The sequence below is a fragment of the Ammospiza nelsoni genome, chromosome 2, assembly GCF_027579445.1.
Source record: "Ammospiza nelsoni isolate bAmmNel1 chromosome 2, bAmmNel1.pri, whole genome shotgun sequence".
Taxonomy (NCBI): Eukaryota; Metazoa; Chordata; class Aves; order Passeriformes; family Passerellidae; genus Ammospiza; species Ammospiza nelsoni.
In genome coordinates, this window is record NC_080634.1 from 95544348 (window position 1) to 95616436 (window position 72089).

Here is a 72089-nt window from a genome sequence, read left to right on the forward strand (position 1 = left end):
TATGAGAAAGATAAAAAGGAACAGGTAGTCATTACCAAAGAAATGGCCTCTGTGCCAAAAATAATAAAATATAGCTCTTTCCTTAATTGCACAATATCCTTGCCAAAATAGGGAACTGTGTTGGCCTGAAGATTTCTTTTTTAGTACCTGTGGGTCAGTATAAAGTCATCTGTTAAATAGCTATGATTCTGCTGTCACTAAAGATACAAAATAATGAGAATCTCTGTAGTTATTATAATATTTGTGTAGTCAGAGTTGGGTGATTTGTAACAACTCTAAAGCTGAAGGTATAATAAAAAAAGTCAGAATATTTATTTTATCCTCTTTTTTTTTCTGTTGTTATCCTTTTGTTTCTGCTCTTACAATTAACTTCTACAACAACCTTCTACTTGTTAGGCCACACAATGTTGCCCTGTTAGACATGATGTCTCTGATGGAAATGATAGAATAGGAGAGAAGAGTAACCATGATTAAAAGCTGTTCAGCAGACTTAATCTAAAAGCTGTTTTACATAAGTGAGACTGAGGTCTTGCACCTTGAGGCACTTCAGTGTTCAACTCCAAAGCTGGTATAGAAAATTAATGGTTTAAAATAATTTTTGTATCTTCAAAATTTTGAGGCTCACTTGCTTCTTTTCCTCATGATTATATAACAAGTTTTTTTCTTTTTTTTTTTTTTTTTTTTTTAATCTCCGCGAGAAAAGAGAAATGCTGCATGGATGTCCAGATGTAGAAGTCTACTCTGCAAAAGAACTGGATCAGGACTAACCACCATGGGCTCCTTTTATTGTCTGTGGGGAGGAAGAATGGAGAAAGAAGAAACACTATAAGGCATGATTCATAGCATCCTAATGTAGGCATCTAAAATAGGTCAGGTTCATTGAGCTCTAAAATGTCTGTTTTTCTCTATGGACAGAGGCATGGTCACCCTGGGGAATCACTGGCTTAGATGTGGATATCTATGTTATCAAGTAAGGTGAGATGATTTCCACCCCATGTAACTTTTGTGACCAAGAATAAATATCTATAAAGAAAGAAACATTGCCTCTATAAAAAAGGGCTTCTAATAGAATGACATGTGCTAAAGCTCTTGTTCCACATTGCCTACAATGACCTAGATCCTATAAAACTTAAAGATTGAAATCTCATCCCAAAGAAAAGCACGTTATAATACAGCATTATCCTTCATTCTGACTTGTGAAACTGATTTCTCACTCAAAACACATGCCAAGAAGTACACAGCAATGATCTAATTAAAGATGTGCACACAGAATTCAGACCTGATTATTATGTGTATTATAATTATTGCATACAGTAATTATAATATTAGCGTATACACACATATATATGTGTATATACATGCTAATAGAACACTTAAAAGACAATTATAGATAATGGTTGTAATTTCATACATTAATAAATGCACTATATTGGTATGCACACTAAATAGATCTATGAAAACATAAGGATAAAGACAACAAGAATATGTCCTTATTTTATTCTGAATTTCTGAAAGACTATTTAGCACAATAGAAATCTTGGTGCTGACATAGTTCCATCACTAATTGGGGAAAAGAAAAGCATTCATTGAATATTTCTGTTTTGCATTTAGAAAGAAAAGCAGTTTCTGCATTGCCAAGCTATCATCTATTCTGACATTTTCTAAAGCAGATGGTAAAGAACGTCTATTAATTTTTTGAAATTGGCATGTCCACATAACTTGATTGAAAGATTTTAAAAACAATTTGTACTGCTCTGCATTGGCAAAAAGCTTTGGCATACTGGAGAAGTCCAAGAGGCCTGGAAAAATTGAATGCCATGTTGATATTTCAGCAACGTAAACAGGATGACCAGGGTAACTCTAGATGAGTTAACGTGACCTTGGTTCCGTGTGAAAGAATGGAACAGCTGATATGGGACTCTGTCCATAAGGAAATATAACATGGTAACATAATTACTGCCAGTCAACTGGACTTTATGCAAAACACGTTAAGTTAAACAAACTGCATAGCACTTTTATGAGATAAGAATTTTGATTATTTGATTTGTTTAATAAAGGTAACTATGTTGACAAAACAATGCCTTTCAGACTTCTGTTAAGCATTGATACCACATGACACTGTGATTAAATGTTACACCAGAACACAACCAAGACAACATATAATAAATGAGACTAAACCCTAGAACTCAGAATTTCAATGTGTAATTGTTAACTAAAATTTACCAAGTATCACCAGTGTGATGCTACAAAGATTCTTCCATGCCTTAGACAATTATTCAATCAATTTACCTATGGGATGACAAAAAAAAAAAAAGAGGGCAGAAACTTAATGTTGTCTCTAAATTCTTAAAATGGCAAGAGGAGAGAAATTATGAGGAGAGATTACAAACAGGAAGTGATTTATACAATGGTAGCTAAGTAAAAATTATATGGGTATAAATATTGCCAATTAAAAACTGTTTTGGGAGGAGAACAGAAATTACACTTGCAGGACTGAGTGTAGTGGATTTAAAAAATGGGTATGTGATGGTTAATTGCTTAAGTTGATGGTTAATTTTTTAGTGCAAAAGAGCACTAAGTTGGTTAATGTGATCCATGGTTTTACACTGGAAAGGGTGAGAACTGGTCTTTTTATGGTTGTTGTATTCAGACCAAATTAAGCTCTCCATAGAGAAAGACAGAAGCAATGAAAGCTACCATCCTACAGACACATATTGCTCTGTTTTGAACTATAAAACCAAGCAGCTTCCTTGGGATATATTGCAAACACAGCAGATGAAGAAATAGTTAGCAGGGGTTATGTACATCTGCATAAATAAGGCACAAGAAGAACAGCAGGGAGTTTTTCCTTGTTGTGTTTGGGGAAACCAGACTTTGGCTACATTATTTGTAAATAAAGTTGCACAACTTTGCTAGCCTTTGTGGTGTTTGTGTTTTTGTTTTGGGTTTTTTTTTTTTTCAGTAAGTACAAAACAAGTCTCAGAGTGAATCAAGAAGCTTGAGGCTGTGATGAAATTTTCAAGATTTTTACTGGGAAACTTATCCTGACCATGTCCTGCCTATTTTCCTGTATTCTGGTCCCCAGGGATTTGCTGTGTAAGAGTTGGAATTCTTTCCTGGTTCCTCCTTGGGGCAGCCATCACTGGCATGGAAGGACAGAGCTGTCTGTGGCACACACACACACACACACCATCCACAGTTACCCTGCTTCCTACAGTCTCTCTTTTCCAGGAACACCAGAGAAAGACACTGATTTTCCACTCTCTGTTTTCCTTCCTAGCATGTTTTTAAAGGGAAAGGTGATAAAGACACACTCTCTGCAGGTCTAACCTCACTCTTGCAGTTCAGAAAGGAGAGAGCATGTCTAAAAGAAGTTTGATGGGGATTTGAGGAGGTATATGAGATTGCATGCAGCCAGCCAAGGGACCCTGATCTCTCAGTCCTCTCCAGTCTCCAGGCCCAGGGTTTTGGGTGGAAACCATGGAGCAGGAAAAGGGGACATTCAATATTTAAGTTCCATTTCTGTATGGAGTCAAATCTGAAGTTTGAAGAAACTGCTTGGAATTTGGTAATCTGGTAGAGCTCAGTAGGCTGCTGAAGGGAAGCAGAGGTGAAACTGCAGAGAAAAAAAAGCGGGGAGAGGTGAAGCTGAAAAGAAAAAAAACTGGGGAGATGCATATCTCTTGGTATTAGTCAGTGTCTGTGGATAAGACAGAAATAATGGCAGATAATGTGATGGGGAATCAGAGTGGTGCATCAGGCCATGTTGGGGAGCAGCCCTGCAGCACAGGCATACCCCACACACCTCAGGGTGCAAAGTACCACCACTAAAGGTGACTCAATACCTTACAGTCCTGCCGCCTTTTCTCTCTGATCTGACACATAACCCTCCGATACATCAGTTCATGGAATAGAAGAGCCTGAAGCAAAAATAAGTACAAAGTGGGCCAAATGGGGAGAAGTCAGGCAGGAGCAAGGGTACAAATCTCATTGTTAATACATGAGATTCAACAGATTGGGAACCGAGAGGCAAATGGGGGCAGGATTGAGAGTGGTGCTGGGAGAGTGTAGGAGTCAAAAAATCACCTAATCTAATCATTGCTGATATTCATATGGAATGTGAAGACCAATAATGATGAAAAGGGATAAAATGGATAGGTTATAAATAAAGCACTGCTGAACAACATCCCAGCATCTTCACCATCAAGGATATTGTGGGCTTTTGTCTTTAATCCCTCTTCTAAATAGCCTGTAATTCTACCCTTTCTAAAACAATGACCCAACAGCTGGTGTCTTCCTTCTTTCTCTACCATCATCAACAAACCATCTGTGAGAAGAGAGAGGGAAAAAATGAAATGTCTATATTTTGCTCTCACTGGCTGGCTAAGCATCTGTCCCACAGCTGTCACACAGCACTTAGAGAGCAATGGGTAACCTTAAAGTCCAAATGTCTTCCCGTTTCCTGGTTTTCAGGAAAATCATCTGTGTTGTGCTCTGTAATGCCTAAAATGTTTTCTGAAAATTTCCAATTTCCAAAGTGATCATATTGTATCCAGGCAGGCAAACAATTAAACATATTTGTCTTGGCTTTGGAAAAGAGAAAGGGCAAGTGTTAGCTAGTTCTCTAGAGTTCCTTTACAGCAAATGAAGGAAAGTTATTCTGTAATGGAAATATGTCACACCTTTTTTAATGCATTGCTTTGTGATTGCTGACACCAGAACTGTACACAACTAAACATAAGGGTCTTTCAAATTAAGCTGAATGCTTTTGTTAAGTGAGCAGAGCACACAATGTTGAGTCCATCAGGGTTTTATGCTACAAAAGCTCTAAAAATGCCCTAGCTGGCAATAAAATGAAGTGTGGCATGGTGAGGGGGGATGATATCTGTCTGGACATAAACTTCCTGGTACAAAGTTAATGCCTTAATTCTTTGTAAAAATTTGAATCAGTAGTTGCAATTGTAGGAATCAACACCTACATAATGTGGCTACATATTATCTCCTCCATTATTAAAATACACATTAACCAGATTCACTCAGCTTAATGTTAAACTTCAGAACTACTTGAAGAAAGGATTAATAACCCTCCCTTCATTACTTTGGAGGAACTCTAGAGGCTAAAATGCATTAGTCATTGAACTTTTAGATAGCTGTGGTAAGCTGAGATGAAACCACCTCACCAAACATGCAGGCACAGCCAATCCAGCCAAGTTTACAGCATGTCTTCACTCACCCCATCACTTATGGATATAACCTAATGGCCCCTCAAGGCCTGTACAGGAAGACTTAAATATCATAATTGAGTTTGATCACAAGTTGTTTGTGCTGCAGAGGACATCAGATCTGAAACCTCCATAGCAGGCTTTAAAATTCATGCTGCTATAATAAATACAACATAAATTGTGAATATCTATTCTTAAGTAACTTGTTAAGCCTGCAAAAAAGTATAAAATTTATCCAAGAAAACACAACAAAATAGAATGAAGTTGTTGAAAGAAAATATGTCTTGTGGATTGTGATGGTTTTCTTCAGATATAACATCTCTTCTGGAAATGCAGAGTACAGCTGCTGCATTTCTGTAATACACCCTGGTCTACTGTGGTGGCTTAAAACCAGGTGAGAATTAAACTCCAAATAATCTGTTCCTTTTCCCCCTGCCTCTGCTCCAGTGAGAGAGGAACAAAGGAAGAGACTATGTGTTGATATAATAATTTATCAAAACCAAACAGCCATGGAATAAGAAATGATGATAATAGCAACAGCATTAACAACAGAAGTGTACAAAGGAGAAAGTGCTTTACACACAGAGGTGTTCACCACCTTGACCCTGTTCTGCATGGCTGCTGAGACAAAGACAAGATGGCAAGCGCTCTCCACAACTGGCATTCCCTGTCCCAGAGTCCAAGACAACGAAAAACAGTGATGGACAAACACCCAAAGAGCTGGATGGTCTGCACTGTGCCACCACTTCCCAGGCTGCTGGCTCGGTTGCTGTTGGCAGTCTTCAGCTCGGTTCCTCTCCACTCGGCTTGGGATCGGCTGGGCTTGGGCTCAGCTCAGGCTCAGCTCGGGCTCAGCTGAGGCTCAGTTCAGGCTCAGGCTCAGCTCAGGCTCAGCTCAGGCTCAGGCTCAGGCTCAGCTCAGGCTCAGCTCAGGCTCAGCTCAGGCTCAGGCTCAGGCTCAGGCTCAGCTCAGGCTCAGCCCAGGCTCAGCCTAGGCTCAGGCTCAGCTCAGGCTCAGCCCAGGCTCAGCCTAGGCTCAGGCTCAGCTCAGGCTCAGCCCAGGCTCAGCTCAGGTTCAGGGTCAGCTCAGGCTCAGGGTCAGCTCAGGCTCAGCCCAGGCTCAGCTCAGCCCAGGCTCAGCTCAGGCTCAGCCCAGGCTCAGCTCAGGCTCAGGCTCAGCTCAGGCTCAGCCCAGGCTCAGTTCAGGCTCAGCTCAGGCTCAGGCTCAGCTCAGGCTCAGGCTCAGGCTCAGCTCAGGCTCAGCCCAGGCTCAGGCTCAGGCTCAGGCTCGGCTCAGGCTCAGCCCAGGCTCAGCTCAGGCTCAGGCTCAGCTCAGGCTCAGCCCTGGCTCAGCTCAGGCATGGCTCACCTCTGCTGCTCTGTTCCTGTGGCTGCTTCCCACAGCAGCCCTGCAGCCTGTGCGCTCTGCTGGGCTCAGCTGTGTTGCCACCTGGAGTTGCATTCTTCCTGAGGGATGGGAAGGGATGGGCAACAGTGAGAGAGGGACAAAGTCTGCAGGGCTGGTCCTGGTGACTTCCTCAGGGAGAAACGGAACAAAATGGCCCCACTTCCAGAGTGTGTTCCCCTCTTCTTCCCCTCCAAGCCACTGTCTCCAGAGAGGATGCACAAGGTATAGAATAGCAGCCTAGCTCCAGCCCTTTATCAGCACCTGCAAGAAAAACTAGGATATCTATTCAGCACTTAAAAGTTTAAAATGAGGGATAGGAATTAATTTACTGAAACTAATGAATTTGAGATAAAATATTGTCAGTTCTGTGAGGTCATTTTCAAATAGAAGGGAGCCTTGTCAAGTGATGTGTGCTCCTCAGTCTTGCTGAAACAATTGAGGGAACAGAAACACAGGAATCCTGAAGCACAGGAAGTTCCACATGAAGATAGGCAAGAACTTCTTTACTGTGCAGGTGACAAAGTACTGGAACAGGCTGCCCAGTGAGATTGTGGAGCCTCCTTTCCAGCAGATATTCATGAGACATCTGGACAATCTTGAGCAGCATTCTCTAGGGTACCCAATTTGAACAGAGAGATTGGTGTAGATGACCCCAAGTGATCCCTTCCAGTCTTAGTGATTCTGTGAGTCAGTGACTGGTTTGTAAGATTTTCAGGTTTTTCTGAATATTAAAATCCAAGTGGAGGCAATGTTTACAGTAGTGTATCAATTTGATTTGTATGTGGAGTGTGGTTACAAAGTTGAACCTGTACTTGAAAAAAAAATATTAATTACAGAGAGCCTTCAAAAGTGAGAAATATGAAAACTTGCTATTTTTTTCAATCTGAAAGTAAAAAAAAAAAAAACAAAAAACAAAAAAACCCCACACACTAAATCAACAAGTCATTAAATGGTGTAGTAAGATTACTTCAGCATTACCTGCCTAAAGGATTGGTAATGTAAGGATGTCTCAAAGTGGGAATGTTTTGGGGACTGTGGTTTTTACCTTGTAAATATTTCTTTAAATATAGGCAACAACTGTTGTTTTTAAACTTGACTATCCTGCGTGAATAACAAGATCAGTTCTCCATAGGCATTTTCCAGCAAATGTTCAATTAACAACTTTACAGCCAGCTACTGACTTCAAAACTATCTGATCTTTCCACAAGCTATAAATTTTATCTGTTTAAGTTATACCAGTGTGATAGTTACATTTTTAGAACATTGGTTGTGTTTATCCATTCCTGAACAAAGCAAAAATGTCATTTTATTACAAAGAAGGACACCTTCTCAGGAAATAGTTGCAGAGGAGACTTCTGTAAATAAACACTGGCAAGGGTAACCCAAAGGCCAAACTGCAGTGCAGCCCTGGGATCTCTCACTAGGTTCAATTTAGTTGGGACAGAGGTTTTTGTTAGCAAACGAACTCAGAACACTTTGTACCAGAAATGCAAGGTCCTTTCAGCTCAGTGGAAGGTACAAGAAAAAGATACCCCTAGGAATCTTCATTTCTAAGGCATCTTTCAGGTCCTTACACAACGCCAGCTGAAGAAAGGGTTTGCTTTGGCTTGGTCACTGCCAGGTAGTGAACTGAATCTCAGCTCACTGATTCACTTCCACACCAGCTGCATTCAGAAGGTGACAGCAGCTCTTGCAATGTCTGCATTTGGAATTATTCATCTTTAAAAAATCTGCTTCTGTAACCTTGAAAGTTTTTACAAGTCAGCAAAGAGTCTCTCAAAAAAGAAGTGCGTAGGAATGAAGTGAGGCATCCAGAAGCATTCCCTTATTGTATGATTAAATGCAACAAATGAAATTAAAAGCATATTCATGTGCCATGATTACTTCATTCTCTTCTGTTACATATGCTGTTCCTTTGCTTAATCAGCAGTTTAACTGAAAACATATACTTCACTTGTATTTCATCTGTGGTCTCACACTTTAGTAATGAACATGTCACGTTCACATGAATATTTAAAAAACATTTAGTGACCATTTCATTTTGCATCCATGAGCACTCAGCAGAACAGGCAAGAACTTTTTATTTTTCCTTTCTGTGGAATTTACTTGACAGCAACTTTTTAATCAAGTTATTATTATTAGACATGCAGATTGCCTCCAACCACGGTAGTGCTTGATACAACAAGTATCTTGGACATGCTGCTCCTCCTTCTTATGCCCCACAATCCATGAGAGAGTCTCTGGCATGGGTGGAGTGTTTGAGCCCTTATGCCCAAGAACTGGGAGCAGGTTTCATTCAACCTTTTTCATTAGCACATGAAACTGCATGTGTTTCTGGTGCCAAGAGTTTTGTACTCATCTTGTTGTGATGCTTATCCTTCCTGAAATTAATAGTTGCACTTAATCTGCATACCTGAAAAAACGTGCTTCCGAAAATGTATTTCAAAAAGATACTCCACCTCTTCCCTCAGGCCATGTGTTGCCTTTGTGCTTCCCCCATGCATATAAGCCCATCAAAATATGGAAGACTGACACTTGTTAGTTCCCTTTACATGCTGAGCGTGCCTGCAGTGTCCATTTGTTAGGAAATGGGTGAGCTGAGGCTGCTGCTTGTCAGTCAGCCACAGCATTCACGGGACTGCAGAACTGCATTTGCCTCCCCACACTGGCAATACTCCTCAAGTCACTGCATATGTACAATATATACACTACACAAAACAGAAGGAGGCCCACCATTAATTACCCATCTACACAGTGTCTAACACAATGGAAGCCTGAGGCTCCAGTGAGTTTCCCAGACATTGCCTAAATAATGCAGATAGATGGTAATTTTCCTTGAAAGTAGTCAGCCTGCTCTGAGGGCAAGCCTTCCTCACCTTATGCACATAAAACTTCCACTGAAGGGATACACTGAGAAAAGCAGGCAAGATTTTCCTCTGCAGTGTCTCTATCTCCCCAGATGTCTCTCCACATTCCCGGTGGTCTTGTGCATGCACAAATGAGATCAGCATATGTCCTGCACAAGTAAGAATTGCACCAAAAGTGTATCCCAAACACTAAGAGATGATTCATAATCAGTTTTACACTCTTTATTTTGCACTGTTAAATTAGCAGATAGAAAAAGAAAAGAAAAAAATAAGAGAGAGAGAGAGAAAGTGAAGATTGTTCTTTTCTCTTTCAACAGTAATAATCCTGGAGCTATTTATAGGTATATATACATCACAGAAATCCAACAAAATAGGACTGGAAGTAAACATGAGATCATCTAGACTATCACACTGCCCTGAGTCAGGACAGTTGTACTTGTGTCATTCCTGAGCAATATTTGCACAGCTTAAAATGCTCTAGTGATAGGGACTCCATAAAAAATCCCTTGACAGTCTACTCCAGAATTGCATTACCCCTGCTGTTAGAAAAAATATCCTGATGTCAAGATAAATGAAAAAGCTACTACCTAAAGCAGATGCAAAGGCCAGATGCAAATAGCCAAATGAATTGTAAGGCAGAGAGGAAAGCTGAATGATTGGAATGATTTTGCTGGGGAACAGCCTTCAAGAGCATTCAGAAAAGAACAGAAAAGGTGGCTAGAGTAACCTGCCTTGGGAAAAAAAAAAAAAGTAAACAAATAGATTTTCAAACAGAATACTACTACAGTAAGAATCAGAATTGAAAAAGCAGAAAACAGACAAGCCCTCTTCTGTTCAAGTCCTATGGTGTTTGGGCAAATGAGGCTTTGCAAATTTTCTGCAAACATTGCATCAAAGAAATATTGAATTATATCATCTATTCTCATCTTGGAGAGAAAAATACCCTAAAGGACCGTAGATCTTGACTAGCCATACAGGTCAGAAAAGTACATTACAAAACCTCTTAAAAAAAAAAAAAAAAAAAAAAAGCAAAAAAGGGCTGTATGTTCTCAGAGGCAAGAGGAGTATTGACTTCAATTATTGCTTAAAAATATTTCTCTCTGTTGCTCCTCGAACACTTTGTTTTTTCCCCTAGGACAGAACTGGTTATAGTCAATCAGGCACTTTTCTTTAAATAACAATATTTTTTTAAATCAGTGATCAATCCAGTAGGAATGAAAGACAGCATTTCCCCCGGAGGGAGGTGAAAAAAACAAAACAAAACAAAACAAAAAACCAACGAACAGAAACCAACAAACCATCAACAACAGAAGGTGTTTGGGAGCCCGCGCGTTGCTGCCCCGGCAGCGCGCCCGCGGTGCCCCCGCAGAGCCGCCCGGGGGGGCGGCCCCATCGCGGTGCCCTCACCGGGGGCGGCCTCATCGCGGTGCCCTCACCGCGGGCGGCCCCAGCGCGGTGCCCTCACCGGGGGCGGCCCCAGCGCTGTTCTCCCACCGGGGGCGGCCCCATCGCGGTGCCCTCACCGGGGGCGGCCCCATCGCGGTGCCCTCAGCGGGGGCGGCCCCAGCGCGGTTCTCCCACCGGGGGCGGCCCCGGCTCGGTGCCCTCACCGGGGGCGGCCTCGGCTCGGTGTCCTCAACGTGGGCGGCCCCGGCGCGGTTCCCCCACCGGGGGCGGCCCCATCGTGGTGCCCTCACCGAGCGCGGCGGGGGCGCGTACCGAGGCTGCCCCGCGACCCTGCGGCTCCGCCATCGCGGCCCACCGCGCACATACATAAAGGAAAAAAAGAAAAAAAGAACCCCACAAAAAACGCAAACCGAACCCGAACCAAAATAAAACCCGCAACCAACAAAAATAGATGTTCCAGGAAGAAAATCCTGGTGATTACGAAGCGCTGACGCATATCAGCCCCCAGTGCGTAATTTTCGCACCGGCAGCGGAGGGGCGGGAGCGGGGCCGGACCTGATCCCCACCCCCCGCACGCCCCCAGCCCTTCCCCAGGCTCGCCCCGGCAGCTTTACCAAAAGCGGCGATTTCCGCGGGAGGCGCCGGACGCGCGCAGCCCCCGCACCGGGCGGCGCTACCGAACCGGCGGAGCCCCGCGGCGGGAGGGCCCAGGGAGCCCCGCCGGGCCCGGGGACACGCTGCTGCAGCGAGACCGGGACCGAATGGGCCCTTTGCGGGTTCACCTGCCGCAGGAAGATGGACTCACTCCTTGTTCGGAGCCCGGGAACTTGCGCAGGGCTTTCCCCAAACACCACCAGCGTATCCGCCTGCCTGGGGACTCCGAGGTTCCGAATCTGCCCCTTGAGATATAAATTTGAGGAAGAAATTATCCAAATGGAGAAAAATATCCAAGTCGTAGTAAAAAAAAAAAAAAATTTAAAAATCTGTAAATAAGGCATGCTCCAGATTTTCCTCGGCTTAATCCCCCCTCCCATATAAGAACGTGCAAGGTAGTGACATCAACATTATTTCTGTACATATTTCAAATAATTAATAAAAATATTATTGCTTCAAGAATTACTGAATATGCACAAAGTTGCATAACTGTAATCCCTATTTATTTAACCTGGAATTCTCTGGAAAACTGTGGGTGCTATATTCACTGAAGCAAGTAACCTTTACTTAAGAAAGAAGTATTTTTAGAGTCTGTGATTTCTGAGTATCTTTCCCTCTTGTATAAAACCACTCATAGTTGTTTACACTGGAGCAGGGGGAAAAAAAATTGACAGCCCCTATTTAAGGATAAGGGCAACTGTATCATTTAGCATTAGTTCTTGCTATAAAGGAATAAACCCTGCTGTTAGGAGTTAGTAAATTAGTGGTATCAACAGAGTCTTTTGTAAAACTATCTGGAAAGATGACCTGTCCTTCCTCCCAAATAACACAGACTTCTCAACTGGATTGTAGCACAGTCATGGTACATTAGCACTCAAAGGAGTTGAGAAAGGTTAGAGAGAAACAAGTTCACCGGAGTTCATGTCCTCTTACACTCAGGTTATGAAATGTATAACCAGAATGACACTGTATCAGGAATATGCAAATAAATGTACCAGGGAATAAAATGACTTCACCTGTTTATGTAGAAGTTCAAGGACATCAAAATATAAATCACTCTGTTTTGTTGGAACAGATAACTGTACTCTTGATAGTATAAGAAAATGTTGCTGACGCACATAATCTTTCTCTGCACCTTTTTCCCATGGCTTCACTACCATCAGCTCCGTGAACCTGGCAACAGGTAGAAGGCAACAGCCAAGCCAAACATCAAACAGATCCCTTTCAACTGTTACTCTTTATCCTGATATTGAAAGATATTTCAAAATGATATTTAGAATAAGAACAAAGGAAAAACTTATTTTTAAAGGATGTCATAAATTTTGAAATTCAACCTACTCATGCATCCAGTTTTTCAGAAAGTGTCTTCTGAGTAACTGTGAATTTGGGTAGTATGTAAATATAGCTACATATTCATAGGGCCTCATGCTTTAGTCCTGCTAAGGGAGGTGGAGGGCAGAGGGACAGGGAGCAAACAAAAAACCCCAACTGAATGCTGTATGTGCTGGGCTTGTAGAATCAAACTTCCAGATGTAACTAAAACCAGTTGCATGCCCCTAGAACTAATAAATTCAATCATTTAACTATTATTCAGACAAACAGCCTTCCCAAGCAAAATTCATCGATGGCGTGAGAAGTTCATTGCTTGCAAAACCGTGCTGTTGGCCAGTGTTTAGCATCTATCCATATAGCTCAGTAATGAAAACATGAAGTTTAAATACACTTATACATAAATGACATTATCACAATTTTTTTTTTTTTTTATACAGCTAAGGAACCCCAAGTACTTGAAGCATGGAAATGTGCAATCAGTAGGGCTCTGTGCCAACAAAACTGTATTTGCTAGATCTAAACTTCGTTGCCAAAAGCAAGGTCTATAATTTTCTAGGCATGCCTCTGACATTTTAGGGTGGACAGAGGTAAAATTTTATGACTGACATAACTGATGGCAAATGCCCCTCACACAGATAGTATATTTTGATAAATCTGACCATTACCCAACACAGTTTATTTTTCTTGGAGGAAGCCTGGTATGCTGGCAAAAGCAAAGTTTAGCAGGCAGGAAAGATGCTAATATTAGAATTATTTGGTCGGTGTACTTAAATACTAGCAAAGCATTCCCAGTCAAGATCTCAAACTGGAAGGTGATGTGGTGAAATGGAGTTGGGGTAGGGTATATAACAGAAGAAAAGGAATAGGAGGGTAAAACAGGATCATTTTTTCTTTCAGGATGATGAAATTGTTCTACAGAGATGATTTAAGCAAACATCCTCTGGAAAATCTCTTGCATTACTGAAGTTACTGTCACCCCTATGTTGTTCCTGAAGTTGCTGGGTAGAAAAAGGATGCATGTGTTGTGCTTAACCATCCCAATTCATGGCTCTCTGTATCTCTGAAACCCCACTTATTTCAGAAATTAAAGCAAATATTGCTACACAATGCACAGGAATAGCTAAATCATAAAATATGCCAGCCTGCAGGACCAGTGAATTTTAGATGAAAGGTGGGATGGAGGAGTGGTATTAGCACATTTATTGTAGGTAAATGTCCTGTAATTACATTGAAATGACTGTGAAAATTTTTCAGAAGGGATATAGCATTGAAAAACAATTCAGAAGAGTTCAGATAAAACTCTGAATAAGACAGATCATCTATGTAAACTAAGAACATTCATTCCGAAGTGTTGGTCATGAAATAATTTACTTTTTAACCTGTATTTTACACATGCCTGGGTCCCATTTCTTGTGTTCAGTACCCCAGTTATGCATTAAAAAGCCCCAAACATAACTATGGAAAAATAATGCTTGTTATGAATCAAACTCTGCTAAAAAATGAGCTGCTGAATATATATCTATGCCAATATAGAAGTAAAAATTATAAACTGCAAACTTGGATTCTAGTATATCCTAATGTCTTTGTCACAGAAATTGTTTGTAAACAAAGCTGTGCTGCTATAGCCAGTATTTTTAATCTGCCAATGGTCAAGAATAACATATATGACAGTGTTGAGTAGATGAAATAATATTTATCTTTTTGACATTTCAGACCTAAGAATGCTTGCTTAAGGTCACCAATATATTTCATAAATGCCCGGGGGAAATATTTTCAAATTCCCAAGGGGTTTGCAGAAAAAAGTTGGAGTTTATAGGCCCAGATCACCCAGTGGCAAGAAACTTTTAGTTACATAACTAACTCCCTTATATCTTTGGTAGCGTGGATATAGGAGATAGTTCGGCCCACTACAGTCATGGCTAGAAAATCAGCTACTCCTGAGTTTTCATAAGAAGCTGTCCTCACTGAGACTTCTTATAAAATCATTACATATAATGTAAGTTTACAATTACCAATTCTATGCATTTTTCCAGATACAGAAATCCAAGCACGTTCCCAGGACAGTAGAGATTGTCAGCATCATTTTCTGTGAAGAATCACACAGGTACAGAGAGGGCACAGGTACCTTGCCTAAGACTACGCTCTTTTCTTGCTTCTGCAGAGAGGTTGGTGCCTCTGATCTCAAATTAATCTCTAACTCCGTTGACTCCCCCTAAATTTAATAAACCCCGGTAAGCACTAGTTAATGTTAATGTTATTATTTTCCCATAAAACGATGGGACAATTCTTCCTTCATACGATGCTTTACTGCAGCATACTGGTGTTTACAGTGAAGTCTTTTCCAATCACACTCCTCTCACCCCGTTACAGCTGTTAATTTCTAAATGAATTTTTATGACCCAAACCGCGGAGAATTTCGTGCAGGACGGAGCTGAGCTGCAAGCGCGGTCTGTGCGGGCTGCGGGCGGCCCCGCCGCCTTCCCCGTCGGGAACACGGGAGAGCTCGGCCACGGCCCCGCACGGCGGCAGCTGGAAGCGCCGCATCACTTTCGTCTTTTTTTTTCCCTTGCTTGTTTGTTTGTGGTGTTGTTTTTGTGGGGGTGTTTTCCTCTCGTCTTTACTCGCAAACTTGGCTGTTTCAGCTTCGGCGCAAGCCGACAAATGAAAGAGTGTCCGAAGGCAGTCCAGGGAGAGACGGGAAAACACGCATGGGTGTTTGCGTGACCCCAGCCTCACTTTTCTTCCCGGGCATGTGCAAAGGGAGGCTTCCCCAGCCGCTCCGGGGGCGGCGGAGATGCGGCTGCGGTTAGGAACCGGCTGGACGGTGTCAGTACAGCTTCTTCCCTTCATCCCTCGACTTTTACTATCGCTGTCCTCTCCGCACCTCTCTGCGCGCTCGGTGACGCGCCGCGACCGCCCTCATCGGGGGGCGAGAGCCCGGCCCGGCATCCCCGCCCCGCAGCCCCCGCCTGGGCCCCTGCGCTCCCCCTTCCTTCCCCCGCTCCGCCTCGCACAGGAACATGCGGGCTGGACAGACCCCCGCCCCTCCTGCCGCCCGCCCCGGCCGGGGCCCCTCCGCCCCGCCGCGCCGTTCACCTCCCCCCGGTGGAGGGGAGAGAAAGGCGCTCATTGATCCCGGGCGCGGCCCGCCCGGTGACGAGCGCGCGGGTCCCGGTAAACAAGCGCGGCACCTCGCACACCCCCCCGTCCTTCCCCGCCCCGCGGAGCCCCTGCGAGCCCCGTGAGGGAGCGGGAGCGGCGGCGGGGGGGGCGAGCAGGAGGCAGGGAGCCCCGGGCAGGCGGGGGGCCCTGGGGCCGCTTCGCCCCCGCCACCGCTTGTTCCGTCATCACCGCGCCGCGATCCCCCAGCGGGGCCGGGATCGTTTCCAGAGGAAACGCGGACGCTGCCCTTATTCTCCACTAAAGCGAAGCGCCCGATAAATGAGTGCTGTTTAATGAACACGGCCGAACAGCGGCAGCCCCTGCCCCCGGCCCTCCCTGGGTGGCATTTCCCGCTCCGCGGGGAGCGGGCGCTGCGGGCGGGGCGCGGGGGCGGCCGCGCGCGCGTGGGCGCTGTGACACAGCGCGCGGAGGAGCGCGCGGAGCCGCCGCGCGTGTGCGGGCAGGGCTGACGCACTCGCGCGTGTGTGCGGGGGCGTGCGGAGGGCGCCCGGCGCTCACGCACGGCCGGAAGCTCCGCCCGGCGGGTCCGCAGCACCTGATTTGGCCTCGGCGAGCTCCGCCGGCGCCCCGCCGTGTCCCGAGGGACGGCGAGGGCCAGCACCGGGGCTCGCCGGATGTACCGTACCTCCCCGCCGTGCCCGCGCCCCCGGCACGTTCCGCGCTGTGTGCGCTGAGAGCAGCGGCGACAGCAACGGGGTGCGCTGTGCCCGAGGGGGGCCGGAGGCTGGGGGCGGGAACGCCGAGGGGCGGGAAGGGGGCGGGGGGGCGAGGCTCCCGCCGTCCAACGGCGTCGCGCCGCCTCGCTCCGAGAGCCCGCCCCGCCGCCCCATTGAAGGCCGCGGCCGTCCTTCGCGCTGCCCGGCGGCCAATGCGGGGCGGTGCCGGCGGCGGCGGCGCCCCGCCCCGTCTCGGTGTGTGAGCGCCTCGGTGAGGCGGCGGTCACGTGTTGTTTTGCTCTTTAGTTGGGGCACTCGGTGCGCGATGTGTTACTTACGGCGAAACTCCCGCCGGCAGCACCAGCGGCAGCACCAGCGGTCGGGGAGCCTTCGCGGCGTCGCCGGTACTCGAGCCGGGGAGGACGCCGGGCGGCCGCCAGCAGCACCCGCTGCCTAGAGGTGACAGCGGAGGATCCCGCTGCGTCTCCGAGCACTGCGCTCTTCTACGAAGGAATAACTTTATTTTACCTGCTTTCCTCCGTCCTTCCTTTTTTCTTTCTTGCTTTTTTTTTTTTTTTTTTTCGTCGCGGCGCTCGGGCTCCGGATCCGCTCAGCGTCGGCGACAGCAGCGAGAGGAGCCGGGCGGCGCTCCCGCCGCGGGGCTGGGGATGGCGAGCCCTGCCGTGCTGGGGCTGCTGCCCCCCCTGAGCTCCCCGCCCGGCCCCAACCTGAACAACAACAACAACAACAACCAGGGCGTCAGGAAGTGCGGGTACCTGCGCAAGCAGAAGCACGGCCACAAGCGCTTCTTCGTGCTGCGCGGCCCCGGTGGCGGCGGGGAGGAGGCGGGGGGCGCCCGGCTGGAGTACTACGAGAGCGAGAAGAAATGGAGGAACAAGTCTGGGGCGCCGAAGCGGGTGATCGCCCTGGACTCCTGCCTCAACATCAACAAGCGGGCGGACGCTAAGCACAAGTACCTCATCGCCCTCTACACCAAGGACGAGTACTTCGCTGTCGCGGCCGAGAACGAGCAGGAGCAGGAGGGCTGGTACAGGGCTCTCACCGACCTGCTCAACGAGGGCAAGGCGGCCTGCCAGGGGTCCCCCTACCGCCACCTCGCCTCCCCCTTCTCCGCCTCCTGTGGCGCGGCCGCCGCCTCCCTGGCCGCGGCCGGCGAAGACCTTAACTACGGGCTGATCGCGCCGGCCACCGCTGCCTACCGAGAGGTCTGGCAGGTGACGCTGAAGCCCAAAGGCTTGGGTCAGAGTAAAAACCTCACCGGCGTCCACCGGCTCTGCCTCTCAGCCCGCACCATTGGGTTCGTGCGCCTCAATTGCGAGCTGCCCTCGGTCACGCTGCAGCTGATGAACATCCGCCGCTGCGGCCACTCCGACAGCTTCTTCTTCATCGAGGTGGGGCGCTCGGCCGCCACCGGCCCCGGTGAGCTCTGGATGCAAGCGGACGACTCGGTGGTGGCCCAGAACATCCACGAGACCATCCTGGAGGCCATGAAGGCGCTGAAGGAGCTGTCCGAGTTCCGGCCCCGCAGCAAGAGCCAGTCCTCCTCCTCATCTTCCTCCGGGGGGGCCGGCGGGCCCGGCGGCAGCGGCGTCTCCGCCACCCATCCCATCACCGTGCCCGGTCGCCGGCACCACCACCTGGTCAACCTGCCTCCCAGCCAGACCGGCCTCCTCCGCCGTTCCCGCACCGACAGCCTCGCCGCCGGCGCCAGCACCAAGTGCACGCCGTGCCGGGTGAGAACGGCCAGCGAGGGTGACGGCTGCCGTATGGGCTCCGCGGCCGGCAGCCCCATGAGCCCGGGCCCTGTGCGGACCCCCCTGAGCCGCTCGCACACGCTCAGCGGCGGCGGAGGGCGGCAGGCGGGGAAGCTGCTCCCGGTGCTGGCCGGCGGCGGCGGGCTGCAGAGCAGCCGTTCCATGTCCATGCCCGCCTCCCACTCGCCCCCCTCCGCCACCAGCCCCGTCAGCCTCTCCTCCAGTAGCGGCCTCGGCTCCGAGCCTGCCCACCCGCATCACCCTCAGCGCCCGTCCAGCGGCAGCGCCTCCGTGTCCGGCTCCCCCAGCGACGCCGGCTTCATGTCCTTCGACGAGTACGGCTCCAGCCCAGGCGGCGACCTCCGGCCCTTCTCCTCCTCCTCCACTGCCAGCAACCGCAGCAACACCCCTGAGTCGGTGGCCGAGACCCCCCCAGTGCGGGACCCGGGGGGCGGCACTGACCTCTACGGCTACATGGCGATGGAGCGGCCCCCGAGTGGCCGTCTCTGCTACCGGCCCTGCCCCGACGCTGCCAGCGACAGGTGCCATCGGAAGCGGACCTACTCGCTGACCACGCCGTGCCGGCAGCGACCCGCCGCGCCGCAGGTTTCCTCCGCCTCCCTCGACGAGTACACGCTGATGCGCGCCACCTTCGCCGGCAGCGCCGGCCGCCTCTTCTCCTCCTGCCAAGCCGGGGCTTCCCCCAAAGTGACCTACACCCCCTACCCGGAGGACTACGGGGACATCGAGATCGGTTCTCACCGCAGCTCCGGCAGCAGCAGCACCAATCTGGGCCCGCCGGCAGTGGGGGGAGGAGGGGGAGATGATGACGGCTACATGCCCATGACCCCCGGTGTGGCCGCAGCCTTAGGACAGGGAAGCCGGGGCAGCGATGATTACATGCCCATGAGCCCCACCAGCGTGTCTGCCCCCAAGCAGATCCTGCAGCCCCGGGCAGGGGTGGGTAGCGGGTCCCCGGGGAACGGGAGCAGCTACAAGACCAGCTCGCCTGGGGAGAGCTCCCCTGACGATAGCGGGTACATGCGGATGTGGTGCGGCTCCAAGTTGTCCATGGAGAGCTCAGACGGAAGGCTGAGTAACGGCGACTATATCAATATGTCCCCTCGGGACCCCCAGAATGGGCCCCAAGCTCCCTCCCTCACCCCCCCGGACTTTTTTTTTGCCCCTTCAGGGCATGGGTCCAGTGAGCCGCCAAAGCCCAGCTGCTATTCATACAGCTCCTTACCCCGCTCCTACAAGAGCCAGGGCTTGGCAAAGGACAGCGACCAGTACGTGTTCATGAACTCCCCGGGGAGGATGATCCCGGAGGAGGCGGTGTGTGGAGCAGGCACCTTCGCCCCCTCCAGCCACACGGTGCCTTCGCCCCTGCGGCACAGCCGGACCGAGAGCTTCCTTAGCCAGCGGTGCCAGCGGGCGGCCCGGCCCAGCCGCCTCTCCTTGGAGACCTTGCGGACGGTGCTGCCCAGCATGAACGAGCACCCTCTGCCGCCGGAGCCCAAGAGCCCCGGTGAATACATCAACATTGACTTCGGGGATGCTGCCGTCTATTCTCCCCCCTCGCTGCCTGCTGACAGCCCAGCCTCCTCCCTGGGGTCAGGCACGGGGCAGAGGCGCTCCCCTCTCTCTGACTACATGAACATTGACTTCGGGTCACAGTCACCCTCCCAGTCGGGCACGGTCTCAGTGGGCTCCTTGGAAGCTCTCTCTCCGGGTTCTTCCTCCAGCACCAGCCAGCCCAATGGGCGCTACCTGAAGGCGGCTGTGGGGATGGCTTGTTCGTCCAGCCCATCGGATGGTGGTGACTACACTGAGATGACCTTTGGCATGGCCACTACCCCACCTCAACCCATTGTTCAGAAACCAGAAAGTGCCCGGGTCACCAGCCCCACGTCTGGCGTGAAGAGGCTCACCCTCTCTGGGGTGGAGGCTTTCATTCTCTCCAGCCCTCCCCCAGACCCGAATCGGGGAGCCAAAGTAATCCGGGCAGACCCCCAGGGGCGGAGGAGGCACAGCTCAGAAACTTTCTCCTCCACCACCACTGTGACCCCAGTGTCCCCCTCCTTCGCACACAACCCCAAACGACACAACTCGGCCTCGGTGGAGAACGTGTCCCTCAGGAAAAGCGAAGGCCTGGAGGAGGAGCAGGGTAGCAGTCCCATGTGCCGGGAGACCTCAGCTGGCTTCCAGAATGGCCTCAACTACATCGCCATTGATGTGGTGGATGGGTCCTTGGCAAACTGTGACAAATCCAGGTTGAAAGCTAGGCACCTCCTGAATGGGGGCATCAATGGAGTAGAGATGAGCACCTATGCCAGCATAGACTTTCTGTCTCACAACCTGAAAGAAGCCAGTGCTGTGAAAGGTGAGTAGCTACATCTGACAGTGCCTGCTGTGCGTGTTTGTGCTTTGTGTTTACCATCACAAGGTTGAGTGTTGTTGTGTAGAGCACTATCCCTCTTCACTTCCTTAGAAATCACTTTTATCCCTTTTTACATGTCCTGCAATAAGCAATCTTGGAGGAACTTTGTGGCTCTTTCTATGAGGAAAAAGGATTAACTTTGGAATATTTATTCATGTTTCAGTACTACTGTGCCGTTATTATGTGTTTATACTTCTGGGTACCCCATGAGAAGCTGCTGTTTACACAGTTTCTATGTTTGGGCTGCATTCAGAGTTTTCTTAAGATTTTGGAAAGTGTTTGGAAAATGTGACCTAAACAGTTTATGTTAATGCAGCTTCTAAATAGTATTTAAAAATGTGAAATGATTGAGTTAAAACCAGCATTGTTTGATAGAGGACATCAGATTACAGAAACAATCCTTGGCTCTCTAGCTGAGAAGGTCTGGAATATCAAATTGAGAAGGATAAATTTAATATCATGGTTTTGAAATACCTTATCTCTTGCAAAAGTTTATCAGTAAATCATAGTGAGCATGGAATGTGAATTTTAAAAATGGTAATTCTTTCCAGAAGTCACTATATGCTTGAGCTGTTGTATGCTGTATTGCATATTTCATTTAAGGGCCCAGCCTGTGTTTGTGTGTAACAATGTTCCAGTTGAGGGCTCATGGATTGCAAATGTTGGGTGTCAAACTGAAGAAATATGAAACTTAGAGTGAGAGGGAATTTTCATTTTCAGTATGTAGCTATTCCTTTAATTAGGTGCTGGTTATGCTGAGAAAAAAAAAGGAAAGAAACAAATACCCTTCCTTCTTCCCTGAAATAGAACTCCACCCTCTCTCAGTGAGTGAGGGTTTGTAGGAACTGGGGGCTGGTTGAGGAGGGCACAGAGCAGCCAGTCTGTCGAGGAGGAAAAGTTAATAATGAGATACTTGTAAGGATTCTCTTGGCTCTTGGATTTATGCAAGACATGGTACTCAAGCCCTCAAGCTGTAATATTGTTTATGGGTATAGCTGGGGGAAATGACAGGCCATGTAGTAGCTGCTTGGAGGAGAGTAGGTATTGCTTCTCTGTTCACAGTGCTGATAGAGGCATCCATAACAAGTGAGCAGCAAAAGCTTGTAAGAGCCACATGCAGGGCTTTTTTCCTTGTGTTTCCTTAGTAGCTAGTAGATTTTGAAGAAGAAAATATTTTCTTTTGATAGGAAGTACAGGAAGATGGAAAAGATGAGAGATCGCACCGTTTGCAGAGCAAGCTTTGAACCTAATTAAGACGAGAGGATTGTTGAATGCAGTGTCAGAGTTCGAAAAGATGAAGGCTTATTCTGAATGACTGGAAGGGTTGAGGGCCGAGCCTTATTTGTCTGTTGCGTTTAGTTTTGCTGGGGTCGCTCTCAGGATCCTTGCGGCTCGCCCGAGCCCAATGCCGATGCTGCGGTTCCCGCTCTCTCTCCTTGCCCGGCCTGGGGATGGCGGCCCCGGGCGCCCCAGACCGTCACGGCCCTTTGCTTTGCAAACGGATTTTTCGCAGAAACGAGGAGCTTGTCTCGAGCCACCTACAGCCCCGATTGCCGATGGAGCCCGGTGTTGGGAAAGAGCTGTTTCCACAGCATTCCCGAGCCGCTGGCCCTGAGGGGGAGGGGGCGGCACCGGTGGCCGGGAAAACCTGGCACGGGAGCGCGGGAATGGGAGCGACGGCGGTCAGATAAGGAGAAGGAAACGAGCTCTGTCCTTGCCAGCCTGTAAACAAAAGGATAATGCAGAGAACGCAGCCGTGTTCATGTGGTTTTACGGCGGAGAGGGCTCAGTGCTGCTGCTGCGTGTGTTTGTCCAAGGACGGTTATAGGCTTGTCTTTATTTTAATATTTAATCTGCATGTGTGTTTGTTTTTCCTCTTTCCCGTAAGCTTCTAAACGCAGATCACATGGAGGAGTGGTGCGGGGAGGCTCGTTGGGATTGACCCTATCTGTAGGAGGTGGGCTGTCTTCTCCAGCACCTCGCTTCCCTGAGAAGGGTGCCAGCCTGTAGGGTGCACTCAGAGGTACGGGATGCAGGGATGGATGGATGGAACCAGTCAGGTGCAGGTAGTAAGGAAGAACCTCACACCACCAGGGTAATTGCACTTGTGGCAGCCGATCTGGGAAAGTCATAGCGTGGGGAAGGAGAAATAAATCATAAAGGACTTCATTGGTGTAAGTTTAATCAAATAATAAACTTCTGCAAATTCCTAGTTTCCCTTTTCGTTTTCATTGGGATTTCACGCTAAAGTTTGTTTATGCTAGGTCTTCTGCCAGTGCTTAAAAAGGTCACCCAGAATTTTGCTAATGTATTTGAGTTTCAAACATTGTGATTTGGGAGACTACTGAGAATTTTATGTTTTACTGAGAAACATATTCTGTTTAAAGAAAACTGTATTTTGTGCATAGAAAAGATTACTTCAACAAAAGTATTTTGGGTAGAGTTGAGAAAATATAATTCTGTAAAAATGTTGATTTGCACAAGAGAGCTTATATAATCAGCATTGTTTAGTTTGCACTTTTTTCAAACTTTGTTTTTAACTGTAGTTATATTTTCATGTGGAAAAAATGCTTTTCAGGAAAATGATTTGTATAATTTAAAGGTGGCTGGCTTCCATGTGTAGTGTATTTTTCTGCTATCAGTAACTTGCCTCTGCTGCAGGGAGTGCTTTGCTTTTGGAAGTCTCTGTCCTTATTATTCTGTCATGGCAAGAGCAAGGAGTGCATCCTCAGCCACTGTCAAAACAGAACAGTTAAAATGTTGCTTGAAATTATCACTTCATTTAGTTCTACTGTGTTCTAAAAATGTGCAAATATTTAGGAGTTGGAGAAACAATTGCCTTCCGCTGATATGTAAATAAAATAATACTGTTATTGCTGGGTTAAAACTTGTTACTTGCTAATAACTAGCTTTTGTTCTTAAACTATGACTTTTTTTTGCTTAGAAACATAGACTGTGAATGGATTTCATTATTTATGGAGATGTTTACACTAATTTTTCTCATAAAGTGTGAATTATTTATTCCAGTGTATTTATGACAGATTAATCAACAATGATGTGACTTTTTATGGTGGATCTTAGTTCTGAAGTCAAAGTCGAAGTCAGATAGGAGTTTTGTTTCTGTTTCAGTGAGGTTAAGATTTTACCCTTTCTGTGTAATCCTGGAATTCTTAATTAAGATTACCGTTAAATTTAGTGGGTGTATAATAGGGATTTTTCTTTAGTCTAAATCACCAGAGTGGGTTATCTTTAATTTTGTTTTCTTTTCCATTCACAGAGTGCTCTGTAGTTTCAACTTGTAGATGTTTCTAGTAGTTGGCCTAGTTCTCTAAAATTGAACAGATACTGTATGTAATAATGCAAAAACCCTTGAGGGTTCTTTCCCTCCTCTGTCAGTTTTGTGAGGGTTTTATGGTTGTACCTAAATAAAAAGCCTATCTTAAGAAATCTCTTTCTCTGTCTTTCTGATGGTGTTTTAGATTGTGGAAGACATAAACTTTGTTGTCTTTTTCTTTGGGATTACTTTACACAATGAATTGTATTATTAAGTTGTTTTTTTGACCTCCTCTTCATATGCCAACTGCCAAAAAGTTTTGGTTCTCAGAGCAACATGAGAATGCTTGTCTCTTTAACAAAATTAATGCTCATTTTAAAATAACTTCTTGAAAGTATTAAAAGAACTATATGCTTTGTTAGAAACTTATACATCTTTTGAAGTCTTTTTTGAATAAATCCATTGTAGTAGTTTTTCTTACTGCTAAGTTCTGTAAGAACATCAAACCAGCAGCAGAAAGAACTGAGCTACTTTTAATAACTTACATAGCTTGAATCTTTAACTCACACTTAAAATTAAAAATTTGAGGTTTTCTTTTAAATGTCTCAAAATTCACTTACTGTCTTTCAGATGACACTTTGCAGGTGACCAAACCAAAATGGTTGGATCTGAACCTAGCAGTGCCACTCATGAAACACAAAATGTAGACTGAAATTATCTAGGATTAAATGAAGCTTTAAATACTTTAAATTATGTTGATTATATGGGTGTCAGCTTGTTACAAACAAATAGAATATTAAGACATCTATTAGACTTTATTTTGCTTTATACTTAAAATTATGTTTAGCTATACTGCTCATAGGAAGAATGTCATGGTTACTTTCAGTCATTTAAGATAAATTGTTATAGACCAGATTGAATGGTGGGTTTGTTCTAAAATGAACCAGTACAGTCATGGCTCAAGGCAGAGGAAATGCTTAGGTTGATGATTGCTTCTGATTACTTGATTTCTTTCAAGATAGCTACAGAGACTAATGTTCATTTGTAAGTAAGAAGAATAAAGGAGTGTTTGAGCAGAAATAGCATTAGGGCTTGTTTTATATGGTGGGGTTGGTTTGTTTTTGTTGGGGTTTTTTTTGTTTCTAAAGAGAGTCTAACGTGGGTTTCTTTACACTTGGTTTACTCTTATTTTTAAGTAGTGTTAATTACACTGGAATGCTGAAGTGGTTTATAAGCTGAAACACAGCAAGCATCCACTGAAAAATTTAGCCAGTTACTGTATGGAGTCTGACTTCCCTCCCTATTCAGCAGTTAAATGGCAGCATAATTACATTCAGGTATTTTCTGTCTATAAGTTTTTCTCTAAAAGCACTATTAATATGTTTCTTTTTAAAGTAATAAACATCTAAGAAATGGTTGTATCTGTGGCTTTTTTCTTCTGAATTTGTTGAAATATAGTATACTTTTTTATACTGGTTGTCCATATGTTTTTGTTCTTTGTGTCTGTGTTCATTGTGTTAAGTCCTGATACAGAAAATTTTGTGGAAGATTTAACATTAAGTTGATACACAATGTGTAATAGCAATTTCAAGTGTATATGGTGACTGATTTGTTGAATTAGGATGTGTAATTTTGAAAGTTGCACAACTCTGGGTTTTTCTGTAGTTTCTTACAATGTTTGCTTTGAAGTGATCTGTGTATTCATGGAAATCAGTATTATCCCTTGAGTTTTCAGAAGATGGTGTAGTGACCTCCAAAGTTCAGATATGTTTTCTTTGTGTTTGTTGTCTGGCATGTAGTTATTTTTAAAGTTTTGTGTGTATGTGTGTGGGGGGTCAAGAGTGGCAGCTTTGAAAAGCCAAGTTCAGCTCAATAGTCCCGTTGTTGCTGGTTGTTGAAAACACTGGCTCTCCTGTAGCAGTTTTCAAAGGAAAACTTGTTTGTTTTTGTTGTTGTTTTGGTGGGGTTTTTTTGCACTCGTGGTTGTGTCAACTGCCTTTAGCTATCTTGCATGTGTGTTTCTTGGATTAGTCAGTCTGCCAGGGCTCTGGAGAGCCAGCAGCAGTAAACAGAACCAGCAAAGGTGGCTCCCATTGTCTTTTAAATACGCGCTATAAAGTAGCATGCATTTTCCACTTCATCTCTGTCAGCTTTGGAGGAAGCCAGGATTACTGGTTCAGATTGTGTTTTCAGTTTCTACACTAATACATGTAGAATGAATCCCTTAGTTGTGAGGTTGTGTCAGTAGTTAACACAAGCTTTTAAAACTTGGATATTACAAGCCTGATGCAAACCATAGTAAAACCAATGCAAAGATTGCTTACATCTTTACAGAGGGCCACTTGAAAATATTTCTTAGTGTGTTAAAGTGCTAACACATCCAGTAATGTTTGAAGCTGGCTCGGAGACAGCAGTAGGTTGTAATCTCTGTGTGGCCAGTTAAACAGTAATGAGTAACTTTCCTGAAGAATAGGTGAGTGCCTGCTTATTTCCATGGAGTTATGCTACTGCTTGGTAGCTCAGGTGACAAACTGGATACTAAACTGGGACTGTTTAGGAAAGATTTTCAATCTCATTATGAGAAATCCCTTTAGAAATTAATTTAAAAGACCAAGGAAAATACTTGGAGTTCTGTTACTATTTTTGCTGAAAAAAATACTTTGGAACATTCTTAATTGTTTTTATCAGTGATGATTACCCCAATTTCTGTATAGCTGTATCAAAAATAGTAATTAAAAAAAAAAAAGTTCTCGCTCACAGTGCAGGCAAATACCCTCTGGAAAGAGGCTTGCTACAAGTGAACAGTGGGGAGATACTTTCCAGAATAAACATACTTGATGCTACGGTGGTTTTTTTGTTTATTTTCAAATCCAGAGTTGCCCATCTCATTTAAACAAAAGTTATTTCAGAGTGTGTTTTTTATCTCAGTAAATCAATCACAAAAATAATTAGAAATAAACAGTTCAAGCTGCAAACCTAAGCCCCCACCTCTGATGGTGACATCTACACTGCAGAAGAGTAATGTAATAGCTTTATTGCATAGATTAGGGATGATTCAGTGTTTTGTTTACATTATTTGTCAATCTCTTCAGCATCCTAGAGGAGAACACTTCCTTCCTGGCAGATGGCAGCCCCAGGGCCATGCACCTGCCATTACAAGCACTACACAGTAGTAATCTACCCCAGCATTGCTGTTGACAAGAGACTAATGATTGGAGACTGTCTGCCTGACAGCCTAAACAAAATAGGAACATATTTGTCCTATTTTGAGGCTCTGAGAGATCTTAGGTGGGACAGGCAGGACAGTATGCTGAAGAATTATCATGAGACTTAATTTGGATCTCTTTGGTAGCATGTGTAGCATGAGCCACTTGTAAGATAATGATGTTTCAAAAAGCAGGCGGTGTCTCAAGGAAGGGATTTTCTGTCTCTCTGGCAGTGTCGTGTCCCGTGTGTCAGTGGCTCAGGGTCGGTGACTGTGGAGCTGTGTCTGTCCTGCGGCGCTGGCTGCCCTCGCTGTGAGCACGGAGAGCTTGGCTGCTACATGGGGCCGTGAGCACTCCTGGAAAGTCAGAATGTCTCTCTGCTTGAGTGGTGTGCTTGGTGTTTGCACAATGCGTTCCTATTTCAATAATTTGATTTGTAATTTTATGCGTTTTCATTATGACACTAGACCATAGTCTCTTCTTTTATTTTTTGTTCATTTCTCTTACTCCTAAGTGTGCATTTGCTTTTCTTCTTTGGAACAAGTGTGGGCGATGTTTCTAGGGGACACTACCCAAGGCAAGGGTATCTTTGAACTAGGCCAGGATGTTCTTTGCTAAATTTAAAAACTACCCAAATATTACCCAGAGTTTGTAGGGTATTAAGCAGGATTACATGACGCACGGATTAGACATTGTTGAGCAGCTTGTTTTTGTTTGAAGGGGTCAGAAATGGAGGCACTGGGGCTCTAGTGTGATGCCAAAATAGCAAATTTGCTGATAATCACAAACAGCAGAAGTTTCTTAGAAATAGTAGAGCACTTTGTAGAATTTTCCAAGCTTTCTCCAAGTGGTGATTGAGTAAAACTTGTTTGATGTGTGCTGTGATACAAAACTCTGTTCTGTTGAGTTTCAGTTTCCAAATCTGTTTCAGAGGTACTTTAAAGTAGACTAAGAACACCACTGTAAGTGCAACTTGAGGCAGAGGACGTTGATTCTCTTCAGTCAAAGACAAATCAATAAATCATTCCAGTAACAGTGGGAAAATCATGTCAATGAAATAAGATCTAAGCTGGCTTTGATTAGTCTCTTACATTGTGTCCACTGAGGCAGTATGTTATTTTTAAGTGTTTATGACAGTTATGTCTATCTCATTAAATTGAGTGGTATTGTCAAGTTAAGGTAGGAAATCAGAATTATGAAGACTTTCTTTCCATTTTGGGTTGGTTTGGTGTTTGTTTTTGTTTGTTTGTTTGTTTGCTTGTTTGTGATTTTTTCTTTGTTTGGTTTTGCTTTGAATCTAGACTTTTTCTCACCAGAAATCATGATACTCATTGTACAAGGCATAGACAATCTTTTGGAGCTGGGTTAGTCTTAACTCTTACGTAGAAGTCAGTGGTGTTGAATAGTTGCTCAAGAACAAGAAAACAATAACTTTTGTTTAGTCTGTCTGCACTGACAGAGATAATTTGGGCTATAGAAACTTACTGGCAATAACTGGTAATGTTGCATTTTAGCATTATTTAAAAGAATAAGAGTAGAATTGACAAATGGATGCAAACCTCACCAGTTTTCTAGTTAATGCAAAACTTTTACATCATCAAATTGACAGCTTGAAATACTGCGGTCTCTCCTGTGCTTGAATTACTGAGAAGTTATGGAGTGAATTTCTTGTGTAGTCTTTTTGCTAGTTCCTCTGGTAGTGATTTTTTTCAAAAACTCCAGTGAGTTGTTTTTAGTTTACTTGAAAAGGCAAACCAAAATCAGATGTTGTGTCTAACCAAAATTTTCACTTATACTTGAAAAAGACTTCTTGTGATGGAATAATGAGATTTGGAACTGGAAGGTGGAGGTAGAGTTCTCCTGGAAGTCAGTTGCACTCAGTTGTGTTGTAACAGCATTCATTTTTACATCATAAACATTTGGTAAAGTTTATAGGAGGCTGGACTTGCATCTTCTACAACAGCTTTCATTCCTGACCAATTAGTTCTGCCAAAATTAATGAAATAGAACTATAATAATACCATCTCTTTAACATAGCTAAAGGAAAAATTACACTTTCATTGTAACAATCCTGTATGTAAACAAGAAAGATTTGTCTTGGTGATTGCCATGGAAGTTATTTGTGAACTATGAAAAGTCATTTAATTAAAAATTGTTTACAACTAATTAGTTTTAATCTAGCATAAAACTTCAAACAGTTATGTTTGGATTTTGAGTCACTCTTGTATAACCATGCAAGTTACATTACTTTCTGAAGGTTGAAGTTACAGAATTAGTGCTCATGACTTTACCAATGGTTATAGAAAATTAACTATGTGGATGAGCATTAGGAATAAAAATATATATGTGTATGTATACGAATGACTCTGATGCACGGAATACTTGAAAGAATTGGCCATAAACTTAAAACTGTTAGTAGTTACTGTTTTACAGTCCTAATAGTCTAGTATTTACTCTCACAAATACCAGAGAAACTCTTAACATGCTCTAATGAGTGCTAGGATAATAATGCTTTCTTTTGGCTATCTACAGAAAGGTGATTTATTATATGGTTCTGTTTTAGTCTTCAAATGTCAGATGAAAATTCAGTTAAAGTGAGCTTTTAATTTTAACCTTGAATGGTGTATTTTCATGTAAATGGTAAATTGTGTGGGCTCTAAATAAATAAATAAATTGATGATAATTGGATGTTGAATGTTAGCCAATAGGATGATTTCCAGCTACAAATGCACTGATGTATTTCAGCACTGTGATTTCTAGATTAGGTCCTCTTTTCTTTCATACTACTCCTTCCCTGCTGTTAGTGTGAATATTCAAGGGACAGTGGACCGAAAGGTTTGTAAGATGGGATAGCATGAGAGAGTGTATCTGTTACTAAAAAAAAAATTTAAAAAATCAGAACTTGATAGTAGTGAAATATTACTGATTTTTAGTGGAAGTCAGATTCAGCCCTCAGGAAGTAAATTGACGGACATTTATTTTAGTACGTGTGCACTTGACTCTGTGGAGTTGAGTTGGAACAACAGCTTAGATCTTGCAGCTTGAGTGAGCACAGTGGAAGTGGTGTGCCTGAATGCAGAGAGAGCAGGGCAGGGCTGTGGATGAGCTGTGTGGAGTGTTTGGATGCCAGGCTGCTGTTTGATGGAGTTGTGAGGGGTCGTTTAGGGAGTCTTCTGAGTCTGAAATTACTCCTGAAGTCTTGAGTCTGCTTCATCAGTCGTGAGCATGGCAGGCTTTAACTTGCCATAAGCGTCCACCATGTGGGTGCTATCCTGTCGCATTAAGGGAAAATGCTGCAGTATTCTCTATTCCTCTCACTTGTTTTCTCCTCATGTTTTCAATTTCCTGTGTTCTCATAGATGGGCTGTTGTCACTTTTACAGGGTGACAACATTTTAGCCTTACTGTTTTAAAAACACATACTGTGAGTTATTTCTATGATTTTTTTTGTGTCAAGTAGATGAGCTGGTATTCCACTTACTTTGCTAAAGTATTCTACTCTACTTTGCTGAGAAATAGCATTGAATTAGTGCAGCTTATGCTGTATCCTTATCACTTTCTTTGCAGTAAACTATTAGATGGGAAGGATTCAAGGTGCATCCAGTGGAGCTGGCAGCAATTGCACTCATTCAGTATAATCTGTGTTTTTTGCTTGAGAAAGAAAGTAAAATATGGGTAAGAAAGAGGATGTAATTAGATGCTCTCTGCTTTCTCAAGAATCCTTAATAAGGACTAGGAGAAACAGAATGAAGGGTTTATAACAATAACAAAGAAAAGGTGCTGGGACTTCAGAACATGTTAATAGGAAATAGTTATTTTTAGAAGTGATGCATAAGAGACAACTTTAAACTCTTCACCCCCACTGGAATGAAGTTTGTGTATCCTGTGTTTAGTTGGGTGTCTTAACCCCTTTATCAGGCACTCATTTTTTGCCTGTCTTCTTGAGGGATTTTCCAATTTGTTTTCTGTGGGTTACCTGAGTAGCTGATGCTTCATTCTGCTCTGAAGACAAAGTTTTATTAAGTTCTGCTGCAGGTGTCAAAACAGTGGACAAAGAAGTCTTTATTGAATCCATATGTTAAATTTTTTTGCAATCTTAATTTTTTTTTTTACCGTGTAAACCCATTGTTTTATTGGGGTGTGAAGTGGCTTTATCTTATTCATTAGTATAGTTGTGTTGTGTGTGTGTTTGTACCTGAGTAAGATCTTAGTTTTGATTCCATAGTCAAACATTTTAGTATGTCTCAAAATACATTAACTCATTATTTGCATTAGATACACATTGTTTTCTTACTCCAGGTAAGAATTAGCCTTGTTGGTGCTTGATACATAAAAGCCTGTTGCCTCATATTTGGTAATTTTAAATTAATTCAGGAGCAAGAGGAATTTGTGTAAATTCTGATTTAGTTTAGGAAAAACATTGAAAATAAGTGGTACAGGATATAGTATACAGTGGCTGTGACTGTAATGGTTGGAATAAACAGCCTTACCATCTTCTAAGTTTGGAATTCTGTTTCTTCATTGAATCGTGGAGTTTTTTTCCTAGTAGGTGTGTTTTTCTTGCTGTATATGGTGATAATATTATTTAACTTCCCTATTTCTGGAATGTGGTAACTTTTAATTTGACAGAGATTTCTGAGATTTTTTGTAACAGTAATGAGATATTAATAGGGAAGCTCAGAACCATTTCTTCTCTTTGTCTTAGGTCATTTTTTGGCCATTTGTAACCACATAATAGTCTTTCTGGAATAGTAATAATTAATTTCTTCAATTCATTTTTCAAGGTATTTTAGCTAAAAATAGCTACTGGAAATAAAGACCTCTAATACAGTCCACAGGGTATTTTGCACTGTAATTTGAAAAGCTTTCTGTTCATGCTGGGTTTATTTCCTCTATCTTTTGTGGACATGGTTATATAATTTTGTCCAAGACTTATTTCTGCTCTATACAAAAGTGTATCTGTGGTCCCTTGTCTCAAATGTAGATTGAATCTGAATTTTATTTTTTTGATGATGATTGTTGGAGAGGCTGAGGCATCAAAGGGAAAGACATTTAAAATTGCTGTATCTTTTATTAGTGCCTCAGGTTGCTTTGATTGCTTGATTTTTTTTCCCTTGTTGTAAACAAGCAGCTTGTGTTTGCTGTAGAAATGTTTTGATAGGATTGTTTAGCCCGGATGGGATATTTGCAAGCTGAGGGAGGATATTCCAGAGGAGGCAATTTATCTGTGTTTTTCTTAATAGGTTTTGTGAAATTCAGCTGTGCTGGGATCCTGTTTTGGTCTGATGAACATGACTCTAATTAAAAAAGGGAGAGGCTATAGGTTAACCCCAGGACATGGGGAGTCTTAAGGGACCTTCATGTATGTGTCATAAGTGAAGCTGCTTCATGTCTTATGTGTTGCAGTTTGCAATACAAATGTCTCCAGTATGTCCTAAGGGTCTGTGTTCCTGGTTTAGATTTCCAGGTATATGATGGTTGTTTTTAATCTAGCCAATGCTGTTGCACTTTATGCAGAACTGTAGTAATAACTGTGTAATGCCCACATTTGCCCCTTAGGAGCCTACCAAAAGACTCCTCTTCAGAGAAGGATCTGTCTTCCATAAGGAGTCTTTCAAAGGATACAGGTGCCTTTCAGTACTGAAGAGGCTGGTCAAAGCCTCTCGAGATTGGAGATGAATCCAAACCACAAAACCACCTCCTTTGATCACAGAGGGAGCCTATATGCTTGGCATAAATGGAACATCTAACTTCCAGAGATCTGCAGCTTGTGAGAACTGTTCAGTGTCTTATTTTAAGCAGAAAGACTTGAAATAAGACTGATACTTGTATGTGGATCAGCTGACATAGTTATATATTCTTGCTTGACCTGGACTGTACTTGAGTTAGTTGATGATATATTGTACTTGTTCAGTAAATGTGAAATTAAAAGGGATTTGTGTTCTCTCTAGCTGTGCAGCTTCTGCACTGTTGACTGAACACTCTCAAACATATTTCCTGGTCACTCACAATATGTGATTTATGCAACAGTATCAGGGCTTTGGTACTTGCAGGCAAACTTGGGCTTCAAAGGTGCGGATGCCTTGGGAGAAGTACTGGTGTTCTGCAAAGTATTTCTTCATGGCAGTGCCTGTGATCTTTCTGTTCTAGAACAGCATCATAGCTTTATAAAAAGTCTCAGCTACTGCATTGTATCCTACAGGAGGTCATAGTTCCTTAATATGATATCCTGGGGTGCTCATCACACCTATTAGAGATGTCCTAAGCAGCTTTAAAGAGCTGGAGTGTTGGCAGTAGGAGAAAATGCATGCAGGTCTTGATGTGCTGGAAAGTCTCCCTGAAATTCAGGGGAATTCTCTGCTAAGCATTGTGGGATGAGAGCCAATCTCTAAAGTATTCCATCTTAAGTGACAAAGATGGGTTTTAATCTGTTTTATAGAAACAGTCCTGGCAGCATAATAAAATTTCAAAAAGATGCGAGTGTCAGCTGTATAGTTGTGTGGTCAGACATATTGCTGTAAGTAAAATGTATTTTTAAAAAATGCTATATTGGTACTAGTGAGCCTTTCTTAGAAAATTGAGTGTAATTGATTGCTTGTAAATATATTTGCTGGCAACAAATATGGGGAGCGATAAAACAAATAAAAGACACCTGCGTAAGAGCACTTGGGAGAGGAAGAAAAACCTGGTGAAACAGTAGAGTACACCTCTGTTTCTGTAGTACTGAGAGCTCTTCTAATTACAGAAGAAAGTGTATCTTGCACTGGAGCTAGTAATGTTGCAAGTAATTGACACTAATTTTTTGGATCTTTTAAAAGAAATCCCTTTGAAGCTTTGAGAAAAGTGCTTTGAAAGCACACTGTACTCTGAGAGCATCATATTTTTCATACTTTACAGGTTGGGGTTTTTTTGGATTTTTTTGCTTGTTTCTTCTTGAGGGAGGTAAAATTTTCTACTGCAGTCTCATGGCTGAAAAAAACCAATGAAATAAGTGCTGTTTTCTGAACTGAGATTGATTGACTGCATGTCTCACATACTCTTGTTCCTGAGGGTGGGTAAACTTGGTGCATTGCATTCACCTTGCCTTCTTTAAAAATGCAGAGCTTTAGTTCCTGCTTGATCTTGCAGAGCAAATAATTCTGGGCTTGCTTCACTTTCTTTACAGTAAATTATTAGATGGGGAGGATTCAAGGTGCATCCAGTGGAGCTGGCAACAATTGCATTCGTTCAGTATAATCTGTGTTTCTTGCTTGAGAAAGAGAGTAAAATATAGGTAAGAAAGAGGACATAATTATATGCTTACTGCTTTCACAAATTAATTTCTGACCAGTATCCAGTTTCAAAACTGGTGTTCTCAGAAAATTTAACCACCTAAATTACTTTTCTAAACAGCTCACTAAGCTTTTTGCCTCTGCTTTCCAACAAAGTATTAGTTAGCCTCTGGGAGTGATATGTAGATGATATTTATCATTTCTGTGTGACAAAAATGCATCTTTTCCTTTCATCTCTTAATATAATACCAACTTCTTTATGCTATGAAATCCATGTCAACTACAGAAAGAAATGCTAATTCATCTCTGGTTTAAAGTCAGAGTAAGAAGTTACAGATGCCCATCTTTGTTTTAAAAATGCAAAGTAAAAATATTTTAAATTTTTTTCTGTCACTTATTAGCAAAATATTTCATGCAAAGGAGAATAGAAGAAAATTTGTAAATAACAAATCCAAGTATCATTCTTTGAGACATCATTTTGGTTTGATTACCGGGACTGTTTGTTGAAGGAATAGTAGGAAATGTAAGGAATAGTAGGAAATGTCTGCTGGGGGATTGTGTTAGAGTGGCTGTTTTCAAGAAGACTTAGTGGGCTTCTGTAGAGTGATAAGTATTAAGGCTGAAAAATGTGAAGATGTTGAAATCAACAGGGTTGGGGCACCTTGCTAAATTTGTGATTCTGGCTTTCAGAAAGTATGCACTGTGCCAAATGCTGATAGTCTACAGTAGCAAAGAAGTTAAGAAGAGCTTGGCTCATGGTCTTTAACAGTCTGGCTTGTCCTTATAGGTAAATCATTAGAAAGTAAAGAGAACTTTGGGTAATATCTCCATTTGCAAAATCTGTATCTTGAATTTTGTATGCACCTGCTTTTGACCCACTGGCAGCGAGAGGAGACTGGATTAGAGGACAGTATAACCTGCTTCAGTGCAGCACTTTTGTGTTGTATTGCTCACTTCACTAAATGGTTTCAGGGAGTGGTGATGTGTTTTCATCATGGAACATGATGAAACTTCTTGCCTAGCTTCATCTTTTCCTCACTTCTCTGTTACTGACAGATTCACATTGACAAGGGTGAGGCCATAAAAGATCTCTAGAAAAGTATTGACAAAATTGGAAAACAATCCTTTAAAATGTTTATCCTACTTCAGGTTGCTCAAAAGTTTTAAGTGGGGATGTGGCAAGAAGAGAAAGCTGTAGGGGAAAGGTTGCCTTCCTGCATGCCAGGTTGTTCCACTTAGGCTTTCCCTGCTTTCTTTTTCTCTCACTTCTCTCCCTGTGTATCTCTTCTGCAAGAAGATGCATTTCTCTGGACACATCTCCTAACCTGAAAGTCCAAAAGCTGCAGCAGCCAGCTAACCTTTAGTGTGTGACCATCCAGTGTGTTTGGGTGGCAGGTGAGATGCCGAAGTGAATGTGTGTCCTGCCAGGGATGTTTGTCTCCTTGGTAAGCCATGTGAAGGTCAGTTTACAGAACAGGAGGGTGGTTGACTGTGAAAGCTGGAGAGCCCTGTGTTTTAAAACATGCTGCTCTCTGGAAGATAAATGTCTTCCTCTAGGATTCTCTTGTAAATCTGAAGCCTCTTTTGATACTGAGTGCCTATGCCCATTTGGCAGTGATGGAGGCAGGGATTAGTCTTTGAAAGAGTGCCTGGATGTAGTGTTTCTGTTCCCTCTCCACAATATTTATGAGGCAAGAGCACTTACCTGGGGCTGACCAGCGTCCAGTACCTTTCTGGCTGAAAAAAGATCTCAGTCCTCTTTTCCCCCTCACCACCTTATAACATGTCTTAACCATATATTGTTGGGTAGAGTGCTCTTGTTCTTTCTTACTGCAGCTGTTTTTATGGAATAATTAGATATCCACTGTAATAGAAGGAGAGACTGAACGTGACTTCCCACAACTTACATGAGTCCTTATCCCGGTTCCTATGAATATTTAAATTTTTAATGTGAATATTTCTTCAATTTAACCAGTGCAAAAGATTACTTTTTATCCCAACTTGGAGAGTGGAAAAGCATACTTTTAAGCTCTTTGAGAACACTCTAATGTTGTGTTTTCAGGCATGTGTTTTCAGCCTAGTGGCTCAGGAGCAGTTCTTGAACTTTGGTATTTGTCCAGTGTTACCTGGAATGGCAGTCAAGCTCCCACTTGTCGATCTCAACCAGAAGTCTGATTGTACTGTTTTGGTTTTTTCCCACCTCACTGTTACCTGCTGGAAGTAGGACAACTAAGTTTGATGGCATTTCAGTTGGCAGTTGTGTGAGAGTATCAAGCTCTGCTTCACAAGAGCTCTTCTTCCTTGTCAAAACTTGTTGACCTTGTTAATAACTACTGATATAAATTAGAACAGGCACAAATATGCCTTTGACATCCCATCTGAGCAAACTTCCCAGCAGTTGTAAAGGTGTGTAAAAGGACATCATCTCTGTTCCTAAAAGGTATACCAAATTGTATACCTCAAAGAGTTTCAGACCTTTCAGAACTCTTATTTGTCAGAGCCCAATATAAAATAGGGCAGAAAAATTGTTGCTTAAAAGTCACTGTTTCTTTCCCTTGACTCTAAGGAATTGGAATGGCTGGCTCCTCATAGGGTGAGTAGGTCTGAAATGCAGAGGTACACACGGAATTTGGTAGAATTTAGCTGAGTATTGCCTAGTAGGTGCTTTTGGGGCAGACATGCTGATTCAGTTGCTGTTGTGTCTCCAGAGATGGGGTTGGTAGGTAGTTGTGTGTTAGTCACTGATCCCTTCCAGCCTTGCTCTTCATCACTTGGAAGGTGAGCATGTTGTTTTGCAAAAATTCTGTCTCTTAAGAAACTTCCAGCCACACTTTGTGTGCAAAGTGTCATTGCTGGAGTTCCCACGTTGCTGGCAGCTGTTCCCACAGCTGGGAGAAGCTGTGCCTTGGTGTAGTGACCAGAGCTGTGAATTCAAGGCAACAGCCCCACTGAGGCCATGCTTGTGGTGTTGGATGGTGAATCTGCACTGATATGGGAAGAGGGCGATGGTTGTAAGGTGGGAGGCAATTTCACATGTATGATAATGGTCATCAACCTTGAGCATGACTTCTTGTTCCATGATGGCTAAGTGCTGTGTGTGTGCTGTGGAGTGGCTCTTTGAGTGGCTGTCCCAGACAAATCTCTCCAGTGGCAAATTTTCTGTGTATCTTCCACATCTGCTACTGCTGTGTATGTGTTTCAGTCCTTCTTACAGGCTCCCAGTGGAAGGGCAGAAGGACTAAACATTTTTATTTTCTAGCATTTTGTTTACTCAGAGAAAGCTGCTTGATTTTGTTTCATTTCATGTAATGCTTTTGAATGGTTGTATATGCAGCTTGCAAGGGAGAGGATAATTGAACGTATTTCAGATAGTACTATGTTGAGGGGTTTCTGTCTAATTTATTTTATCCCTAAGCGTGGGATTAAATCCCATCTATACAAACCTGTTTAAAAGTAAACATTTGCTGTGGCTCTGAAATTAAGAGATATGATCACAGCTGTATTAAATTAATCCTGGGAAAAATGAGCATGTCTGGTTTCTTAATTTAAAATTAGAAGTGCCTGTATTTATTATCATTTATATGAAAAATTTATTTCTGGACCAGCACTAGAAATTCATTACAATTATATTTGTAAGTTTAATAATTTTATTTTCCATATAATTACATTTTAATGTTTAGTTATTAGTACTACAAAATCTATAAGAACCTTGAAAAAAATTATATGAAACAAATTATATCAAATTCTGAAGTCAACTAAGCATAGCCCACATTCTTGTCTATACTTCTACTATAGACTCGACTGCTTAAAATCCAATGCAAGATCATAGGTAAAATAAGTATTTATCATGTAAACATATGGCATCAAATACAAATAATTCTGGAATTCTGGTTTTTAGTACCTTTGGTTAAAAGTTGATGCTCATTAGAAATTCTGGGAGATTTGTCCATGACAGCAGATGAGCATTTTGACCTCTTGACATTATGGTTGGGCATCCAAACCCAAAAAATATCTGCAGGTACTGATGTGCAACACCTTTTCCCAGACAATCTAGCAGTTTGTTCCCACTTTAAAAGTTAATCTTTCCCCATGGTTATATTAATGCAGTTCAAAGTGATACCATTCTAACCATTTGACACCAGAGTTAAAAGTACTGTCAAGCTCATTTTAATATAGGTTACTGTGGATACAGAATACCTACTTTACTACTCTAAAGTAGTATTGATTTTTTTTTTATTGTTTGTCATGAAAAATCTGTGTTGACCAGATGCTCGCTTTTTAAAATTCATAAAACAAGAGACAAATCTGAACAACATAATGTACTGTTTCTTAGTGGAATAACATATCAAAAGAGCCTGGTTACTTGGTACAGTGTGTTTCTAATTATGATCAACCATGACTTGTTTAAAAAATAAAAATAACGATTTTTCATTTCATGGTTTAACTTGTTTTTCTCATCAAATGTGGAAACATTTTACTTTGGGTGGATATTATTTGTGAGCTTTGTGAACTTTCAGAGCATACTACTTCATGTTTTCCTGCAAAGTGTTGGTAAAGTGAATGTTTAAGCTCTGATTGAAACCTGTTCCTCTGGAAGTGGCTGTGCTCAGCTTTATTTGGTAAGAGTAGTCCTGCTGAGTGGAGCATGGGTTCTCTGGAATTGCTTCTGGAGAGCCATAGCTCAGCACATGAGCTGTTCTGTTATCTTTAGCAGGGTTACCTATGATGTTAAGTACAGTATTCATTGCATTGCTTCATGGGAGTTGGAGCCAGGTCAGGATTTGGTTCCCACTGTGCACTTCCCAGTGGTGTCCTGGGTAGCATTCAGGCTGCATCTGTGTTTGGGTGCTTGGCCAAGTTTGTGACCTTCTGATGAGTGTGGCTCCTGTGATGCCTCAGTAAGGAAGCCCTTGGAGGCTGCGGTTCAGACCCCGTCTGGTTTCTGTCAGTGCCTGCCCAGCACAGGTTTATTTCCATCAGGCCTGTGCTGTTCCTTCCCACCCTCTGCTCCACTTGCTTGCAGACACAGGCTGCTGTGGGCATGGGGATGGTGCTGCCAAGGCTCCAGGCTCCACTCTGTGTGGGTGCCTTTGACCCATCTCCTGCTGGGAGCCCAGCCATACAGTGCCTGGTGCTGCAGGAGCTTGAGTGATGGGAGGGCAGTGTAACCTGCTGATGGAGGCTGCCCTGGCCCTTTCTGGGTGATACATCTCCAGGGTCATACAACTTCTCCCAGGTGTCTGCTGTACCAAAGGGACCTCTCGGTGAGTGGGGTTCAGTTCCTTGGGTTGTGCTGTCTGATGGCCTGGCCTGATGCCCGCAGATGTACGTGTTGTTATCCTCCAGTTTGGTTGTATCAATAGGATTGCTCTTCCAGGAAAAGTTAGTTAGCAGAATCACAGCCTTAATCGATTTGGCAGATGACATGGGGAGGAGGAACAAAGGGATAAAGCCACTGAGTGATTTGCCTGGAGTCAGGGCAGAGCCCTGCAGCAGAGCTGGGGGTTCTGTGTCCAATGCCTGATGTGCTCTGGCAGTCACACTGCCACTGGAATACATTTACTGATTATGAATACCCAGCAATGTGTTTTGCCACAAGCCGCATGAATAACTGTTTCTGCCTGCATGCTTGTTAGCAGATGAGAATTATTTTTAGAAATTAAATAAAAATTAGTTTTGCTGCTTACTGAGTTTGAAAATTAATAGGGAGAGTAGATCTTTAATTGACTAACCATTGTATTTCTTCACAGTGTATTTAGCAAGTCTATGTGTATTTGGTAGTTTCATAGCAGTTTGTGTGTGTATTTATTCTGTGATTTATTCTCTGAGAAGCACTGGTAGAATCAAATGACTTAAGTAGTTTTGGAAACTCGGCAGTGATCATGGATGCTTTTCTTAATAAAGCTCAAAACCAAGAGGAAACCTCAATATTGACACAGTGCTGGACTTTGTATTTTGATTAATGCATGCCCATGGGGAATGAAGCTACCAAAGAATATGTGCTGTAGGAATTTTGAGTTCTTGTATAAAGATGGTGTGTACTGCTGTGGTTTGCTGTGTGAGTGGAAGGTTGACCTGAGGCTTGAAATAAATAAAAGATAGTAATCACTGAGGTAAAAATAAACATGATGTTGATTTTTTTTTTTTTTTGTTTAGTTAGTTGTTTTGTTTTTACTTTGGTATGGAACTTGCAATTTTTTTTTTCCAAGTAGGGTTCCTCTGAAGCTAGCATTATTACATTGGTCAAGTGGTAACAGTAGTTATTTTTCTTTTCTTGATTCAAAGCTTATTCAAAACATGATTCAAAGTTTATTGAAGTTGAAGGAAATAGTTTTATTATTGAAGGCTATGTTTGGGGTGGGTTTTTTTGAGTTATAGGTCATCATGGTCATCATTATAGACTCATTGGATGATGTGTTTATTGTATCATAAGGTCTTAGGCTTGTGCCCACAGTCCTATCATCCACCTACAAAACCATGCCAGCTAAGTATGGAGGTGCTTTGAAGCATCAGCCACGTCACCTCCTCCAGTTTAATTCTGCCTGGAGAGTGCCTGCTGTACTGTAAGAGCAGTATCAGATGTACTCAGTTGCTAATACTCTTCCCTCATGTCTGCCCTAGACTGGCATACTTCTGGAACCATACTTGCTTGTATCCTTTGCATTTTCCAGCAATTTCTCTATCTGAAGATGAGGATTTTTACTTTTTAAAAATATTTTATTTGGCTTTCCCTCTCATTCTTACTTTGGGGAATGTAAATTTAGTTGCTGTGTTGGTTTCCATTTGAAGGAGGAAAGCAATAACACAGAGTTAGCAGGTACCTTTGAACACTCTTGTTTGCCTACATGATGCATCTGTGGTACTTCCCTGAACAAAAGTGGGAGCAAAGTGGTTTGTTAAGTGTTTCTTCCTCAAATGAGGAATTGCTGCTCTCATCTGAGAGCGGTCCATCCTTGCCCCATGTTTACCCATGCAGCCCTTTGGGATGATGTTGCCAGATGCACCATAAGCCAGTTCTTGAAACACCCGTAGAGAACAAACAATGAAAACTCATTTACTGAAGATTGAATGGGTAGACTTGACTTAGTTTCTGATCAGAAAAGGGGCATCAAGTAGGTGGCAGTGGGTGGGGACAATGAGGCACTTTCCTTTTGGTCTTGGCAAGCTATTAATCATCTCAAGTTGTGGCATGAAATAAAATCCCTTTTATTTCAAGTAATATCCTAAGTATTTGATCATATAGTGGCTCCAGTTGACTCCAGCCGGACTAATGCCTTGAGTAAACCTTAGCTGTCAGAGATTGAAAGCAATTTAGCAAGTCTTATATGTGTGCCAGGATACATCAGCCTTTGTTTTTGTGTAAACTTGAGGGAAAATGATTTGTATTGGTTTATCAGACCTTATGTGGATTGAAACTTGCACTGATAAGTGCTGGGCTTACTTTGACATCTGTGTTTTGTATCTAATTTATTTTGGTTCTGTGGTTCCAAAGGAATTAAAATATATAGGAATATTGACTTCCTGTATCAATACAGTCAAAACTATAGACTTTTCTAAGTAACAGTGTTTGTTCCCAATATGTTCCAAAAAACTTGTTTTTAGAAAAACTCATGTAATACATCGTCTAACTAAAATTTTCATTTAACTTGTGAACTTGGGGATAACATACAACAAAGAAAAGTGTTACAATTATTAAGTTTTTATTTTTAATGGCTATGTTATTAAATAATTTTAATGCTGTGAGTTAATAAATAATAATGTTCCTTTATGGAGTAGACGCATGCTATCCATTAATTCTTTGCATGAAGAAACACTACAAGGGTCGGCTGCATTCTTTAAAATAGAATGAGTCTCATTGTAATCAGTTTCTGTTTTACTGCATAATTCACCTTGACTGTTTAAAGCAGCTTTGTAGTCAGTAATTGGGAGAAGCCTCTTTCCTTTTGCATAACTATTCATTTTTTTACTTCTGGAATAATAGTTGTTTACTAAATCAAATAACTAAATTAAAAGAAGGTTCTTCCTATACTTTGCTTATGTTTTTAGTAGACTTCTTCCCTAAAGACAAGATAACTTGTTTTTTCTCAAACTTGTTTTTAATGTCTGGATGTAGAAAGCTTTTTGCAGTATCCAGCTGACAAAAAAAAAGAGTGAAGCTTGTACCTATTTTCTCCAACCCCTTTGCCTTTTCACTGATGCAAAAAACTCTGATGGTCACAACTTGAGTGGGGGGGATTTTGTGTTGGATTTTCCAACCCATTCTGTGTCCTGCAGTTTGCTGACCTGAAGAGCCTTAGCTGAAAGGTTCTTAAAAAAGGGAGTGATGTTGGGTTGGGGAATACTCCCTTTATTGCCTTTGCAATCCCTTGTGGTGTATACAAATATTAAAACAATTATTGAACAGCTGCTTTTTTTTCAACATGAAAACCCATTCTGAATCATCCCTCTGTGGTACTTTTTGTGTTGTCTGTATCATATCTATGAAGAAATTTTTGCAGTTTTGATTGACTTTTTTTCATTTTTCTTTTCAGAGTGAAGGAATTAGTTTTCTCATCATGACCTCAAACAACAGAGTACAACATTCAAAGAAGCTGCTCGGCATATACCTTTTTGTTTATTTGTTATTTTGGTTTCTGTTTTTGGGAACTGAAGCTGCTTAACGTTTACTTTTTATTGTTGTTAGTGTTGGCCCTAACAGTTGCATAATTGTTGTGGGCTAAACCATACAACAAATCTGGGAGGAAGGGAAGGCAACCTGCCTAACTCATTACCTGTCATGGCATCTGTGTTATCATTTTGCTGCTGTTTCGACAGAAGTTGGAGATGCTCTTCAAGTCATAGGAACTTTTCTGCCGGCCTCTTTAACTAATGGCCAATGCCTTCATTTTCTTTTTCTTCAAAGACAAACTGTTTTTCTTCTCTGGCATATTAGGGGATTCTGTAACACCTGCTGAAGCAGCAAGATCTGGTATTTACTGGCATAATTTCAAGCCTACGACAGTACTACCTCAGTTCAAAGTAAAGCCGGATTTGCAGAGTTGGTGTGGACAGGAACTCCTTTATCTCTGTGCTGAGTCTCTCAAGAACGGTCGCCAGCCTTACTGAACTTGCAGCTTGTACAGCTGCTGCTGCTGCTGCTGGGTTTTGAATCACTAGCCCCAGGGTTTACTTCTCAGTCAAAGCCTAAAACAGGGCACTGAAAAGTCTAAAATGGGATGAAACTCTGTGAATCAGACTTGGACAGAGGATTCAGAGTAGTTAAAAAGTATAAAATGTGTAACTGAAGTAACATAAGTTAAAAACATCAACCTTTATTAGGGGCATCTCTGTACCTTTGACACACTTGTTTAATCCTCTCTATGTAGGTGTTTATGTAGGTACTTCAGATTGCAAAAGCCTTTTCTTCTATTTACAAGCTCACTTTTTTCAGCTAACTGTTCTTAGCTGCATTTCTTGTAACCAAAAATCCACATAAGCATGCTAGGAATGCAGGGATGATAATGGGTATCAGGCAGATTCAAGAGCTAATGTTAACACAGTATTATCTTGCCATCTGTAGAGTCCTGATATTTGCCTTTTACCAAGAAAGCACCATTGTAGCTGCAGGCACTACTGCAGGGAAGACGAACCATTGCAGTCACTTATCCTGAGTTCTTTTCAAGGTTAGCTGTGCATCACATTTCCAGTGGCCTGAAAATCTGAGTGGTGTGGCAGCAACTGTCACAAAAGTCGCATCCAGCTGTTGCACCAGACTAGCAGAATGTCATGCCACCTTGTTTCTCCTTTGCTTGAAGTGTTTGTGTACATTTTAAGGGTACCCCACCAGTGCCTGCTCTGATAGACATGTAACTATTACTAAGTTATGAGTTATGTGAGGCTCTTTCATTTTTTTTTTTCTTTAATCATTGTGCTTAGTGGAACCTGTACTTCACTTTTGACAATGCATTATCTTCTTTTGGGATTTTTTTTTCTGAGGAAGACAAGAGTCAATGTCTTACAAATACAACGAATGGCAATGCAGTCTTCCTGCTTACATGCTGAATTTTTAGAACTGAGGATTGTATTACAAGACAAAGATGAATGTAAACTAATTCCTTCCCTACTCCATGGCACACTTTATTTTTCAGTGTAATTTTTGGGGTCTTAAATCACAGCAATGCTTAGGTTAATAAAATGTTAGATCTAAAATCAACTTAAATATCTGATCTGATTGAGTTTTTATCTAATACTAATGCTGTAAATGGTTCTAAGACATTCTAAAATGCTGCTTGTTCAAGTCTGGAACTAAAAAATCCTGCATACCTTTGACATTTTCTGTCTGACCCCTCTCCACCCCCAACCAGCACTGAGTGTGGTACCTGCTGAATTCAGTGTTTTGAATGCCTCTATTTTCAGATATCCCTCTGAATCAATTAAGAAATCATGCCACTAAAACAAATGGCTAAACTGCATACAACAACTTAAAAAAACAACCAACTTGACAAAATCATAAAATATTCTCTATCCTGTATATTTCACAAAGGCATATGCAATACTTACATTCTTAATTTAGTTTACAGAATGGAACCAAAATGTATAAATGTTATGTTTGCTAAAACTTCACAATGTATATTGGGTCTTTGTACATTTTGCCTGACTTACCTTAAATTTAAAATATTTTTTGCTATATAACCTTAACAGTTATTAAGCAGTGTTTTCTTTTTGGGTACGTATTGTTTCTGGATATCAAGATGTTAAATATATTTCTTGCTATTGTGATATGACAAGAGACTTAACTTATCTTGCTGTGTCTTCCAATGTACACGCTGTATATAAGGATAAATGTGATGCTGCTGGAGACCAGAATAAATGGAACTAGAGTAGTGTATTGTATTTAGTCTGTATTGTTCATGGATGCTCTCCTTAATAGCCATATGCAATAAAATACATTATTTATGAAAGGAGTAAAGTATTTGTGTGCCTATTTTCTCTAGGGGTGAAGTGGTTTTTTCTGGTTGTTTACATAAAATCAGTTTTTCCCTCTTTTGAATGGAAACATGCTTTCTGTAAATAAATCTTACTGCACTGCACATACTTGTTTTGCTTTTAATTCCTGAAACATCATGGAATCATTTTAAATCTTATTTAAGTATAAAACAATTGGTTTTATAAAAGTCAAGTTTATGTATTTGAGGAAATAACTAGGAGCAGAAATCATCTCAATTTTTATTTCCAGTTTTAAAAGTGAGTGGAAGATTGTGGGAGTCCTTCTGGCAGCCTATGTAGTGAGAACAGGCTTGCCCTATACAAGTGTAGTCACCTCTGCTGGTACAAGGAGAGTGGGAAGTACAAGGAGAGTTTGGAGTTATCTCCTGCTGCTGGTTTGTGTGTAGGGAACCTGGGCTGCAGTCTGAGACACCACGGGGTCACTGCAGCCTGACCTGCTCAGTAGGAATGTCTCTCACACCTGACAGGAGATGCGTTTTCAGTGATCTTGCACCCAGGAAAGCGATGGGTGTGGGTCAGGCACCTGACAGGGCATGTGGCAATGAGGGCAGGGGACATCAATAGTAGCTTCATAAAAAGCTTGATGTCTGTTATGCAGCAGTGTTGGTAAGAACTCCTTTGCTTAAGCTCAGGAGTGTTTCAGTGACATATCTTTGATCAGATGCAAGGCCTGCTGGTGCAAGGAGGGGACAGGATCTCACGGTCTTTCATGTTTAAACTCATTTGAGGTGAAGTCCTGCCTTGGGATATGTATGCTATATTATGTTTTGTATGTGTGTTACATTCTTCTGGCCACATCTGCCACTAAGGGGCTGGTACTTTCATGGTTGCCTGATGTTTTGGGGATGGTTCAGGGACCATACTTGTACACCTTGGCCTTTAAAGGGCAAAACCTGGCTCACTGTGGTGAGTGCCTTATTCTGAAAGTGGCTTGAATGGAAAAGAGCAGTTCTCTTTCTTGCAGCAGTAGGAGCGTCCTGTGGCTGCTGGAGTGTCCATAAAAGCCACAAAGCGCAGAAATAAATGTAAATGCTCCCCAAGAGAGAATGTTCAGTTCCTTCTCTTGTATGTCCTGACCTTCTTGTCTGTAGGCTTTCCTAGGGGAGAGAAAATGGGACACTCTGAGTTTCATGGTGCCTACATTCTTGGCAAGAAAAAGCAATTGTTTCAGTCTTTGAAATTGCTCTGGAGAAATACAGCTACCCAAAAGAACTTCCTCAATTTTCTGCTGTCAACAGGGTATGAGAGTGGTACCTTATAATACCATAGGAGTACAATGTCTTTGCTAAGACATCTGGAAATCCAGTATTAGATTCTCTGGAAGGTACAATTTCTGATAAGCAGAAAATAAACCTTTGGATATTTGTTTCCTTAGTTTAATGTGTGTAGGATGCTTTGAAACAGAAGAAGATGTGACTGTACTTCTCCAGGATAAAGGGGTCCATGGCTTCCAGCCTCCTTGAGAACCTGCATTTACTCTTTGTGGTACATGGTTCAGACAAGGGTTGATACATGTCCAGGTGTCATCCCAGCTTGCTTTCCTTTCTCAAACACCATGGGAATACAAAAAGGTTTAGGTCCTTGCTGCACTCATTCTAAAGTAATCTCTGAGTGTTCTGGGGTTTGCTTTTAGGAGAGCCATTGCTGAATAGCATAAAGGAAACATATTTGGCTGGAGGTGCAAGCATTAATGCTCTGTGGGAGGCAAATAACTGACCAAATCTTTTAGTATATTTCTACAGCTTCAGTCTTTCCCAGATGGCTTTTCCACCTTGAGAAACTTCAGCTTCAGCCAGCTCTTGCAGAGATTAAAAAAGTAATGGGGATAGAAAATATCATCATTCATTTTTGAAAAGATGCCAGTTGGGCTTTTTTTAAAATTTTTTTTAAGTTTATCATTGTAATGTATCCTATCTATTTATCAGACTAAACATATATTTTATAATGTTCAGTGTAGGGATGGGGAAACCATGGCTTGTGGGATGAATGTGGCACATAACATTGCTTCACATGAGCTATGGCCTAATTTTTTTTCATTTTATTAGGCAACATAGTGTCATGTGTTGAATAAATGGCTGCCAAAGGTTTTTGAAAAGTCCACTTGATCTTCAGTATTTCTTCACAGGGCCTCCTTGTATTCACTCTTTTCATGTTCTCTTTCCCCCTTTGTTAAAAGTGAGTAATAAATACAATTGTAAAACTGCATCAGTAAGTGTCAATGTAGAAGGTGCCTCTAGAAGGTGAGGAGCACTAGGGCTAAAATACAAGCTCTTGCATAAGAAGAGGATGTAAACATCAGGCTATGTTTACATGTCTCAAATGGAGGAGGCAAAAGGTGGAATTAGACACACCTTGAAACATCCATTAACATGAATTCAAGGAGGGACTAGATAAAGGAACAGGATTTCCTTAGTTGGAAACATGCTTTCTGCGGATGGACCAGTTCAATTTACCTCACACATGACAGCAGTTAAGCACTACTATATTATTCTGCCTCAACCTTTAAAACTTCTGCTACTGCTCATTAAAGTAGCTTTCTTTCTCATTAAATAATGATCCTCTCTGAAAATGTGGGTGTACAGAACAATTCATTCATTGGTGTGAATAAGCTATGTTGCAGAGCTGAACATCCAGGCCTACTGTTCTACCTCAGACAAACTTCAACGTAGAAATTTTGCTCCAGCAAAAGGGTGCAGACCTTGTAATATGATTTAGATTTCTCCCCACAGAAAGTGAACTGAAGTGTGTGTGTAGTTCAAAATAGATCAATTGATGAAACTTATAAGGGATGAACTAACTATATCTCTGCTAGAATATTATTGTGTAAAAGTCTGACCTTAAAAGTGTAGAGTTAATATATGTTCTTATGCTCCTAATTACTTTTAAAAGATTCCTTTCACCAAGGCATAATGGCTTTTTGAACAAGTACACTAAATGACTGTGAAAAGGTGTTCTGGTACCCCCTATAAGGTCTCCGAGGCATAGTCTAATTATCTGATGCAACAGTATATTACAACTGTATTTGACAGAGAGTTACTCCTGGGGGAAAAAATAATTTCTGTATCAGTGGCCCTTTACTGGCAATTTAGCTGATTTAGATGCAGATGTTGAAGAGAGAGGACCATCCTGCAAAAGGACAAGAAAGGGCAGGGACAGGGGATGTGTTATGCCTTTACTTGAGCTGTGTGACAAACATAGGTAAAGGTGTCATGGTTCATGTACATGAGTATAGACTTGAACAAGCTACCTAGATAAAGAAGAAATAAGGAATACAAGGCAATAATGTTGCCATATCTGTTATTTCATTTAATCCAGTCCAGAGGTAACTATGAGGTATTTACCCCTTCCCTATGGAGCAGTGATTGCCTTAAATTATCTCACACTTGGTGTTGTGACGACACAGACACTGGGGAATAAGTTCACACTGGTCAGCTACAACGTGACCACCAGCTGCCCTTTTACTGCTGCCAAATTGTAGTTTAAATATCACAAGCTGTTGCACTAAGATAAACTCTGGAGCCCTGGTCCCAGTGGCCACTGATTAGGAATATGCCACCACTGCATTCATGGTGATTTACGGCAGCTGTAGCTCTAATTCAGAGTCATTTGGGAGGTTGTTTATATATTTCTGATACTTTTTTTTTAAACCTTATGTCCTCTAAAGGCTGTTCTGCATTGTGATGTAAGATTGCCTTTGAGCAGTACTTCAGGAAATGTAATTATAGTCAGTTATTTGTCATGTCTATCAAGCTGTTCCATGTAAATATCTTAATTCTTAAGTGGGATACATGAAAGATTTTCTCTCCTAGAAGGCCAAACGTCACAATGACTGCCCATTTTCTCAAGGCTAAACTGCTTTTAAGTGACTTTTTTTTTAATTCTGGTACAGTGTGTCAATGGAAGCAGAGTGGAATTTTCACAACTAGTCTATGCCTTTAGCCAATGAATCAATAAAGCAATCCAGTATTTATTTCAGCTGCAGATAAATGAATTTTTCTCTAAAGGTTTCATAAAAGTAAAGGTTAAATGTTAATCTTATTTATCTAAGAACAAATATTAAAGTGTTTCTACTTTGGTTAGAGTCTTTTCTTAGTAACAAACTTGACAGAAGAGGAGTATTGTTTTCCTTCTTTACCTGTGATGCATCATGTTTAATATCCCAGTGCTGGGTTCTGTGTTATTTTAGTCAAATAATGGTTTTTCTATTTCACAGGAAAGACTTTCACTGTATAAACATTGAATTTTTTTACTGACTCTGCCTGTATATCTCAGATAGTAACAGTCCCCAGGATTTTTCTGTTCTAATGGAATAGAAACCAAAGGAAATTTCTAATTTGGCAGCTGTAGTCCATTGCCTTCAAAACCAGAGAGGAGGCACCACAAAAAAAAAAAAAAAAAATTCAAGACAGCATACTTTTCATTTTGAAAACTTGCTCTTTTGTTGTTGGACAATCACACTTATATGATGTACCTGGAGTGCACCATTGCCAGGTTATTTCCATGATGTTTGCTCTTCATTTACAGGCATGCAGATCAGGGGAAACATCCAGGGGCCATGGACAGAAGAACCCCATTTATGCTTGGACTTATCTTTAAGTTTTCCAGCCATTGGACTTCCTGTCCTGTGACAAATTATACGTTCAGAAATTCTGTTGTTCTACACTCTGATTGTCCTCAATTTGATATATAAAACAGAATATACCATCTCAGTTTGAGGTGCACCATCACTCTGTGTGTGGAGTTCTCCCTCACTGTTCAGAAGAATGCTCTGGTTCTCCTCTTATGCAGCAGCAGCACAAGAATATCAACAGATACTCTTGACAAAGGCCTAATTATACTTGTTACTGCTCAAGAAATCTCATGCTTTGTGTGTGTTCAAATAGAGTTTGTCAGATTTCGGTGTATTTGGAGGACATTTGTTGGTTGGTTGGTTGGTTGGTTGGTTGGTTGGTTGGTTGGTTGGTTGGTGGTTGGTTGGTTGCTTGCTTGCTTGCTTGTCCTGTTTTGCTAATGAGTGGGTGACTATTTTACTTGTCCTCAAGCACAGAGGATCTACAGGGTGATATCTCTGAATGTTCCCTGAATGATAATTCAAATGACCCAGCAACTTTTGTCAGCCACCAAACTTCATCTTCCTGCCTCAGAGCCTGAACTATGGTCTGTGCCCATCTCTTTGTGTGTCTGTAAATCATCACATTGATCTGTGGGACTGAGATGTAGCAAAGGCAAGAGCTCTGCAAAGCTCTATTTGAACCCCTGTCTCACTACATTAATCTGGAAGGAGGCTTTGGAATGTGTCTGACGAGCAAAAGAAAAGTGGGACTTTTTGTATCTCCTTTAGCATTTCAGGTTTTTCAGGAGCTTTACAAGAGAAGAAATAACCCCTCCAGCTAAGTACAGAGCTGTGTTCATCATTAAACAGGAAACCTCCATGGTGGTAAGTGTGGAAGCAGGGTAATAATGAATGCACCTTCCCCTTAGGGTGAGTTGTGGATGGAAGCATCGCCTGCCCGCTCCTGCTTCTCCCACTCCAACCAACACCGCCTGGGAATGCCCCAAAACATCAAACTCAGCCTCGCCGTCGTGCTCTACCCAGTGAGAGGGCAGGAGCAGGACCCTCCAGGTATTTTATACCCTTCCCCAAAGGGAGGTGCCCCGGGCAGCCCCCCGGCCGCCCCTCGCAGTGTGTGTGGCACGGGCACTGCTGGCATTGTCCCTGCCCCACTGACAGAGCCTGGCCACTGCTGGCATTGTCCCTGCCGCACTGACAGGGCCTGGGCACTGCTGGCATTGTCCCTGCCCCACTGACAGAGCCTGGCCACTGCTCTCATTGTTCTGCCCCACTGACAGAGCCTGGCCACCGCTGTCATTGTTCTGCCCCACTGACAGAGCCTGGCCACTGCTGGCATTGTTCTGCCCCACTGACAGAGCCTGGCCACCGCTCCCATTGTCCCTGCCCCACTGACAGAGCCTGGCCACCGCTCCCATTTTGCTGCCCCACTGACAGAGCCTGGCCACTGCTGTCATTGTCCCTGCCCCACTGACAGAGCCTGGCCACCGCTCCCATTTTGCTGCCCCACTGACAGAGCCTGGCCACTGCTGTCATTGTCCCTGCCGCACTGACAGAGCCTGGGCACCGCTGTCATTGTGCTGCCCCACTGACACAGCTTTGTCAGCTGCTCTGCTGCTCGCAGGCATCCCCCACCGATTTCCATGCCCGCCTCCTTGGCGAGAAGCCAGCGTTTTGTTTACCTCTTAAAAGAAGATTCATTAATGTGTTTTTCCTGTTCAAATTTATTTGTGTGTCGTTTACCCTGCATAGACAATTTTGCTTTTCTAGTACTGTTTATATTTTCTGTTGGCTGGGGAATATGGGAGGTTTGTTTTAATCATTAATACATTGGTGAGCTAAGTAATTGTTTGCAAAATGAACCATTTGTGGTTAAAGGGGGTTTTCTGTTTTGTTTTTTTTTTTTTTAATTTAATTTTTTAGGTTTATGAACCATGTTTGGCTAGCAGTTATTTTTATGCAGCCCCACTGAAGTCAATACAATTCCTTAGTTAAAACTGAGCATCATACTCAGCCTGCTGTAGTTTTCTCTCAAGCCTTGTAGTAAGGGTATGTTTATGTGACATATCCAGGATTGCCAGCACCAGTGGCCCTGCAAAAGGACTAGATGCAATCTGAATATTAGCAAATGAAGCCACATAGTTCTAAACTGCCAGGATAAGATAGCCTGACAAATTTAAAGAAGTAATGCTCAAGATACTGATCTGCATTAATATTACACTACTGCCAAAAGAGGTGATGCTATTTTAGTAGAGAAGTCAGATTCGGGGTTTTTGATAGTGTAGACAAGCCCATCAAACAAAGTGGTGAGAAAGCAGTAATTTCGCAACTTTCACTGCACAATGTATTCTACAGTGTGTAGCTTTTTTTCGTTTTCTTTTTTAAATGATAAGACAAAAAGCAGAGTCCCTTCCCTTCTTGCTGCATGCATTAAATGATTTTTCAAGGTTTCAGTGGTCACTTTGTGTATTCTTGATGGGCTGTGAAATGAGAAGATGCTAAAGAATGACTCTGCTCCCTTCCCTCTGATCCCTTCATTCTGCTTTTAGGGGAGGGAGCAGTGCCTGGGGCAGTGAGACAGGTAGGGAGCAGTAACCTTTGGCTGCCTGGGCTCTGAGAGCCCACCAGATAGAGGGGAATCAGGGAGGCCAGATGTCCAATATATTGCAGGGGTTTACAATGGTCCTCATGTGATTATTTAAGCATAGGAGTTCATACAAAGCAAGAATCGTAGCATGAGCTTTTCCATTCCTCTCTCCTGGAGCTTAATTAAGTTTGTCCTACAAACTGTCATTTTGGGATGAAATTATTTTAATCATTTAATCAAATGAATTCAAGGTCAGATTGAGAGAAGGAACTAATGAATACATTCTGAAAGAAAGACACTTTCTGTTCAGTGCCACTCTGCCAGGGAATAGCTGAGATCAATTTCCTCTTCCTATAAAGACATAGCACTGAGGCTTAAAAGATTTATGTTAAAAAAAAATAAATCTCCTCCTTTCAGGATGGAAAAAATGTGATTGATTTGCTCCCTTGGAGAAAGGAAGTCCTTGTCTAATTAACACTCCCATTTGCTTTTTTTTTTTTAAGGTAAAGTATTAAGTGATCATGTGTAATGATCTTTTGTTCCATATTCTGTTTCCAATTCTGCTAGACCAGTGAATCAGGGTCAGCAATGCAACATTTTCCACTGGCCTCATGACCACAGCAAGGAGGATTTTGAAAGCCAGCTTCCACATTCACTCCTCAAAAGAGAGACATGTTCCAAAAAACTGTAAGATCTCTGTCATCATGAATACCTATGTTTCAAGTTTAAAAACCTGTTTCCTTGGTAACTAGACTTGTTAGGCTGGTCTGCTCATACCATGCATGCAGAGGCCACCACATACCATAAAAAGCTTATTGAGCCATTTAGCAAAAACATGTAATGCATTAGAATTTTGTACTAATTTTAAAGAATTCCTGAGACAAAAGAAAAACATTTCTCTGCTGCTTGTCTTGTGCTGTATAAAATCTTCTCCTGTGATGCTGGAAGGTATCATGGCAGAGGATGGCAACAGTGACTTTCACAAAGTCATTCCTCTCTGGACTCATCTCTCCATCACAATTCCTTCCTGGATTCCTCCCAAGCATGGTCAGCTGTGACACCCATTTATTGTATTTTTTCTGTCTGTGAATGCTGCTGTTACTGAAGACATTTTAAACTTGGCTATTGGGGGCATATCTCTGTGCTGTCGTCACATAGCTGTGTGATGGGCATTAACTTGGATATCCCTGACTGGCAATTTGACTCCCCACACCCAGACAATGTACATTCATAGCATCTTGGTTGCCTGCCATTTAGCCCATCTGTTGGATTGACTCTTTGCCCATTTAAAAGTCAGTCAGACAGGGGTGTAGGTGCCAAGAAATGTGAATTGAGAAGAGGAGTCTGCATAACGCTGCTGGCAGAGCATCTTCAGTAAGAGCCTCCTCCTTTGTGGCAGCCATCACTGCCAGATGCCTCCCTACAGTGGGTTACAACTGCTGACATTTACGTACCCAGAAAAGGATACAGGAGCAGAGAAAAGGAGGGAAGAGTTTCCAGGCTAGCCTTGGCAACTTGCAAGGCAAGCTGTGCTCTTGCAGGTACTCAGTTCACAGCACAAGTAAGAGACGTGTGGAGATTGCAGGGTATTAAAAAGTTACTCAGTAGGAAGGGGAGCACATTGTTAGTGTGCTAAGGTGAACCTGAGGTAGCCCATTACACTTAAGGACAGAGCCAATGACCCAGCAGAGGTAGCTGCAGGGACCCAGTAAAGGTATTTCTCCTCCTCTTCTGTGTAGGAGACCTGTATGAGAGTGTTAGCCCTGCCTGGGTAGTGTTTCTGAATGTGGAGCAGATCCAGCCATGCCTTAAGGTCATCTCTCTCTTAGCCACAATTGGATTGTTAAGGGAATTAACTCATCTGTGTCTAAAATTCATAACCCAAATCTGGAGTGTCAGGCAAAAGACATCTCCTCCTGATGTCTTTTGCCCAATGTCTAATCACAAGACGAGAACCCCAATTTCTGCAAGCCTGAGCTAATGTGCTGAAGAAGCAGCCCACCAAAAGTGATGTCTGATGCTGTGCTCCGCTTTCCCTGATGTCAGCAAGTAACACAGAGGAATCTGGTGTTCAACATGTCATCTCTGAGCCAAGAATTAGGGACCACTGCCTGAGGGGACAGGAAGCAGATTTAGTGTGCCTACTTGTCAGTTAATAGTCAGCCTTATGTTGTACAGCAATGACTCTACTTGCTCATTACAAGGAAGATAACAACCAGTTAGAATACAGGAAAAATTCCCAGCAAGAGGAACAATTCTCCCCCCATACCCTATTTACATCACTTTTAGGCAGCTTGCTGCAATTCTAAACACATGTGGTATCAAGTAGTACCAAAATTATTAGGTGCTGATGCATGTGTAGCTTTTGCAACACCAGTCAGCTGTTCTGTGGTGTGCTAGCCATGTGACTCCCCTTCCATGCCTCTTTCCCCATGCTTTTCCCCTCTGATCTTACACTCTTGATCTTGATGATGTAGCCTGCACAGTCCCAGTCCTCTGCGTGCATGGTGTAGATACATGATGGGGAAGTGAGGGCTCTTGCTTGTCCCCAGCCATGTCACTGATCCATATTCCAGGAGAGTGTTGTGTGGGGATGAGTTTGGAAAAGGACCAGGGCTTTGGGGATGCAGGGGCTGGTGGGGGTAAGGTAAGCCATGTTTCCAGAAAAAGGAGAAAAGCAGAAAGCCAGGTTGGAAGGGAGGAGTTCAGTAAGCCATGGGATGAGAGAAAAAAAAAAGAAAAGAGGAGGAGACAGGAAGAAGAGAAGGTGCTGGAGGTGCAGGTCTCATGGTGCTGCTTTCCTTGTGTCTATTCCAGAGTGCTCTGCTGGGAAAGTCCCATTGTCTGGAAAACAGAGATGTTAAATACTTAGTGCAAGGCTCTGCACCTGGGTTTGGGCAATCACACACTGGGAGAAGTCATTGAAAACAGCCATGAGAAAGAAGAAGTTGGGGGTTCACGTAGAGGAAAAGCTGTCAATGAACCAAAAATGTGCTCTCAGAGCCCAGAAAGCCAATTGTGTCCTGGGCTGCACCCAGAGCAGCATGGCCAGTGGGTTCAGGAAGGTCATTCAAATGGCAATCTGTAAATCCAAACAGTCCAATCCAGGTAATTTCTTGTCAATAGATCAATCCATCCTGGGGAAAGAAAAAAGCACAGAAGAACAATCTGCATCACATAGGAAAGATTTAATATTTGGTCTGACTGGTACTAGGAAATATGAAAGTTGTCAGAACTGATAAAAAAGTAAAGTACCCTCCTAGTATTAAAGTGCTGCAGCCCAATAATAGTTCCAGTCAATGAAAGCAGCCTTTTAAAATAGCACAGCCTAATTGCTCACTCTTCTTCCATGTACTCTACAGGTAGTCTTGTCAGCAGACTGCTGCTTTTTGGTCCCAGAAAAATATTGGGTTTTTTTCCCCTTATTAAAAACTATTCAGAACTCAGCTGAGAAAAACACACATTATTTATTTAAACTGTTTGTTAAAACCAGATTAATTCTTTTGGCATTTATTTTTCCCTAGGTCTTTTTCAGCCAGAGATTGTGAGTGTCCTAACCTAGGTCCCTTTCCCATTTTGGATCATGTGTTGTTATCCAGTGTTTGTAAAATGCATCCTTTTGAGTTCTAGTGGATATCTAATCGATACTCAACATTAACATAGTTAAACCCATTTATAAACTTGTGTAATACATGTATGCTGCATGTTCTGTAGATTTTCTTTGTGTAAGCTTTATGCCTTCACTTTTATAAATATCCTGTATAAGTAACAGCCTCTTAACACTCTTACAGCACGTCAATATGGAGGAGGTACTTCCAAAACAGGTCAGTGAATTTGGAGGCTACAGCAAGAAGGAATGGAATGATTCGGGTGCCACAGTCATTCCCAGCCAAGTTAAACTAGCAGACAGCACTACCATGGAATAGGCAGGCCTGCATTCTCATTGTCCCTGTGCATGTTGAGAATCATTGAGTGGTCTGGATTGGAAGGAACATTACCGATCATCTTGTTCCAACACCCTGCCATGGGTTTCCCCCTTGGACTTATGCAATTCCTGGTGCCACCTGAGGTTTTATGCAGCTGCACAGCACACTAGGCAGGGAAACCCACCCAAGAGAAAGCTGTGCCAGGCAAAGGAGCTTGGATAGCTCAAATGTGGGTCTGGTCCCCACCCTGGTCCACTGCAGCAACATGCACCTTTTGAATGCCAGAAAAAGGGAGAGAGCAATATTGAATCAGAAAAAAAAAAAGGGATTGTGTAGGGGGATACAGTATGGGTAAATGAAGGTGGTATAGAATGTAATCTTGCCCCCTAAAGATTTACAGCTGAACCAATTATTAAGGATTAGGAGCAGGCCTGATCTTAGCAGGCAACACCTGCAGCCAATCAGAAGAGTGTTATAAAAGAGTGGATTGGGTGGTTGAGGGGTACTGTAGTCAGTTGGCTGCTGTGAGGACAAGGAAGAGGTGGTCCCTAGAGGAGATGCCAACAAGAAGCATCAGGGAGGTACAAGACTCTAGTAATATGGAACCCTTGCAACGTAATGATAGAGTTCTTGCACTATAATGGCAATAGGATTGCTTCATTTGGCCTCAATGTTGGGCCAAAGTGTCTGTGAAATTAAAGTCTCTGAGTGGTTAAACCATGAATAAAATTTTATTGTGGCTGAGAATTTTCTCTGGTCAGTGGCAAGCAGCATCCATTCCATCAGGCTCCTGGAATACAGGCAATAAATCTATTTATTTTTTACTGGGTTTTTTTTTTTGTAACTTTGTATGTTAATGCTTGACTGCAGTGAGTCCTCTGCTGTCTGAGTTAGGTTTTCCCTTTGCTTGCACTCCAAACTGAGAAACAAGGGACTGACAGAATTTTGCTCTTTTGGGGGAAGCCTTTATTGTCTCTATGACAACAGTGCCCTTCAGCAGTCACTGATGGGGTCTTGAGTCCCTCCAGGCATGAAGCCTACACTGTGGAGTTCCTGCATGTGTGGAGTTAGCAGGAGACACCCAAGAGCAATAGGAATGACGACTGCCTTTTGGAAAGGCGATCTGGCTGCTGCTCTCTCCTGCAGTCCTTCTGATCCAAAAGGCAGATGAGGTTAATGGAACAGTCTGCAACAAAAGACACTTTTTCAAGTACTTGTGTGGGGGTGTCTGAGACCTTTACCAGTCTCATTTATGTGTGCAAGCCCAGCTTTTGCCCCACACTTAGACTAGAGCTGTTTGCACAATGCGTCTGAGTGAGGTAACCACGTATGAAGCAAGGTCCAGCATGACCAGCAGTCCTCAGTGAAAATATGTGCAGTTCAGCACAAAAATTGAAGTCTTCCAAACATTGCACAATCTCTCACGCAGAAATCCTAATTTTAAGGAAAATCAATCCAGATACCCTAGATTTAGGGAGGGACTATGGGTTTTGTGGGCTGTGTAAGGGCTTCAGAAAGCAGCACAGGGGGTCTCCATTGGCAAGAGTGCCAAGGGTAGGTGACACACAGCCCCCAACAAAACCAGGCTGAGTGATGGGCAAGAGGTGCAATTCAGCTGAAGCACAGGCATCTCAGGTGTTTGGAGGAGCTGTGTTAGAAGGCTAATGGTCTTGGGATTCTGTAGACAGCTCTAGGTGGACTGTATAGCAATGGGAGACTGTTTTTGTCCTTTACCCTTGTAAAATAAGACCAATATATGGATATTTGAGGTTGGAGAAAAACACTTGTATTGATATGCAAAAATAGTGGCATAGTAGGGTAAAAATACAAGTTCTTTTATTAAACACACTGGTCAATATTGTGGTTGTGAAATGCTAAGAACATATAAGTATCAGTGAAACATCAGGAAATAAAAGTGCTTTCCATCTTTACAGCCTTTCCCACCCCTTTATAAACTTCTTTCTATTTGTTTTCTTTTATAGGGTAATGCATTTATTCCCTCCTTCCGGCTTCACTTCTGCTCCCCCAAGCTTTTGTTTTCCTACGTTTGTGTTGGGAAACATCTCCTTTATTGTCAGTATCACTTTCATTTGTAGTTCTACTTTGTTTTGCAAAATAATTCAGGAATTCTTGATCCAAAGGCATCTGTTTGAAAGCATTTCAGTAAAGTCTATAAGGAGAAAATATCTATTCTTCTGCTGTTAATTTTCTCTATAATTTTTTCTTCTCTCCTTGCTTTTGCCAATGACCACTGATTTGTCCACTTAGAATCCAAGGAAAAACACACTTTTACATTTTTGAAAGAGCCAGTGTTATTTTCTGTCCTTTGCAAGATGCCACATGTGCAATTTCCTTCCTGCCTGGAGGTCTGAAATCACCAAAACAATGCCTTCTGCATCGAGGGCTCAGGCGCTCCTCTGCAGCAAAACACTTGAGCAAACCCTTAAAGTTAACCCTCTGCATAGGCTCTTTGAAGGAGGTGAAGAAGCATGAATGTACCTTGAAATGCACAGAGTTCTTATATTAACATTTGGATGATTTGCATTCAAAAGTGAACTGATGATATTTTTACACCAGAAGTTGCTTTTCACTTGAAATGTCATTTCCATTGACAGCAAAATCATTTGACTTTTCACAAGAACGAAAACAACAAGCTCCTCAAAGCCAAGACTCCAACAGGAATAATTATTGTTTTTTTGAATTCTCACATAACATGAAAAATTACAGAAATTTTAGCTGATCTCTTTCTTTTACTCAGAGGGAAAAAATCTAAGCCCATTGACCCTAGGTCTGAATTTAAAAAATGACATGAAAATGAAGATGAAAAAATATGTGGAGTATTGTTTGTTTGTTTCTCCTGCTTTGTGGTATATAAACCAACCTGAAAGCTTTGAAGATTAGATACGGTCCTGAGTCAGAGTCCACTTCCCCATGTTCAGCATGATTGAATTTGACATTCAGGTTCTCTTCTTTGGAAGGGGAGTTTGCAATCCCTGCCCTCTGGGGCTGTAAATGACTGTGTGAGGTGTAAAGTGCTGGAAAGCCCACCTGAAATACCTATTCCTTTTTACTTGGCACAGTCAGATATGTGTCAGGGATTGCTGTACATCCCTAGAGGTGCTTCCAACATCACCATGCAGATTAGGGTATTTTGAAATCTTGATAAAATGTCCAAGGAATGGACCTGCCTAATAAAGAACTGTAATTACTTGCATCAGACAAATGCACTTGAAAATAGATGAATAGCCTGTTTCTGATGCAGAGGATGAATCAGGAATTCTTCACACAAAGAGTCTGAAAGATCAGGCCCCATGTCATTTGGATTAAGGTGTTGCTATGTTGTTATCTGGGATGAAGTGTGGGATTTATATAAACATCATCTTCCCCTTGCTGAGGGTCAGCCAATTCAAACAACCTGTATAAGTGGTTTCCATGTTAAAGAGGACTGTTTACATCTTGAGCAGTTGTTGCTGTGGTTTGGTCCTGTACAAACCCAAAAGAAGCCCCTATTTAATTTCACATTGGTTACTGCGCTTCCAGTCTTCTTGGACATATTGATGGTTTTGTTCATCTGTGAGCATAAGGCCCAGGCAATTTGGCCAGGGAAGGAATACTCCTGCCTAGTGGGACCACCAGGTTTTGGGAAGTGCTGTTGTGCTTCCTCTGCCACCTTCCAGAGTTGAGAAAAGAAGGGAGAGAGAAGGAGAAGTGATTTGTTTTCCTTCTGTCTTTGTGTGTGTGAGCTGTGTAGAGTCATCCTCTATTGACATCCAACTTTGCCATTGCAGCTCATTCTCTGCTTTTTTGGTGTCACAGGGGAAGGGGTGATATGGGGCAGCCTCAAAAAGCAGGGTTCTGGCTTGACAATTACTTTTTTGGTATTAAATGCTGAGTGGTTGTCACAGCTCCATTAGGCATCTCCAATGGGATGAGTTGGAGAGAGCCACTGAGATCAGGGATTAGGGACTCATAATGAGTAACTTCAGACCAGTTGCTGATGACCCTAATCAATTACACCAATTTTCCTGAGAGAACATCAGGGTCCTTATTTCACTTATTGTTTGTTTTCCTTCCATATACAAATCCCTTGCTGGGTAACTCTGAAAGCTTTAGTATTTTAAACAAATACAAACATAAGGAAGAACACAGCTCTTTATAACTTACTCATTTTGCAATTCATATGGCCCTCAAAAGAATTTTTTTGCTTTAAAATTTTGAACGTGCATGTTAATGCACTTTATCTTGCCTAGCTAGTTCAAACCAGGTCTGATGAAAGCCACCTTTGAGTTGATTTTTGTTTGCATTAAATGCCTATTTGAACTTTGGTGTGGGTGGCTGACCTTTAGAATCAAAAGCTGTACTGGTGCAATGCAGCTAGAAGCACTAAAACAAGTGTCCTGACAATTAAATAAAAAATGACTGGCTGGGCTGAGGTACACTGGTCACATTAATGCTGCCAGGAGAACTCAGTGCCCACGTGATGTTTTGTTGTTATTTTTCTTTTTCCCCTATAAATCTCAGTTACGTAAATTTGCTAGGGGGATTTACATCTATGACTCTGGCTTCAGAGGCACCTTGCATGAAATTTAAAGGAAATCTAGGTCTTTCTCTCTGGAATGCAGGATCAGAAGAGTGCTTACACACTAAAAATAAAAAACCGAATCAAACAGCAGAATTTTATTCTTTAAAGTAAACAGAGCAAAGGCTATCAGTGTCAGACACAGCCGCAGTCAGGTGTGTGCTGACAAAAGAGACTGAGAAATTTTTTCTAACAGAGGAAATTATTGGGGTTTATTTACTCTTTCCAGGGAGAAAAAGATAATTTTTAAAGGATGCAGGATACTACCACTAATAATAATAAATCAGAAGGCAAACTTGTTTACACCAAAACCGTTGAAGCTCTCCAGCTTTTGGCCCTTTTTGGAAAACTACCGACCACTCCAAGTTCAAAGAGGTCAGTAGAAAATCAGGTAATGCTCTCAGAATCCATCCCAGTGGCAGGATGAGACAGAGCTTTGAGGAATGACTCCCTGATTTATCATTAATAAGCTGTAGGCGAGGAACTCTGGACTCATGCACAGTTTTGCCAATAGGTAAATATTTTTTGCATGGTCATGTTAAAGCAATTTCCTGGCAATGCTGCTGTTTACCTTGCTTCTTCATGAAAGTAGAACTCAGGTTTGTTTCTTAGGCTGCCTGGATTCTGTCATCTATTTTGGATTTCCTAATGTCAGGCTAAATTTACTGTATGCTTGATTTGCAAATCAGTAAATTTTGTTTGCTCCATCAAGCGTTATACTCCAATGCAATGGAGTATAAAAATTGAGCATGCCATTGAAAACCCAAGTCTCAGAAAACCAAAAAATCAGAAAGAGCTGTATTTTCAAGTATGTAACAGAGATTTTAGTTACTTATCAATGATAACATTTTGTCACTGGAGTTGCTGATTTCAGGGTTCTCAATTCTTTTTGCCTTGTAAGTTCTTGAAAAGAAACTGGTCTATCTTTTGAATCATGTAGGTATTGCAAAGAAGACAAAACCTGCCTCAAAAGCAGCACTGCAGTGACTTTTGGCAGTGACACTGCTATTTTTTCTTGCTTTGGAGCCACGTGCAGCAAGTACTGCTGGGTTAGATAAATTTTAGGAGGAGTTGAAGGAAGCACATAGTGTGTGTTGGAGGTTCTGGAAGGAAGAGGAGTCCCTGAAAGTCCCTCTGAGACAGTTTTAAAAATTATATCAGACAAGGGACGTGTTTACAGTTTCATTGTATTTCCTGCTCTGAAGTCCAGCCTGGCAAGCTTGGGGTGCAGCCCCTTATCCCCACCTGTTGAAGTGCCAGTAAAACAGACACACATCTGTGACAATAACATCGAACTGAGGAATTTTGCTCACTAATGATGATCCATTTCTGTCTTACATACAAGAGACCTGACTGCAAGAGAATAACTATTATTGTTGCAGTGGTTATCTTCTTAAGTGCTGCTTTTTAATAAAAATAATAGCGAATTTTCGTGACACAGCTGAGCCAAATTGATAACTGCTGCCCTTGAAGGAACAAATTTCATCCCTGTCCTTCTACACCTTTCTTTTCGTGCCCCAATTCTTCCACACATCTCATTTCTTTTCCCACTCATAATTCCTTTCCACTCCTCTTTAACCTAGCTGCATCATTTGGGGAAGAAAACCCTGAACCCACCACCCCACATTTCTGTTTCCACTGAATATTTAAATCATTTTGATGAATGGAATTCACTAAACTTCTTGGTTGTCCCTCTGAGCTGCCAGACAACCAGCACATCTGGCACAAGGTGAGTGACAGGCAAATGTGTCCAGTGCACATGACAAAGGTGTGTGGGCTTTCTCTTTTCCTGTAGCAAGAGATATTTGGCTCATCCTGCAGAACAAAGCCATGCTCCAAAAACGTCATCCCAGTGACATACTCCAGTAATATTTTTCTTAGTATCAAAATCAGTTTAAGAGGTTCTGATTCCTCTGCCTGTTCCCACTCTCTGCAATGTTTCTCCTGCTCCTTTCTCAGCTGTTTGTATAGATGTGTTGCAGGCTGGATCATTGGAATTATCAAAATCCCTTTCAGAAGGTGTTTTTTTTTTTTTAAAAACCCCAGAAACCTCATCTCTGATCCTTCTGGTGATTGTGATCAGAGTGCAGCCCAAAGAGCCCAAGGCAGCCCTGCAGCCCTTTCAGTCGGCAGAGCTGGGAGGGCACTGAGCTGCAGCAGTGAGCCAAGTGGATTTGCAAAGAAGGGAACCAAATGTCCAGGAACAGGGAAGCAAGAAACTATTTTACAGTGCTTTGCCAATAGAGAAGGCAAATGACTACGTTATGTGGATTTAGGTTTTGTTTCCAGTAAAGGCTGCAGGGAACATGACCCGGTAATGTTCAGCAGCAGATGAAGCAGAACTTCTAACCACTGATGTGAGTATAAATTTTTACAGTGAAAACAAAAGGCTAAGGACATCAAGGTGACAGCTGTGTTTTCAGCTTTGATCATATAAATTGAGAACTGGTGCCAGCTGGGAATAGTTCAGCCTTTCCTGGGATCCAGCTTTAACAAAGAAGCAATTTTGCTGTGGGAGCTAATAGGCCTTTTTTGTTACACCTGACTGACCCATACTTAAAAATATATATAATAAAGAACATTTTCTAGGTTTGGAATGAAAGAAATGCTCATCATCACCATGGCTGTGGTTGCTTGGCATAGGAGTATTCTGCAAAGTCCAGTCAAGGAAACCTAATATTTCCTAATAGATCTTTGTCTAGTGTTAGACAAAATTCAATCAAAAAAATGTAATGAGCACCTCATGCTGTAATTTATGGCCTTGTATAAAATACCATTGTCATTTTATGTGTTTATATGGGATACAGATTTTTGATTTTAAAGTATATATACACTGAGAGCTGAGTTCTTTGAATACCAGGTGTGAGGGAACATTGTCTCTCTAGGGTGTTAATGACTTGCTTATATCAAGTACATAGTCCCTAACAAGTTTCTGTTTATGGGTAGAGGACTTCATCTGAAGGGGACCTTATTAACTCCCCAAGTTAAATGGGGGGAGCAAATAACCCCTCAGTGTCACAATTATCAATCAGATTAAATTATAGATTACAGGTGTCTGTGATAGGGTAAAGGTTTGAGCTTGACTGAAAGCTTAACAGTAGCCAACTTTCAACACTATTTTCTTCTGAGAGCAAAAGACAATAATTTCATCCTAAGAAGAGTGTACATGGGAGCATTTTAGCAGTATTTGCAACAAAGAAGTAAAATGTCTTTGAGTGGATCTAAAGGACACAAACATATAATCATTATTCCCTATTTTATTTCTTGAAATTTGAATTTAAACCAATGAGTGTGCCTCTATCCATACCTTTCTGCATCTATTTATGTACCTATTTTTTAAGTCTGTCTTGGCATGAAGTTGATTCAAGGATAACTAAAACACCAAAGAATTTTTTCTTATGGATATTATGGTCCTTAAATCCTGGATTATTTCTTTCTTTTCTGTGAACATATTTTGAAGAACTGAAAAGTTAGTGTTCCTTCCCTAATTTATAAAATGATTTGAAATCTAGAACACCACCATAAATAAAATCTTTTTCAATAAGTAGTGTTAACCAATATTTCAAAGTCTTTCATTGATACAAGAAAGTGTTCTTGCTGAACTTTAGATGTAACTGGAAAAAAAGATATTTCAAAGAACTGGATCATAGATGAACCATATTCTCATAGTAGGAAAATAAATAATTAAATAAAAAAACCCTTAAGTGCATTAAATAAGCAAATAAAGAGCAATGCAGTACAGGCCAGCTGTTATTAGCATACATTAAATGATATGGAACATATCAGATCTGTAATTGTGTGAATAAGAAACAAAAAAGAAGAAATAGCTGCAGGTGCAAGATATTTAGGATGCATTTACCTAATTTAACCTCAGTTCAGCCTCAGAGTTTCAAGGTTTTAGGGCCTGTGCAGATGGGATTCTAATCAGGAATGCAGGTTCAGTGCCAGAGGGGATAGAAGTCTCCTTTGTTTACAATCAGAGCTGCTTTCTGACCTTCAGCCATTGAAAGCTCTCATTCAGCTTTGAAAATATGAATGTTCTCACTACTGATGCTTTCCAGGCATTTCTGTTACCATGACTAAAGCTAAGCTAGGCACATACTGTTTACAATTGCTGCTCAGGCTTTGCTAAGCTGGTTCCAATGTTGTTATCTCAGACTCTTTCTAAGGCTCTGATTCTGTGATTCCATCTTACACTATTCAATATACTAAGGTCTATAACAAACATCAAGATTAAATTTTTGATCTGAACCTCAGCAAACTCCATTAGGAAAGCTTCTGTGGGGTTTAGAATTCCATTTTTTTCTGCTTGAACAGGTCTGTCTAGCTCTTTCTTGTAGAAACCAAGAGCTTCCAAGGAGCCATAGTAAGGTTTGTGTTTTTTATGAATGATAGAACCACAGAAGTGTTATTATATAGGCTCAAATAGATGAAAGATGCATACTCTAATGCCTTAGAGTCAGTGTTATGTAGTAGAATTCAGGAAAAAACAGTATCCTTGTGGCTATTTCATCTGTCTTAAAAGTTTTTGGAAGAATTTCTTTGTCTGTTTCCAAAGATGTGCATGGTCTGCCACTTTGAACTGTTGTAGGCATTTTGGGGCTCTGAAGACTTATTTTTCAAGCCTCAAAAAATGTGCAAGTCCTCACCAAAAGCTAATTAAAGTATGTGCTCTCAAAACTTCAAAGCAAGGAGGAAACAAAATGCAGGTGCAACTGTGGCATTCACAGGAAGGCCATTTTCCTAATGCTTCTGTTTTGACAAGGAGAGGGCATAAAACATTAAGGTTGTAGCCACTGACAGAGAGGTCTGTTTCTGCTACAGAGCTATTAGCAGAAATGCAGTAGAAATGGAGTAGAATCAACATTTTTGTGCAAGGCAAACCATGTGGATACACTGCTAATTACTTTGTGTGATATCTAATTTACTACAGGATTTTAGCAAGGTGTGTAACTGGAGGTAATTTTGCAGAAGAAGCAGTGCTAGAATGCTGTTGGGAACTGGGGGATGTGTTTTGCTGTTGACTGGTCAAAACAGGTTCTACCAGAGCTTTATGGTTTGTTCTAGCAGACATCTTCCTGTTTTTACAAATATTCCATGTTAGACACTTTGTTTAGGTGAAAGCTTTTGAGTTTGTCAATATAAATCCCCAGATGAGATAGGGATAAGAAGATTTAGCAAATAGAGACAAGACTGAACATTCAGGAAATTAGACCTGATGTAGATGGGAGAGTAGGAATGCAGAAAAATTACAGTCCATTTAGCTGTCTTCTTGAAGAAGTTTTTCAGGAGAGAGTTAGCAGGAAATGACAATATTATTAATTCATTTTTTAACTAGTAAAAAATAATTATCAAATTTGAAATTGCGTTCTGTGTGATTTTAAACTAATATCTATAGAATCCTTCTATCTTAATGCCAGGATGTAAACAATGAATAAAATTGAACCATCATATTTCCTCTTTAAACAAAAAGCATGATTTCTCAGTTTGCATCCTATCAGGTTTTTTCCCTCCCAAGGTCTAAAGAGCATGTTTGAAACAGTTTTCTATCTGTTACTAGTACTTTGTCCTTTTTCCCTTTCCCATAACTCACAATTGACCCTGAATCAGGCTCCAAGAACAATTTGTACTGTTGGATGAAATCAATAGGAAAGTTTTATTGCTTGTTTCCCTTTCTGCTTTATTTCCTTGTTCCTTACTGTGCTGCTGTCATGTGATTTTTATTTTTATTTAATTTTTAATTGGGAGTCTAGTAACCAACTTATAAATTGTCTTGTTGGTTCCTTTTCTACTTAGTCAAAGGAAAATTCAAAATATAGGTTGTAAGAAAAATTCAAAATATAACTTCTTAGGAAAATTTCTTTGTGGAGGTAACAAAAAGGACCTCTTACATTACTCCTGGGTAGGAGAAGGATGGTTGGAAAAAATGGATGCAGGAGATTTTCTTCCTTTGAAGCTTCGTTCCACTCTCTGCATCCATAAACAATACTCTGGTATGGAAGACAGGCTTTACTGCTGGTTTATGTACATGTTCCTGTTGATTGCTCTGCATGTTCCCACATGTACAGAACATTTCCTCTCCAATAGGGTAAGAAGATACGTTTCAGATATGTCTGAACTGAAAGTAAGTCATAATTCTGGCAGTCACTGTGAATAGTCATCACTTCTGGGTGTTCATCATCTTACAAACTGGGCTTAAAGACAATTATAATGAGATAAGGGAAAATCTTGGCCATTAAACATCTTAGGGAGTTTTGGTGCTGACTTTGACTGAAGTCAAAATTTCACCCTGAATCTATTTAGCTTGTTGAATGTCTTACATTCCACTGTCAAGTAGAAGATTTCCTGTCTTTCTCTGGTGGCTAATGTCCCAAAGACTTGTAGATCCCTTCAGAAACAGAAACTGGAATTTAAATTATGAGTTTGCCTTGCAAAACTTTTCATTCAGAATCTTTTCATTCAGATTCATGACTCTGCACTCATGCATTGAAATGCAAGAGATGAATCTGATTTTAAATGACAGGTGAACACCTTCAGATCAGGCATATGGTACATCTATCTATGCAGCAATTCTGCACATGGATCCTTCCTACGTAATTAACAGATTTCAATTCAGTGACACAGTGATAATAATTCATTCTGGAGTTCAGATACATACTTGATTGAATTTAATTTAAATACTTTAAGATAATAATAAGAATAAATTTTATAATTCAGGCGTTGTAAGAGCTTAAAGGCAAGTGTCAGTTTGTTCCACACCTCCTGGTAGATTAGTTTTCCAATATATCTCCTTTACAATGAAATTGCAGTGGCGAGGCTATAATTTGCGTTATCTGCCAAATGTTCTTATGCTTATTTACATTTTAATCTTCAACTGGAAGTGACACGTACTAGGTGTTTCCAAAATACACACCAGATTTACACAGCACACAGAGAGAATGAGATACTTTTAATTTAAGATGGAGACTCTTGCTGATCACAAGTTTTTCTCTGTCATTTCATCACAAGCTTCTTTTAATAGGTATTGATTAGGTAGAATCTGAAAATGCCAAATCTCCTGCCACAAGGCTGAGTTATCCAATTCCCTATTAAAAAGAAAACACACAATTTTTTTTTTCTCAAGAGTCAAAGAGAGACATGTGGACAGGGGTCAGATTGTGTCCCAGAGGACTTTGGTGCTCCGTCAAATGATCTCCAGTCTTTGAGAAGGTGTCACTCATCACCACATTGGTGGCCCCTCTAGACACATGGGACAACAACATTCCAAGCATTTGAATAGGCTGTTACCAGCAAATATGGATGTTCCTAGCTCTTGTCTTCAGTACACGGTGTATCACTATATTGAACATCAAAATGTAATGTTTTTACTTGTTTTTTTTGCAAAATCTGCAATTTCATGCTTCACGTTTCCTGCAGTATAACTGGCAAGGGGCGACTCTTCTTCTTTTGTATAACTTGCTGGTTTTGTCATCTTGTGTCCTCCCTTTCATGCCACTGAGAATAAGGGGGTGCTTCTGGTGTGCCCACTTCTGGTGGCAGCACTGTGGAGGGTGGCTCTGTGCCACCAAGTGCTGCTGGACGTGGTGCTGGTACTGACCACAGCCAGGATTCCCAGAGCCACCTCTCCCCTGGAATGCCAGGAAACGCCTCCATGAAATGTAACAGCCAGCTGCTCTGCTGCCATGGCTCTGCCTTATCCCTTACCCTCCCTTTACCGTGTACCCACGCCTCCTTACTCCTCCCAGAGCACCTTCTGCAGGTCTGTGTTGTTCTCTTTTTATGTGGTGGGCACCCTTTGATAAATTGGAGGACTCATGAGCAAGTACCCTTTGGAAAGTCTTTATGCTACTGAAAAGAGTGGAGAAAACCTTAAGAGTATAAAAACACATCATGACAAGAATTTTTGATAAAGGTGTCAAAATCTGGCGCATGGTTTTGTTTTGTTTTAGACTTCATGCATTTAGTCAATTTTGATTCTGAACAGTCAACCTTAAAGAGAAAAGAAGTCCTATTCATTATTTACATTCATAAGAGGAAATTATGGGAATTTTACATATGATCTTTTCATATGATTCTAGGTCTGGAATCTTAGTGAGGACTGTTGTCCTCACTTAGTGGGTCTTAGGGTTTCACTTTTCACCTCCTGGTCCTTAATAATGACCCTTAATATTTTGTGAAAGAAGTTTGATCATAAAAACCTTGGTTATAAAAAAAACTACCATTGTGAAAAGCTAGATATTTTCTTCAGAATGATGAATAAATAGTCTGCTCCTGATTTCACTGATGCTGGGGTAAATGTGGAGAAACTTTAGTGAGGCCATGGAATTGCATTTGTATTCATTCAAATTGAGGGAGAGATGAGAATCAATAATATTATACTTTTCTATTTTAGTAAAGATTGCCATTATTATCAATATTTACTGCAGTGATATTTCTTAAGGAATTGTGCCTTGATCTCCTATCTTTAGTGATTAGTCCAATGAGCTCAATTAAATCAAATAAAGCTTTTTAACATTATGTTTACTAAAAATAGATCTGATTCTTACAGCCTCAGACAGATTAAACTATACTTCAGGTGGTGAAAGGACAGATTGCTCTGGCATGATCTCATTTTTGAGATGTTTCTCTCTGAAACCAAACTTACATGCAGGGGAAAAAATAGATATTTATTCTATGCTGCTCAGAGCTTTAAAAGAAACCTCTGTTGTCACCTCCCTGTGTTTTCATGTTGGGTTTTTTTCTACCTTCCCAACCACCTACAACACAAAATGGATTAGCACCAAATAGTCTTCATTTCCCAAAATTGTTAATAGATGATAGTTTTGTTCTGCCTGCCTTTCTTCTGATTGCATGTCAGCAAATTATTGCAATTGTTTCACCATTCACATATTTTTGCACAGTAGAACTTATAGTCAAATTAAACTATTTTCCTGTATAATTTTATTATTGTTTTAGATATTTTAAAATCCTTTTCTTAAGCTTTTCTGAAAAACACCAGTGTCTATAATGTCAGAGCTAAAAGCGTTATCTTTCTCACTGCAGCAATTAAACTGCTCTGAGATTAGCAGCAGATTATGCAATAGAATAAAAAACATTTACTGTTTTGTCTTTTCTCTGAGGGCTGGGAAAGTAACCCTTAATGCCATCAAGGACAGGAGGGCTTTAGCACCTGCATATAGCACAAATATAGATTTGTGGTTTTAGGGAAAATACAACTGCTGTGAATACAACTTTTTGCACTAACTAATGTGTGTGAAAATTATTACTTAATGCAAAGCTTTTGGAAATGAAAATCTTTTTTAATGGAAAACATTTTTGATAGTTTCTGTATATAAATACCTATTATTATTGTGCTAGTTCTGCTGTGAAACAAAATAAACAATCAGAAACTAGATGAAGCAGAATTAGGAGAAGACAGGTAGAGCACTGTTACATTTATAATATTAGTGAACTAGAACTTAGGGTCTCAGATATTTAAGTGCATAACTCCTACTAGTTTCAGTAGGAATCAGGAATTCAAAGACATTTATAAAATGTGTGATTGTGCAGGTACTGCAAGGAGTATAAAGGACATGCAAAAAGTGAGTATTTAACACAAAATTTTTACTTTAACACATTTATTTCTTATTTTTTAGCACTGTTGGGCCAAGCCTTAGGGGAGGTAAACATCAACCCAGGAACTGCATTTAATTTTTAAAATACATTCTTAAGTAAAGTCTCAAGAAGACCTCTAAGATCATTAGAGGTCCAAACATTAAGCCAGCATTGCCAAGTCCACCACTGAACCATGTCCCCAGGTGCCACATCCATGTGGATTTCGAATTCCTGGATCTCCTCTTTCTTTTAGATCAAGGGGTGAAAAGGTGGCACCCATGGCATCACTCTGCTAACACCAGAGTGAAACTGTGTTACTGTTGCTTTCTCCGGCATGCCTTCCTCCTCCTCCTCTTTCATCTCCCTCTAACCCTGATCTGTCCCTCTAGTTAAATGTTTGCAGGTTAGGCAGGCAATGAATGAGGTAGCATTTGCTCTCTAACACTCTGTGATCTGATTCCACAAATAGTTTCCCAGGCACAGAGTCCAGCTAAGAGCAGTGAGATCATTCACATAAGCAAATAAAGATTTGTAGGATCAGGCCCTTGATCGTCTCTCTTCTCTTGGGACTAATGTCCTTTCCCAGCACCACCATAACAACACTCCTCAGCATCTCTTTCTTGTATTGTTTTCCTCCCAGTTTGTCCATTCAGTCTTTCGTTTCATCCTTTAACTGTCTTGAAAGCCCCATCTGTCCTTTTACACAATCCTCAAAAGCTGGGGGTTTTTAAACAGTGAAAATGAAGGTTAAATTATTTTAAACTGTTGATTTCTCTTATGCTTAGTTGCTGGAATAGGATCTCTTCTCTGAAGCCTGATGTGTTAGCACATGCTTTCTCCAGAGGCTTTCTATCCTGCAGTGTTCAGCTCCCGTGATTGCTGTGCCACAGAGAAATATTGTTATCACTGAAAAATCACTTCTCTATTTCTGAACATCTGTACACACCAAGAGCATAATTTTTACAGGGGGTTGCATCATGTGATGTCAGAGCTTTAATGAGAAAAATTTCTTATTGGGAAATTTGGAGAAAACACCAAAGAGCCTAGGGCTGCTTCATTTGAAGTCAATAGAGATTTGGCTTCTGACTTCAGTGGGAGCAGAACTGGGTCCCAGGATTACAACTACAAGGTCCCTGAGGGGCTGATTTGCACA

General features: G+C 41.9%; 1 protein-coding gene across 3 annotated transcripts; it reads left to right on the forward strand.

The window, feature by feature from the left end:
* Positions 1 to 17396: 17396 nt before the first annotated feature.
* Positions 17397 to 45642, forward strand: IRS2 (insulin receptor substrate 2). Of its 3 annotated transcripts, none has more exons than XM_059466174.1 (2): positions 17397 to 20887; positions 43226 to 45642. In XM_059466174.1, the coding sequence occupies exons 1-2, from the start codon at positions 17398 to 17400 to the stop codon at positions 43228 to 43230; spliced, it is 3495 nt and encodes a 1164-aa protein (XP_059322157.1). In that variant the 5' UTR covers position 17397; the 3' UTR covers positions 43231 to 45642. The 3 variants fall into 3 exon arrangements, with proteins under 3 accessions (XP_059322157.1, XP_059322155.1, XP_059322156.1); XM_059466172.1 differs by lacking the exon at positions 43226 to 45642 and adding an exon at positions 22833 to 24391; XM_059466173.1 differs by lacking the exon at positions 43226 to 45642 and adding an exon at positions 22132 to 22477.
* The last annotated feature ends 26447 nt before the right edge of the window (positions 45643 to 72089 follow it).

What these genes read in the sequence shown, in the direction of transcription:
- IRS2 (XM_059466172.1), top strand. Translation starts at nt 17,398, where the DNA reads ATGGCGAGCCCTGCCGTGCTGGGGCTGCTGCCCCCCCTGAGCTCCCCG. An exon ending in AGAAGCCAGTGCTGTGAAAG is followed by an intron (nt 20,888 to 22,832) that starts GTGAGTAGCTAC and finishes CTTTCCCGTAAG; the next exon opens with CTTCTAAACGCAGATCACAT.